The sequence below is a fragment of the Vanessa cardui genome, chromosome 27 (genome assembly GCF_905220365.1).
Source record: "Vanessa cardui chromosome 27, ilVanCard2.1, whole genome shotgun sequence".
NCBI classification, from domain to species: Eukaryota; Metazoa; Arthropoda; class Insecta; order Lepidoptera; family Nymphalidae; genus Vanessa; species Vanessa cardui.
This window is the reverse complement of record NC_061149.1, coordinates 5,672,487-5,726,275: the sequence shown is the minus strand read 5'-3', so window position 1 is coordinate 5,726,275 and position 53,789 is coordinate 5,672,487. Positions and strand designations below refer to the sequence as shown.

General features: G+C 34.3%; 3 protein-coding genes across 4 annotated transcripts; 2 read left to right on the top strand and 1 right to left on the bottom strand.

The window, feature by feature from the left end:
- The first annotated feature begins 8,101 nt into the window (after positions 1-8,101).
- On the top strand, positions 8,102-24,593 carry LOC124541271 (putative ammonium transporter 2). The gene is made up of 12 exons (XM_047119176.1): positions 8,102-8,260; positions 11,451-11,537; positions 12,711-12,909; positions 13,771-13,916; positions 14,333-14,496; positions 16,901-16,986; positions 18,096-18,178; positions 19,280-19,429; positions 22,043-22,120; positions 22,614-22,792; positions 23,674-23,793; positions 24,156-24,593. Exons 1-12 carry the CDS (start codon positions 8,113-8,115, stop codon positions 24,573-24,575), a joined length of 1,860 nt encoding a protein of 619 aa, XP_046975132.1. The 5' UTR covers positions 8,102-8,112; the 3' UTR covers positions 24,576-24,593.
- Positions 24,594-25,783: 1,190 nt separating this feature from the next.
- LOC124541070 (origin recognition complex subunit 4) lies at positions 25,784-31,114 on the bottom strand. The gene is made up of 7 exons (XM_047118887.1): positions 30,837-31,114; positions 30,336-30,461; positions 29,419-29,641; positions 28,379-28,606; positions 27,516-27,751; positions 26,843-27,051; positions 25,784-26,073 (listed from the first exon to the last, which is right to left on the bottom strand). The coding sequence occupies exons 1-7, from the start codon at positions 31,047-31,049 to the stop codon at positions 25,797-25,799; spliced, it is 1,512 nt and encodes a 503-aa protein (XP_046974843.1). The 5' UTR covers positions 31,050-31,114; the 3' UTR covers positions 25,784-25,796.
- Positions 31,115-31,911: 797 nt separating this feature from the next.
- LOC124541220 (synaptic vesicle glycoprotein 2A-like) lies at positions 31,912-53,244 on the top strand. 2 transcript variants are annotated; one of them, XM_047119097.1, is made up of 13 exons: positions 31,912-32,457; positions 39,476-39,627; positions 41,719-41,864; positions 42,549-42,696; positions 43,452-43,614; positions 43,779-43,997; positions 44,459-44,579; positions 45,017-45,148; positions 46,205-46,297; positions 46,953-47,233; positions 48,712-48,929; positions 52,028-52,187; positions 52,674-53,244. In XM_047119097.1, the coding sequence occupies exons 2-13, from the start codon at positions 39,513-39,515 to the stop codon at positions 52,819-52,821; spliced, it is 1,944 nt and encodes a 647-aa protein (XP_046975053.1). In that variant the 5' UTR covers positions 31,912-32,457; positions 39,476-39,512; the 3' UTR covers positions 52,822-53,244. The 2 variants fall into 2 exon arrangements, with proteins under 2 accessions (XP_046975053.1, XP_046975052.1); XM_047119096.1 differs by lacking the exon at positions 31,912-32,457 and adding an exon at positions 32,725-32,879.
- The last annotated feature ends 545 nt before the right edge of the window (positions 53,245-53,789 follow it).

Below are 53,789 nucleotides of genomic sequence, written 5' to 3'. Positions count from 1 at the left end.
TATTTATTATTTATTACTAATTTTGGCTTCTTTACATGACTATACATAGCATCATAGCTATCGTAGATACACGCCAGTAAAGGAAACGATGCCGGCACCAGTTTGACTTGAAGACGTCGGCAAAAGATGACTTCAAAATGCTATCCACACTGTATTTAGAGGAAATCGAAGTGTGATACTAACCTATTATTAGAACGTCTGCTAATTGTATTTCGTTTCATTTGAGGCCAGAATCACTTGACGTCTAAGCTTAAAACAGTCAAATAGAACTTATTTGATGCAAGAAGCGCTTTCCAATATGAAACATAGCCAAACTACCATCTAATAAGAGAGTCTTACCCACTTGGAACACTCTCATAGGAATCCGGAGTTCAAGAAACAGTCCAAAAACGATGAATTATGACGATGTAACCGACATCCACGTTTCCAAGCAGGATATATCAATTTAAATAATTGTATTAACTAACATGACTTTGTATTTTTTAAATGTTAAAAAAGAGTAACTACTGAGTTTCTTACCGGTTCTTCCGGTAGAATCTACTTTCCTATATTTTGAACTTTGCCGTTTCGTAAATTCAAATGATTTGTAAAAATTCAATGGTTAACAAGGAATATTGTTCAATATAAGATATATAGATGATAAAATGCGTGGAATAAATACCTATTGACTTCAGGAAGGATATGTAATATGCATATAAAATTGTATTTAACTAAAATAACTTTATTTTTAAATTTTGAAAAAATGTAACTACTACCTTTTATTGCCTAATTCTTGCCGGTTCTTCTCGGTAGAATCTACTTTCCGAACCGGTGGTAGCATCACTTAATACAGATGTTAAATGACTATTCAAAACTGTATGTAAAAGCCTACTAGAATAAAGTATATTTTTATTTTGATTTTACTCGGATCAATGAATAATTATAGTTCTTTTTTATCTTATATTGGCTGACGAGCATATGGCCTGATGGTAAGTGGTCACCTTTAGCCATAGACAATGACTTACACTTACCTTGGGAACTAAGATATTATGTCCCTTGTGTCTGTAGTAACACTAACTCACTCACCCTTCAAACCGGAACACAACAATACTGAGTTTGTAATATGAAAATAGCCCTTTTTTAATCAATGCCTATGTATCTACACGGTACATATATCAAAATAATTTTTTTTACAATGTTTTTCGGTCAGTCTGTTTATTCCGGCTAATCTCTGGAACGTCTGAACCGATTTTGACGGGACTTTCACTGGCAGATAACAGATGTAATAGGGAGTAACTTAGGCTACAATAATTATTTTTTTTTTGTTAAATTAAAACGCATAAAAAGTAGCGGGCACAGCTAGACAAAAATAAAGTTTGTATTTAAATTATTACAGATGTTTTCTGAACATTTGTAAAAAAATAAAGTAATGTTATTGCCTCATGATTTAACATACAATCAAGGTTTATATAACGATAAAAGCCGGCTAAAAAAAGAATCCTGACGCATCAAATACATGACCTAACCTTGACCTTCTCAAACCTGCCTCCAAATAACCCCCATCGCGTTATCTGAGACCCTGAGATATGTTTTTATTCAAAACTCGCTACACCCGTTACTTCTCCTGCTCACGTATATAATAAAATTGGAGTGTCTGTCTGTGATATTAAAATAACCGCTCTTTACTAAATGTCATATGCATTGTTATATACGCTATATACACGTTATATATACAAAAAATAACATTTTTCCAGTTTTTGTCTGTCTGTTTGTTCCGGTGTTCCGGTTCAGTAACTCCTTTGTGGGGCAATGTATACGGTTTTACAACAGGATCCCAGAAAGCGTTTAAAATGCCTCTGTTGCCAAAATAAAAATATATACCTATTAAGGAATGCTTGTGTGCAAAAGGTTATTATACAATTAATGAGTTTATGATCGATAGCACACCTTGGGAATGAAACGATCGCCTCCTGGCTATTTCATTTCATTCAAATTGTTTTTATAATACACTAGCGACCCGCCCCGGCTTCGCACGGGTGCAATACTGATACTAAATATACTACAGAATTTGTTTATTTACGACATCACATCGCAAACTTCTAAAATTATCAGTCTTTCTTTATTATATTGTTCATGTATTATATACACAAACCTTCCCCTTGAATCACACTATCTATAAAAAAAAAACCTTCAGCCAAGAAAACCCCATAGTATCAAAAAACAAAACGATATACTTTAATATATATGTTTTTTACAAATTACCTTTTATTGGATAATATAGCCCCAGATGAGCCCCCGCTCAATCAAGGGGCTCGTATCGCTTCTTTCTTTTGATTGTTGAGGCGCATGCCCGTGGCTAACACCGGCTCCAAATATAGCAATAATTATAACTACAGTATAAAATCGTAGATCGACTTTTAAGTAGTCTACTATTTTTCATTTCATTTTACTTAAGAGGACTCTTAAAAATATATGTTGAATACGCAATTATTTTTATTACATTTTAGTGCATATTTTTGTTTGAAGTCTCTTTTTCTTTTTGAAAAATTTTTACTTATTTATTAAGTAATGTTATTGCCTTCGCTAGAGAGTTCCGATAATAACCGCGTCCGATTGCTGCTAAATTCAAAGTGCTACGTAAATTAGCCAATATATGTGGTAAAAAGTAAATGACAAAAAAATATTATTTTGGGTTATCTTTAAGAGATAGACACATACCATCGCGGAGCTTTTTGTAGACATTTTTGAGGTGTACAATTCTGTAGTACATTATTTTGGTCTATCTCATAGTATTCAGTCCGCGTTTGCAATATATGCGCAAAAATGTGTTTTTTTTCTACATCACATTAGAAACCTCTAAAATTATACAAAATCATTCTCTTTAAATCACTCACTCATACTACAGTAATAACAAATAGGTACAATATACACAGTTTTCACACGTTAGAAAATACAAACCGCTATGTCCCTGCGTTTTAAAACTGTAATATCTTCGAAAATATTCATTTAAATTACTCGCTGTAAAGGGCCATATTGATCTATACTGGATGCACAATTTATTTAAGGTACCTAATTGGATAAGGATTAATGCTATATTGCTTAAAATCGCTTCGAAAATAAGCCATTTTTTCTCGTAAAAATAAAAGTTAAAAAAATGTTTATTGTGGGTTATCTTTAAGAGATAGGCATATACCATCGCGGACTTTTTTGTAGACATTTATGTGGTGTACAATTCTGTAGTACATTATTTTGATCTATCTAGTAGGGTTCAGCCAGCGTTTACAATGTAAGCGCAAAAAAATTAAAAATATCACGACATCACATGAGAAACTTTAAAAATTATCAGTGTTACTTAACTATATTGTCTATGTATTATATATAAAAACCTTCCTCTTGAATCACTCTATCTATTAAAAAAAACCGCATCAAAATCCGTTGCGTAGTTTTAAAGATTAAAGCGTACAAAGCGACATAGGGACAGAAAAAGTGACTTTGTTTTATACTATGTTTATATTTATATAATACATGAAACAAAAAAAACCCTCTGAGTTTCTTTCGCCGGTTCTTCTCAGGTCAGTACTTTCTTTTCCGAACCGGTGGTACTCTTTCAATTGACCATCAATAAGAAAGTGTAATAATTCTATATTGAATAAAGCCATTTGAGTTTGAACTTGAGTCTAGAACGGCTGGACTGATTTTGACGGGGCTCTCAATGATCGATAGCTGATGACATAAAGAGTAACTTCAAACGCACAGCTTGTATATACTAATATTATCAAAGCGAAAGTAGTGCTGTCTGTCTGTTTGTGGCAGTTTCATAACCAAGCCACTGCACCTAATTTGATGAAATTTGTTTTGAAGTCAACAACCTCAAATACGGAAATAGTGTATTGTTGCCTAACACTTTAGTGCTAATTCAGAACCGAATCTAATCAAAGGCAAAATTTCAATTTTAATTTAGATTGAATTATACCAACAAGTGATACACGTATAATATAAAATAAAATTTTAACAAAAAGAAAAACCGACTTCAATCAAAACACTATTTTAAAACAAATGAATATGCACGAAAAAGTAATAAAAATAATTGCGTATTCAACATATTTTTTAGAGTCTTCCTAAGTTAAATGAAATGAAAAATATTAGACTACTTAAAAGTCTAATATTTTTCATTTCATTTAACTTAGGAAGACTCTAAAAAATATGTTGAATACGCAATTATTTTTATTACTTTTTCGTGCATATTCATTTGTTTTAAAATAGTGTTTTGTTTGAAGTCGGTTTTTCTTTTTGTTAAAATTTTATTTATTTTTTGATTTTAAGTGAAGCTGATGTTGACTAACTAATTTTTTTTAATATGGATAGATTAAGCGTTCCGTTTATATGAGTCAGAAACTACTTCGAGGACAATTTCAAAGGAAACTTGCGAATAAAGCAAAAATAGACTTTCGAAAATGCGGATTTAATACGTCACGCGGCGTAAACTACAAGGATCCCTCGAAAGAGCTGTAATCGAACTCAGCAAAAAAACTTTGAAAAAGACCAACTATATTTCGGACATCATATGACATCACATCACATACACAAAATTTGATTAAATATAGTAAGAAATTCTGCCCCATATCGCACCCTAACTGCGAGCCGTATAGGAGTTTCATCACTACATAGTATAAAACAAAGTCGCTTTCTCTGTCCCTATATCTTTAAATCTACGCAACGGATTTTGATGCGGTTTTTTTTAAAAGATAGTGTGATTCAAGGGGAAGGTTTGTGTATATAATACATGAACAATAGAGTAAAGAAACACTGATAATTTTAGAAGTTTGCGATGTGATGTCGTATATAAACAAATTCTGTAGTGTATTTAGTATCAGTATTGCACCCGTGCGAAGCCGGGGTGGGTAGCTAGTTGATTATAATATTCGACTATGATAATTACATAAACATAACCACATTACGGAAGGTGACTCAAATATCCAAATAACCTATAAATAAGAGATTCGACCGAGTATCGCTAACGTGCTCCTCAGAATTGTTCCGTTCCCTTCCGTTCCGTTACTTTGTCATGGATCCTGAGCTCAGAACCTTACCAAACTTTCACCAAATTACCCTTGAAGTATATATTTTATAATAAAAAAAGAATTATCAAAATTGGTTAACGTGATTTTCAGTTATTCACCTATTTGTCGCGCATATACATAATGCAAATTTAAGACTTATGTCGTTTTCACATGGATACCATCATCGGAAAAAAAAATTAAAAAAATGGGACCCCACGGGAAGCACTACCTTTCAAACAAAAAAAAAATTATCAAAATCGCTCCACCCAGTGAAAAGTTATGAGGTAACAAACATAAAAAAAAAAAAAAAAAAAAAAAAAAAAAAAAAAAATACAGACGAATTGATAACCTCCTCCTTTTGGAAGTCGGTTGATAAATATACCAAGACAAAAAATACATTCACATAAAAATGTATAATATTACAAATACATATACGAAATGATCGTTCTTATAGGTCGTAATTTTTAGCGCATTTCATGACAATACCGAGCAGCAGACCGTCAATAGCAGATTTACAAGATTATCCAAAACGATAAACAAACATTACACACTATGTATTAAATAAAAGTAATGATATGTCAAGTACTGCATTTCTTGGACATACATATTGTCAATGTTTTTGACAATACCGCTCGCTTTTGTTTATTTTTCTTGTTATCTAAGAACTAGCGCGCACTGGTGACTTTTGTCACAGTGACTTTAAAGTGTTTGTCACTGTCACGTCACGTTTCCAAAGCGGAGTGCGCTCATTAATAGAGACAGTGACAAAACATTTTTGAAATTGAAGTGTCATTTGCCACTATGGATTTCGAAGAGACGGTGGTTCTCTGTGAACTCGTGAGACTCGGCAGAAAAAGACTTATATTTTCACTTGAATATCTGAATACTCTTTAATTTTTTTTAATCATAAAGGGTTAGATACGATTATTAAAAATAGTTGTTAGTATTCAAAACTATATATGTAATAAAATATGAAACTAAATTGGATTGTTCACAACTTAATTTTATTAAATTTGATATATTTACATAAGATTGAACAAAATGGACTAAACACAAACGTCAACAAACATTCAACATTTATAGGGCGAGGGACTTTAGGAGGGAGGATGTCATAAATGGGACGAAGAAGTTTAGGGCAAAGGAACAGGATATGGGTTGCAGAGCCTTCATCAAGGCCACATTCACACAGCGAGTGATCACGAACTCTGATTTTTGCTAAATGAAAATTAATAATTAATTTTAAATTAAAATTAACGGTGTCCATTTGACATTGATAAGTTCGTTACGCAAGCGTTCGGATACACGCTATCGCCTCATCAAAGGAAATAGTACATGCGCAATAGGTTATATGACTTAGCCATCTCAACAATTAAAAGTTACTTTAAAGGTGCGTTCTTATTTTTTTTAAATGAAGGATTTGTTTGTTACATTTGTTGGTGTTCAAAATATAGTATTTTTGCGTACAATATATATTTTTTTCAATAGTATATAGTACGCTGACCCGAAATATAGTATAATACGATATATGTATTATAGTACGGTTGGCAACCCTAGCTGTACTAAGAGTTTAAGACTTGATAAAGGAATGAATTTGAAAACTGACGAAGGTTTTCAAACTCTGACTGTACATTATGTGTACAATGTAGTTAAGATTCGAACTAATGGGCAGTTATCAGTGGTTAATCTTATTCGAATTTTGTACATAATTTGTAACAAAATCTGTACCTATAACGTAGTATTGTTCGTTCCTTTAAAATGTATAGTTATGCTGCCATTACAGTTTATTATATCCGTGAAAAAGCAGCTAACGCTTATAGGTTCTCTAAAGAGGCTATACATGTCCATAAGAACCTCCTTATTTGAACAGAATTATTATTTATCATTAAAAAAGTAATAAAATTTAATGTTTAATTTCAGAACGTTTATCTTGTTTTTTTCAACCTACAATATCTTAATAGTAATAATTCTTAAGTCTCGTATATAGATGCATATCTATGCAGATAATCGTATACGAAATATATATCCCTATAAGAGGTGATATGGGGGGTAGTCCTATTTGCAATAATTTAACCCCTATTTGCATGGCGCAAAAGTGAATCATTTCTGAGTTATCACATTTTTTAAAAAGATGCAACTTCAAAAATTTATTTAAAAAAAATGTCAACTAAAATCTATTTTTTTCTTCTGATTTATAAAAACGATTACACGTTCGTTATTTGTCTACCTTTGTATCTTTACTTACCTTTACATCTTTTTGATACCTTTATATATTTTAGACCGCCTATCACCTCTTAACGGGTATACATCGAATTATACGGGTATACCATCGAGGCATATGTATATTTACAATCCTTTCGAAAATACATAATCTAATAATATATTATTGTTATAAAATTAATCATTTAAAAAGTGAATTCTTTAGGTATTACAATAAACCTTAGTTTAACGTAAGGTCGGAATCTTTATCGACCTTTTTTTTAAGAATATCAGAATAAGGATTTCTTACCGAACCCTACAATTGTAAATAAATTGTCATTGACGATGTATAAAAGCCCTGAAAACAAGTTCACTTGTTTCATTTCAGTTATATTATCTGTTGAAACCGGACGTAGAAGTAAAAAAAAATATTCAAATTAAATAATATTAAAATATTATTGTGATTCTTTATAAGTGATTTATTTCGGTTATGACTAAAAATTAATTTATTCTACTATAGATTAAAAATGTAAATCCACGCAACTAAATAACAGTCATCAATCAAAAATACAACAAATAGAAAGTTTTAACTTTTTAACCCTTTGTATAATCTAAAACAAATTAAAAAAAAAACTAAATTTTCGGACCGGCTATAAATTACTTAAATTAAATCTCAAGTTAAGGTGAAAAAAAATTTTACTAATATAGAGACGACAAATTAAAAAAATCATTTATTAATATGCGATTAAAGAAAATGATCACTCTGAAAACGTGCTAATGTATTTTTTAAACATTGCGTGGACGAATCCTCGAAAATTTTTACTAGTTTGAACTAGAATTAAAAAAAAAAAAGAATAGTCCTGAATTTAACGTCAAAATGGACATGAACTGGACATATCATGTTGGTCTGCGGTCCCCAAACCTCACAAACACGACTGTCAACTTACAAGAAAACTTTGAGATTGATCTGGAAGATACAAATTGGATTTTAACATCATCCTTCATCATATTTACTATGCAAACTGGTTTGTATACATTTTATCACTAACATTTTAGGCTGCAAAAAATAGGGCCTGTGTCCGAAAGGATGCTAAGCTGACTACGAGCTTATGTCATTGTTTTCTTTTTTCGAAATTAACTTTAGTGCTTTGCATATTTTTTTTTTAATATGCAAATAGTTGATATTTGAGAATTGAGATTTTTTTTATCTTGGCAACATAAAACTTAGCGGAACAAAAAAATAAAAAGAATTATTTTATTATGATTATTTTTATGTAGTTTCTGTACAGTGTGTGCGAATTTTCATTATGAAAATTGGAAAAGTTATGAGAAGAAAGCGCGGCAAAATAATAAAAACTATAATGTTGATTATGAAAACATCATCATCGGTATCCTAAGTATGTTTTTAATGCTAGCATGTTATATCTTCATTTTTTTTATTTTAAATGTCTGTTCGATTTTCAAATATCGAGTTTCTCATCTAATCCCTTTTGAGATCCTCCTACGATGTAGTTGTGTCTGTATGAGTGTGTCAGTGTATAAAAATATACACACACTATAGTGAGTTCTATAATATTATTACAATATTACTGCATACATAGTATAAAACAAAGTCGCTTTCTCTGTCCCTATAATCTTATGTATGCTTAAATCTTTAAAACTACGCAACGAATTTTGATGCGGTTTTTTTAATAGATAGAGTGATTCGAGAGTAAGGTTTTTGTATATAATACATGGACAACATAGTAAAGAAATACTGATAATTTTAGAAGTTCTAATATGATGTCCTAAATAAACAAATTCCATAATATTTAGTATAATTATTGCACCCGTGCGAAGCCCGGTCAGGTCGCTAGTAACATATAATGAAACAAAATTAAAAAGGCATTCCAAGCATATTGAAATTTCTGATTATGTACCTAGGTGAAAATGGAAGTATAGATTATAGACAGACTGAGTCGACGCAAATAAAATAAAATTAAATCGTGTAAATGTTTAAGAAGAGATTTACACGATTATTTAAGATCAGTTTACAACTACACACTGCACGAATATATAAATTGTATGCTTATTTATGTCCTCGATGTAAATAACACTTTTATTGCAATTTGTATTCAAAACGATCTTTACTAAGAAATTGTAACATTTCGCTTGTTTTCCTTTAAAATGTCGTCATGACGCAATATCTGCTAAAGGAAGTGTTCCAAGGTGTTCATGCAGCCTTAAAAGATAGATAAAGGAAATTTCCTTAACGCATTGTTGTAAAGTTTCGTAAAACATCAATCGAGGAAGCAAATAAGATGAATTCTATTATAGAAAATCTTTTTGATCCCACGTTGTCGCGTTTTTGAAGACACATTAAAACTAGCGACCGGCCCCAGCTTCGCACAGGTGCAATCTGACATCACAGTGGAACCGTCTAAAATTATTAGTATTTCTTTACTAAATTGTCTTTGTCTACACTAATATTATAAAGAGGAAAACTTTGTTTGTTTGGTTGTAATGAATAGGCTCAAAAACTACTGGACCGATTTTAAAAATTCTTTCACCATTCGAAAGCTAAATTAATCCCGCATAACATAGGCTAAATTTTATTTTGAAAAAAATAGGGTTCCGTAAGATATTTTGGGTTTTTCGGACAAAAAAGGAAAAAATCTACCAAAAAAGTTGATTTTTTGCTTATGATGCCTAAACTATAAAAGATAGAACTATAAAATGTTCTAATTCCGGTCCTTAGAGGGCATAATGACCTCCGACCCTAAGAACCTCATCAGATTCGTGGCTGATGTTGGTCTGGCTGAGGTGTTGTGATCACGAATTTGAGGTTTATCACAATAGATCCAAGCGCCGGTTGCAGTAATTCTTGTAAGTAATGTGACCGTGCCTCAGCAGTAGGGATATTAGAAGACTGATTATGAACCGTTATCTATGCGGGCGAAGCCGCGGGCGACCGCTAGTATTATATATAAAAACCTTATTCTCGAATCACTCTATCTTTTAAAATAAACCGAATGAATCCGTTGCGTAGTTTTAAAAGATTTAAGGATACAAGAGATATAGGAATAAAAAGCGACTTTGTTTTATACTATGTAGTGACAACGATTATTCTGTTTAACTACACATAATAACTTGTATCTTAATGCCTCACTGCTAGGATGAGGAGAAAGTTAAGACCTTACTCCATCAAAATTCCAATGCAGATTCTTAAATAAACTAGTGGCAATATGATTCTACATTGAAATTAGACACATGCAATTTTTCTTAGGACAACAACAACAGCCTGTAAATTCCCACTGCTGGGCTAAAGGCCTCCTCTCCCTTTGAGGAGAAGGTTTGGAACATATTCCACCACGCTGTTCCAATGCGGGTTGGTGGAATACACATGTGGCAGAATTTATATGAAATTTGTCACATGCAGGTTTCCTCACGATGTTTTCCTTCACCGCTGAGCACGAGATGAATTATAAAGACAAATTAAGTATATAAAACAGCGGTGCTTGCCTGGGTTTGAACCCGCAATTATCGGTTAAGATGCACGCGTTCTGGCCATTCCTGGCATCATTGGGCCATCTCGGCCATTTCTTAGGACGTTAGTCCTTAATCAGGAGTTTTAGTTAGTTTTAGAATATACACGCAAAGATATAAAGAACCAGCGGTATTTGCCTGGTTTTTATCGCAATAATTTGTTAAGATTCACGCGTTCTTACCGATGGATCATCTTGGCTCACTTTTATTACAAAAATCAAAATCAAAATAAACTTTATTCAAGTGGGCTTTTAGAAGCACTTTTGTTTTGAATCGTCATTTAACAATTAAGTGAAGCTACCACCGGTTCGGAAAGTAGATTCTACAGAGAAGAACCAGCAAGAAACTCAGTAGTTACTCTTTATCAACATTTAGAACCACATTGATTATTTTAAAAGATATCCATTTGACCATTGACGATCTTCGTCGAGTAGTGAGATCCCGGATTCGATTCCCGGCCGAGTCGATGGAGAATTCATTAGTTTTCTATGTTGTCTTGGGTCGGGGTGTTTGTGGCGCCGTCGTTACTTCTGATCTCCATAACAATATATATATAACAATATATATATAACATAACATAATCTCTGATCCCAAGGTAAGCTAAAGCACTAGGCTTTAGCTTACCTTGGGATCAGATTCATGTTATGTGATGTGTGATTGTTGATGGTATATTTAAATTTGTTTTCCAAGGTTTCGGAATGCTGGAGTCTGGCTGCGTGTCCATAAAGAACGAAGCGAATATCATGATGAAAAATCTTGCAGACATCTCTTTAGGAGGTGAGTTTTAAAATATCTTCTGGACAATTCACGACAAAATGGTAGCAAAAATGCTGGCATTATTTTACCAAGTTTTAATACTGTTCCTATTCTGTAAACAACAAATTCCCACCGCTAGACTAAGGAATCCTCTCCCTTTGAGACGAAGGTTTGGAAAATATTCCAGCACGCTGTTCCAATGCGTGTTGGTTGAATACACATGTGGCAGAATTTCTATGAAATTTGACACATGCAGGTTTCCTCAGGACGTTTTCCTTCACCGCCGAGCACGACATCAATTATAAATACAAATTAAGCACATGAATATTCAGCGGTGCTTGCCTGGGCTTGAACCTGCAATCATCGGTTAAGATGCGTTCTAACCGCTGGACCCTCTCGCCTCCCTTTAAACAAATAAAGAACAAATGTATGCAATAAGGGGCGATATATATGTTTTCTATATAAAAATTAAAGCAAAATACCACCTATTGATTAATCACGAAACCAACAACAATACATACAAACTTGAAATTTCCTTATAGGCTTCACTTGGTGGTAGGGCTTTGTGCGAGCCCGCCTGGGTAGGTACCACCCAATCATCAGATATTCTACCGCTAAACAACAGTACGCAGTATTGTTGTTTTCCGGTTACAATGGACATAGCATCTTAGTTCCCAAGATTGGTGGCGTATTGACGATGTAATACTAAAGAATAGTTAATATTTCTTACAGCATCATTGTTTATGGGTGATGGTGACCACTTACCATCAGGTGGCCCATATGCTCGTTCGCCAACCTATTCCATAAAATAAAAAAAGACATCCGCTAAGAACGATTTCGTAAATATTAGGTAAAAAGGAATTGGGTGTTTATGTTTTATAAATTTCGCGTGAGTGAAGCAGCAGTTTCACAGTTCGCAGTCAAGATGGTACTTGTACAGTCGGCGTAAGAAAAGAATCGTTACCTTAAGATCTATTTTTGTGTGCTCGTATAAGCGATAATCTGCTTTACCTATCGAGAATGACATATGGCGTCGCAATGATTTGATGTTTAGATTCAAAAGGTACTAAAAGTTTAAGACTTGATAAAGGAATAAACTTGAAAACTGATGAAGGTGTTCACACTCTGACTGTACAGAGGTGATGATTAAAGTTATGAACTTAACTATTATTACAAGTTTTCTTCACCCCCCAGGTCTGACATACTGGATCTTCGGTTACGGCATGTCTTTCGGCGAAGGTGCCCTTTCCAACCCATTTATCGGTGTTGGCAACTTCTTGGTAGACCCGCCAGTGGGGGACGCGCTGATGGGGCCAGTGTTTGCGTCATTTCTATTCCAGTTGTCGTTTGCGACAACAGCGACAACAATTGTCAGTGGAGCGATGGCAGAGAGGTGAGTAGATGTTTTAATTATAAACCATTGCTTATATTTTTAAAAAGTGAAAAGATTTATGGTCCCAGTGGTAAGGCTTTGTGCTCGCGCGTCTTGATCTCGTAATACCTACTATATTTACCCCGTCATCAGATATTCCAGCGCCATATAACTGTACTTCGTACTATGGTACTGTGGTGCTATATGTGTGTGTACTTCGTACTATGTGCTCTGATTTGAAGGAGAAGGTAACCAGTGTAACTGTGCACAAGGAGCATCTAAGCTCGTCATCGACTAATTTATTGATAACTTCGCTTTTTAATTATTACAATGATATAATTTAATTACTTACGTTACTCTATGATATAATCAATGACGGATTTACAAATCTGCCTCTAGCAGGCTAGTAAGCTATTCAATTATTGCCGCCCTTACTTTTTTTTTGCAACATTTATGATTTGTGTTCAATCATCCTCATTACATCGGTTTTTTCCCGTTATTAGTGTGATTATAAACTAGGTGATATTTCAGTCAGTTACTAGATTAGTTTTCCAACCCGCTATGTAGTGACGAGTATACGGATTACGGACGTAATGTGTATACATATAAGTATAAGTTTTTTTTTTAATTTCTGTAAGAAAATAACAGCAACAACAACAACAGCCTGTTAATTCCCACTGCTGAGCTAAAGGCCTCCTCTCCCTTTGAGGAGAAGGTTTGGAACATATTCCACCACGCTGTTTCAATGCGGAATTGGTGAAAATAACAAATTTGAGCTAAATTTGCCGCCCCATTAAATCTGCCGCCCTAGGCTCCAGCCTACTTAGCCTATTGGTAAATCCGCCACTGGATATAATATCATAAATAATTGTTCATCCTTAGGTGCAACTTCAAGGCATACTGTTTATTCTCGTTTTTAAACACCATCGTCTACTGTGTGCCAGCGGGCTGGGTGTGGGGGGAGCATGGGTTCCTGAACAAGTTGGGGGCCGTGGATATAGCTGGTTCCGGTCCTGTGCATCTTATTGGTAAGACGAACAAATATATTCTTTTATTGTTGGAATTACATTTATGTGATATATATCACATAATAAAGTGAAACATAATTATTATTTTTCCTATTATTTCTTAAAAGTATACTTACAGTCAGTTTCATAATAAACATGTATAAAAAATTCTTCTTGTTTTATAATCAATGTGAAAGTAACTCTGTCTGTCTGACGCTCTTTCACAACCAAACCGCTTAACCGAATTTGGTGAAATTTGGTATGGAGCAAACTTTAACTCTTAAGAAAGGATACATAGGCTACTTTTTTCCTGATACATGACACATGACAACCCTAAAACGCGACGAAGCCGCTGGCGAATACCAGTATATTATATAAATCTTACCATATCTTTAAAATTTTAAAACTCTTAAATGATAATTTATCCTTTATCTAAGGTGGATCGTCAGCCTTCGCATCCGCATTGATGCTGGGACCACGTCTTGGACGATACGCCAGGGGTACCGATCCATTACCCCTCGGAAATCCTGTAAATGTCGTGATGGGGACTTTCGTGCTGTGGTGGGGATGGCTTGCCTTCAATTCGGGCAGTACTTATGGGGTAAGTTATATTCTTATGCCCGCACTTAATCTAATGACCTCCGTGGTCGGTGTGTACACCGGTCTTCATGGGTACGCCACTCCGAGGTCCCGGGTTCGATTCCCGGCCGAGTCGATATAGAAAATTAATTAGTTTTCTATGTTGACATGGGCCTGGATGTTTGTGTCGTCGTTACTTCTGATTTTCCAAACACAAGTGCTGTAGCTACTCACTTTGGGATCAGAGTAATGTATGTGATGTTATCAAATTAAAATTAAAAAAAAAAATCCAGTAAGAACCAAAGCTCAATATTTTGTTACCTAATAGCTAGTAGTCCAATAAGAAAGAACAAATTCTGATACGTTATTTTTTTCAAATCTTTTAGTCCAAATATCGAGTTCCCGTTTTTAATAACTGTAATAAATTCTGATTCATTAAATGCTGATGATGTACAGGTTCGGAAGCATCATCAATCACTCTACTCCATATATCAATACTTATCACCCTGAAATGGTATCTTATTAAATGGTAACTGACCCAATATAACAAAGATACGTAGATCTCATGGTCTTTTGATAGGAGCGTAAGACACAAAAGTATTAATATCTTTCTATAGACAAAGTAGTGCCGTTTAAACGCTAATTTTGTTTAGAAAATAAACATAGTCTTCGAATGACAGCACTAGTGAAAATAGACAAACCTTATATACTCTGTATAATGCACAACCTACAGTTCTAAATTAGTATTACGTTTATTTATAAAAACAAAAGGAAATCTCTGCATAAATAATACTCTAATTATACTACCAAAGTTTCAATAGCAAGCTTCGTCTAATCAAAACGGCATTTTTTACATAAGAGGATAAAAGCCAAATGAACAAAATTTGACAGCAAAGTGATACGATATCATTGGTCGAAAGCTTGAGTAATCTATGATATGATTGGTTTTTGAAAATTGCCTTTTGAATCGTCCATGCTGTTATCGAAACTTTGGGAGTAAAAGTAAAGTTGATAATCAGTAGCAAAGAGTATATAAAGTAATCAGTAGCGCCCAATATAGCTAAACTAATGTTGTCTTAGATTTTCGCGATTCGTGGTTACGGGTAGACTGTCTACCTGTGACCACGAATGCTGTAAAGTGTTCGAAACGTCGGGATGATAAAAATAATTAATATACGCGATTTAAATCCGTTAAAACTAGTTTTATTTCAATAGCTATAAACTATTGGCAAATGAAATATATTAAAAACTAAAATTTGATTATCTTTATTCCTACTTCGATTGGAATAGACCTTAGATTATTTGGTGGTAGGGCTTTATGCGAGCCCGTCTGGGTAGGTGGTACCTACCTCTCATCAGATATACATCGCTAAACAAGGGTGAAGGGTGAGTGAGCCAGTACAACTGTTGGTGGCGCATTGGTGATGTAAGGAATGATTAATATTTAATACAGCGCCATAGTCTATGGTTGGTGGTGACCACTTACCATCAGGTGGCTCATATGCTGGTCTAGCTACCAATACCATAAAAAAAAGATTGTTTTAGACTTGGGCCAATTATGTAAATTCAAGGTCAAAGCAGTTAATTGGTCTTAACTCCTGAAATAACAATATCCAAGCAATGTAATCGACTCAAACCTTTTCATGGAACAAGGTTGTGGAAAATAAAGCAAATTGCTCTCAGCCAGATAATGGCTGAGCCAATTATGTTTAAATCGTTCTATTTACATGACAGTGAGCACGGCAATTCGATGACTTGGCTTAAACGACGCCATTTTACGAATTGATGAGTTCGACAAATTGTTTGTTTTATCGTGCACGCTGTTCTTTTGTGTAATCGTGGAGTCATTTGCATAAATTAATACGTGCCTTTTATTGATTTTTTCCTTTTAGAGTAAATATTCGGTCAGTTGCCTTAATCATTATTTAAATTTTGGGAACACCTATTATGTATTTGAATCAACAACAACAGCCTGTTAATTTCCCACTGATGGGCTAAGGCTTCCTCTCCCTTTGTGAAGGTTTGGAACATATTCCACCACGCTGTTCCAATGCGGGTTGTAGGAATACACACGTGGCAGAATTTCTATGAAATTAGACACATGCAAATTTCCTCACGATATTTTCCTTCACCGTCGAGCACGAGATGAATTATAAACACAAATTAAGCACATATATGAAGCGGTGTTTGCCTGGGTTTAAGCCCGCAATCATCGGTTAAGATTCACGCTTTCTAACCACTGGGCCATCTCGTTATTTAAATCGGTAACCATAAAATGATTTATACGTAGAAATACAACACCGCTGAATTTTCATATGCTCAGTTTGTGTTTACAATATATTTCGTAATCGGTGTTGTAGGAAAACGTCGTGAGGAAACCTGCATGTTTAATTTCAATCAATTATCCTACCCCTTAACATTTACAGGTAAGCGGCGCGAAATGGCAGTACGCAGCTCGGGCGGCGGTCATGACGATGATGGGATCCTTCGGTGGTGGATGCTTCGGTCTCCTGTAAGATAACTCCACTGATAAACTTAAAAATCTAATACTACTTAGATATATATTTGATATTTATTACTAGATCCATATTGTTACGTTTAAAAAAAAATTAACACTACCCTCAAGTTGAGAGTATAAAAGATAATACGTAAACAATTAGACACAACACAACAAATGGTAGAGCACTTCAATAAATATCTAAGACCATGCCAAAACATACATCTAATAAGTATTGACATTTTAGTGTTTTTCAATCACTTAAGCAATGCGCGCACTTGCGACAAATTTGTCACTCTCGTCGTCAGTCTTTTGCTATCTGCACTTTGACTGTTGACTTTGGTGCGCGCAAAATGGCGTCACCATCTATTCAAAACGTAAAAATTCGTGAAGACGATACCGATAATGATGTTCTAGAAGAAGTGGAAAGACCAGCTCTTTATGATAAAAAATTGAAAGAGTATTCAGATATTCACTTGAAAATGAAAGCTTGGGAAGAAAATAGTACCCAGTAGGAATTCTCTTCGCTTTCTTTTTCTGCCGAGACTCACGAGTTCACATAGAACGACCGTCTCATCAAAATCCATAGTGGCAAATGACACTTCAATTTCGAAAATGTTTTGTTACTGTCTCTATTAATGAGCGCATTCCACTTTGGAAACTTGACGTGACAATGACAAACACTTCAAAGTCACCATGACAAAAATCACCAGCGCGCTCTCTTAGCATCGGCAAATTCAATAAAACCGATTACTGCCGATTTATTCAACCAATAGAAATAACTCCATATCGCGCCATACGACGAAGTTATTACGTGTGTGTAAAGATCATATTCACATTAGAAATATATATTAATAATTTGTTAGCGTATTTAATTCGGGTGTGATCGGTTTTACGAATTTTGCCGATGCTACATGTATGTTGTGTCGTACTATACCTACTTTGTGTAGATATCGAATACTCCTCAATTACTCTACCGCCAAACCGTAATAATTTGTTTCAATGCAGGTTTTCGAACGGTTTGAACGAATTATTTAGCGAATTTATTTACAGACATACCATATCGCCACATCTTTTCCTGATAGCCTGCCAATCTTTTGAAAAATAATAATGTATATTTGCAGTTTCACATTAATAAAGAACAAGGGACGCGCAGATGTCATGGAATTGGTTAACAGCATCCTGGGTTCACTGGTGGCTATTACTGGTGAGTTAGTCGGACTTAATAATTTCTTTATTTAAACTAAAACTCATGACCTTAAACCTACAATCAAATTTGAAGTTCATTAGTGTCATTACAAATTATTTATGAAAAAAAACAGCCTGTAAATCTCCCACTATTGAGTTAAGGCCTCTCCCTTAGAGGAAAAGGTTTGTAACTTATTCCACCACGCTGTTGCAATGCGGGTTGGATGAATACACATGTGGGAGAATTTCTATGAAATTAGACACATGCAAGTTTCCTCACGGTGTTTTCCTTCACCGCCGAGCACGAGATGAATTATATACACAAATTAAGCACATGATTAATCAGCGGTGGCTGCCTAGGTTTGAAGCCGCAATCATCGGTTAAGATGCACGCGTTCTGACTGGGCCATCTCGGCTATAATTTGAATAATGTTAGAAGAAATGAGAGTGTTCTTCTGCTTTATAAATAAATTTTCACTCTGAATGAGCTATTTTATTAATTTAAAAAGCGCTGGTATTGAATCCAGAACTGTATTGGAACCTGTCTGATCTCAGCTCATCAGTGTTAAGGTGAAACTAAAAAAAAACAAAAACAAGAGGAAACCCTTCATAGTTCTATAATATTACCGACACTTATGATTACTATGCAATAGGCTATTTGACTGGTTTTTAAAATCCATTTCATATTATTTAGTTGAAGTTAAGGAACCCAGTAAAAGTTGATTTTTTTATTTCTAGTACATATTTGTCGAAAAATATCATATTAAAAATTCCATATTAAAATAGCGCGCAAAAACGCTACTTGGACAATATGGCGCTGCAATAGGGTCGGTGACGTCACTTTCCTGTATTTTAATCAGTGGTACATATAGTAGAAAAGCAAGGTTAACAAGTGACTTCATCATAAGCCCGGCCAATCAGGAGCGTTTTGTGTCACGTGACAAACGTTTGAAAATTTTGCATTTTTGAATAAATTAATTATTCTTTTAACTTTCGTTAGTAAATAACCATTTTTAAACTCATAATATACACTGATTACAATAATTCACCATTTATTTTGCGCATTGTCAAATAGCCTATTACTAATTAAGTTACCAACTATTTTTCAATTCTCTTACAGCGGGTTGCTTCTTGTACCGCGCTTGGGAGGCTGTGGTCATAGGAATGCTGGGTGGTGCCATCGCGTCCGCTAGTGTTCCTCTATTAGATAAGATGAAGGTCGATGACCCCGTCGGTGCATCAGCTGTTCACGGAGCTTGTGGACTTTGGGGTGAGCTATCAACGAATATAATCTCATATCAAAGAGTAACTAAGTATTGAAACTGTCGTCAGTTCTTCTTGAATCTAGAAACTTCTATTCAAAACTTCTTCTTAAAACCTACTTGAATAAAGGATTTTCAGAAGTTTCAATTTTGGTTGAATATATGTATTCATATTTGCGCTTGTGCATGAATATATTTTGTGCATGTGCAGTAAGCTAGTTTTCAAAATGGCGCTATTAAATTGTTAATGGTTGTACAGTGTACACTCACGATCCACTTAATCCAATAAGCTTCCTTAGCTATAATTCCTTAGCTTTGATTGTCACTCCTTCTGAGTTTCAATTGCAATAATGCATAATATCTATAGGTCGAGACCTCCCAACAAACATTTGAAAGGTCGCCACAACGTGCCACCTGTAACTTTTGGTTCTATAAGCTGGTCGCCGTTACGCTGCTATAACGTCGACATCACCAAGAAAAGGCCCATTTTATACGACTTAGTGTCCTATAAGAGTCATGTAGCGGTCGCATAAGTTACTTTTTGGTCGCATAGTGGTGGCATAGTGGTCGTATAGAGGTCGTGCGGCAGACTTATAGTGTTTATTACCGCTGCTTTACGACATTTGATCGAATAGCAGTATCCAACACGCTTCTTACTAGACTATATTTGTTGTCAAAGTGACTGGATAAAATATTAATTGTAAATTGAATTTGAAAGCTGTCACGAACATACTTCATTGATTGTGAACATTATTTTTTATTTATTCATCAATGTGTTTACTTCGAAACTCAAGTCCAAGGAACATTAATCTGATGGGAAATTAATTTTATCGAGTATAATGCGCTAGTTTTATCTATGTAATGAACGCGCTAGTGTAATTCTTTAAATAAATAATATTTTATTGAGATTTTTTAAAGTAGGTTTTAAAAATTACCTTTACACGACTTCAAGTGAAGGAAAAGACTTTTATACAACTTCTAAACGACGTTTCATTTTATGTCATTATTGGATTTGTAAATATTCCGCCATAGAAAACGAAATTAGAGTTCAGTTTAGTATTTGTCAAGTGTTTAAAACCTTGATATTTTATATACCTATTGAGTATTTATTGGTTCAGCTTTGATAAAAAAAAAGGTACGTGATATAATAGATCAGATTTTATGCCCATTTTTTTAGATTATCACGAAGCATATCATTTTCATGGGCTTCATTTGTGCTACCATAATCGGAACTATCACTAATACACAATCTAGCCTTCTTCCTCACTCCCCGTTCAAAATCAACCGCCTTTTTTTTCTCGTGCCAGGCAGTTACCAACAGTACCAGCTCGGCACACCCAGTGCCGTATATAGCGCGGTGCCACCGGTGCCCAGGCACAGGGCATAGACTCTCGGGGGCGCGAGAATAGACAGACTGGGCAGGATTATTGTTTTTTCGTTTCACTCTTGTTAATATCTCGCTGAGCCCCTAGTACTCGATTCCAATACAAACTTACTCACATGCTAGTATCATTAAAAACATACATCGCGCTCATTTTTTGGCAGCCCACGAGCGCATTTGTGTTTAGTGTTTATCGTTAATGGGCAACGCATTACCAGTAGTAAACCTGCGTTTAAGTTTTAGTGAGTTAGACAGTAATTAGGCAAAGGGTCTGCTTAAATAGGGCGCAGTTATAGAAGCTCGCACATGGCGCAGAAAAGGCTATTTACGGCACTGGGCACACCACGCCACGAGAGGAAGTGACGGGAGTCCCACAATAAGGTGTCGATAACCGAATCAATAATCATACTAATACATGTTATTTCAATTAAAAGAAACGTATTTAAAAATCAAAACCGTACTAAATATTATTATTTTAATTAAACTTATATAAGTATATTTAAAAAATCATGACAACTGTTATAGAACCCCTAAATGTACTTTCTGCGCTTCGATTAATATTACGTTGCTCAGAACTCATTAAATTTCGTACGGAACCATCTCCAATTGATCGACAGGTAACTTGTCGTGTACTTATATTCGATGTAATACAATTGGAGGTAAGAAATGATGCATAATTTTTTTTAACTTTCCTTTTAAAGTTGCCACTTTTTTATCTATTTGCCCAGCTTTTTCTATCCATTTCAACTATGTAAAATTATTTTTACAAAGACGCAAATGAATGGCGGTATATGTAATATTTAGTGTATTTTAAAACTCTTATAGGACATTCAGTCGTATAAATGTCGTGAAAAAGTCACGTTGACTTAAATTCGTATAGGAGTTTTATACGTCACTCTAATACGACTATAGTCGGTATAAAAGTCGCAAAGACGTTTCTACTGCCACAACGCTGGTTACACGACTAAATACCGTGTTTTAGTCGTATAAAACAGTCGTATAGACGTTCCTACGACGTTTTTACACGACTATAAGTCAAATAAACTATAGGCGGCACTAAGTCGAATAATAGAATAAAACGACTTCTATACAACGCTTATACAATTATTAGTTGCGTGATTTCTTCTTATACGACTAAAATGTTTGTTGGGCTTATACATATCGGTGTGAAACAAACGCTAGCGCGATTCAGAATTCGGCCCTTTGTTACAAATTTTCAGTACAAATATTCTTGTTTCAGGCGTTATAGCAGTTGGTCTGTTTGCTGATAATCCAATACCCATGGACACGACTAATGGAAGATCTGGTTTATTTAAAGGTAATTTAATTTTGAGGACATTCATTAATAAAACCATTGTAAGAAATAATACACAATCACTATTGAAAAAAAAATGCAACGAAATAATATATAAATGTTATTTTAATTCTAATTATGAAGAACAAGAAAGAGACAGATGATATAATCTATCTCTTTCTCTCGTTAACAAGACATTCGTAGATAATATCGAAGTATCGACCTCCACTCCACAAAATAAAAATAAAAAATCAGTAAATATGTTATTAAATTATAATAACGGTATAATGTTTGTTAAAAGTCATTTTCTTTTAATGTATTTAAAGTTATAAAAGTCTTATAACTTATAAGGAATTAAAATATTTGCTCCGCAATAAATTATTCAAACGTCAGATCGAAAGCAATTGTTTAATTTACTTGCAAAATAATTAAGGGCATCCCCGCTCCATTCCTTTGGCGAGAATTTATTGTAAATCCTCCTAAATTATTGAATGAGGATAGGTTTCTATAAATGAAGGTGGCGGATGGTACCTCCTCGGAGTCCAGACATTAACTGGCGTGTGTCTGATGGCGTGGGGCGCGCTTGTCACCATGGCGCTATTGTGGCTCATTGACCTCGTACTGCCCATCAGGATGGATCCGTATGAGGAGCTGCTGGGCGCTGATCTGACGGAGCACAAGATAAGACATTCTCAAGTGAGTAAGACACCGTGCTACAAAGTTATACTGCGATAAGACCTACATCGTTAATAAAAAAAATATTTTTTTTAATTTCTTCTGTTTTGACTTCGTGTGTTTTTAGTTTAATGTTCAAATGTATTGGTTATAAAAATTAGGAGTTTATATTAATAAATTAATCTATACAAGACACAAGGGATAATCTTAGTCGTCTAATTTGAGAGCATATCATCGCTCGCTTAACGTTTATTGGCTAATTTATCAGACAGATTAATATATATTACTTACGTGCAAAATGTAGACTAAAAAGTTTTTAAAGGCTTTACAAAATATGGTAATATAAAATTAATTACTATTTTATAAATAGGTAAATTTTAGGGTGTTGGTTTTTATTTGGTTGGTTTTTTGTGTTAGGCAAAAAAAAGCTTGGAGTTCAAGTTTGCTTCATACCAAATTTCATGAAATTCAGTTCAGCGGTTTGATCTTGAAAGAGCGACAGATAGACAGACAGACAGAGTTACTTTCAACAACAGCCTGTAAATTCCCACTGCTGGGCTAAAGGCCTCCTATCCCTTTGAGGAGAAGGTTTGGAATATATTCCACCACGCTCTTCCAATGCGGGTTGGTGGAATGCACATGTGGCAGAATTTCTATGAAATTTGTAACATACAGGTTTACTCACGATGCTCCTTCACCGCTGAGCACGAGATGAATTATAAAGACACACAGCACATGAATCAGCGGTGCTTGCCTGGGTTTGAACCCGCAATCATCGGTTAAGGTGCACGCGTTATAACCACTGAGCCATCTTGACTCATTATTCATCTATTTACTTTCACATTTATAATATTAATAAATATTTGGCTTGAAAGTGTGTATTAATTCATGGTATACTCTAGGTGGACGTTTCCCGAGCGGTCTCGGCTTTGAGACCGTATCACAGGTCGGTCAGCATCGAGGAAGTCGGCGGTATTGGCGTGAACACCGGACATAGTCTTGTCGTGGATAAGTTACAAGAGGTCATTTAAATACATTTAATTAATAAGAGTCCCGTCTTAGAGTCAACAAATGCAAAAGATTTCAATGGTCCAATACTTGCCCATCAATGGTGGCTCCCCCTAAAATGTAGTGCCAAAATGTTTGCACTCCCTGCCCTCTGGTTTAAGACGAATAAACCAGGGTGGATGCCTGATTCACACATACAGTTAATTTAGTGCTACTCATAAATTTATTTGCCATTCATTATTGTTTTTTGTTAAAATTTATAGTTTCAGTTATTTAATAAATTATCGTGTAAAAATCTTATATTAAAATTATTATCATAAATCAGCAGTATAACTTAGACTGATATTTATACTGAATATTTAACCTTTTAATCCAGATTCATAAGAAAAACAAAGGACAAGGAAAGCTTAACGGGAATTTGAAAATATTCACCAATAACGGTTTTATCGGAGATACCGCATCCGAGCCAAGTTCGTTCATAAATAACGGTTTTTTAAATAAACGTCCTGGCAACCCAGAAAACGATCTCCATCGCGCATTGGACTCAATGGAAAAAGAAATTAGCGGAGAGAAATTTAAAAATCGAACACATCCTGAAAATGTCGCGAAAATTACAGTGATACCAGAACAATTGAAGGGAAAAAAGTTTAAAGAGTTGTCTGCGAGTGAATTGGCCGAATTAGGTGAACTCAATGCGAGCGAGGGGCGATTTAGATATCGATTCACAGAAGACGATTATAAAGACGACGTTGAAAGAGGCTCAGTTACGAATCCGAATATGCGATGGATCGATTAAGTTATTCTTAACTATAGACTACTACTTACTAGATTGCTTTGTACATAAATTATTTAATCGCAAAATCCTTTAGTTTTTTAAAACTAAACGATTTTGCAATAAGAACATGCTTTGCTAAATTAGTATGATTTAATAATAATTTACTATTCGAAAAGGCTTGTTATCCTTTTTTAGACTCGTTTGTGATAGTAATAGTGAATAATTTGATTTTAATAATATACTATTTCTATGAAGTTTAAAGATTGCGTAAAATAATCCACTACACTTACAATTTTATATTGTAATGTGCATTTTTTATCGTAAGCACTTTTAATTTATTTATATAGATTACATAGGCACTTTGATTTCTATAGATAGATATGTTCTAGAGAAAGTCAGCAGTTAATTTAATTATCCGTTCGTAAGCGGTTCTATCATGAATAAGAAATATGTGTCATTGCATTTTTAACGTTGTTTTAAAAATAACTAATAAGGAAAATCTGGGATTCGACTACAAGGAAAATGTGTTTTTAAGTTATTAAAAATGTATGTTAATAAGTATATTTTTTATTTATTTATCGTTGACAAATAAACTATGTACTTGAACTGTAAACATTTTTTATTTAAATAAATCTAATAACAGTAAAAAAGTACGAAATGTGGAAATTTCCATCATGACATAGAGGTTTCCTCAAGATGTTTTGTTTTATCGCCGAAAACCAAAACGAATTAAAAAAGGACAAATTTATTGAAATCCTTCCAATCAAAAAATTAATACAGATAAAGAAACCTTCAATTTACATAACGTATCAATGACTCCGCTTATATTACGTAAGTACTACTAACGTTAACTAATAAATTCGTGATTAATAAAAAATTATTCCTCTTCACTAGTTCACTACTTGATCAAATCCATAATGAATATCATAGATTATTCTAGTTGGATCAATAAAATCGCATAATTTAATGAAATGATTATTTGCGCTTTGTCCTCTTGTAGTTGTAGACAGTTGTCGAATTTCAATTTAACCCGACATTTGTAATTAAAAATCAGTCTTCTGTCCGCTATGCTCTTTTTTCTATACAGATTATTATATCTCTTATGTAGGATATTAAATAATTATGTATTCGTTTGATTTCCCCAATAAAAGACATAACCCATTTTGTTCTCCCTTAGGCGAGTTTAACCTTTGGCCAGATGTATAAGTTTTATTAAAAAAAAAACCACAAACAAAAAAAAGTTTATTCAAAAACAGAGTTGTTGAACCAATGATTTATTTCAGTTGGCAGCGCTTTAAAGCCCTTCACTGCTTCCTTGATATCTTCCAACGGAGCTGCCAGTGTGTATAGCTTATATTCCTTTTGAACTCTGCTGGTTGTTGTATCTGTGTTGTATATAGAGTCAGTGTTCTTAACTGGCATTATTATTTCCACTTCCTGCAGATGTTCAAATGCTTTGAGGATCACTGGCCGTGGAACTGTTTGGGTTGAAGAATTCGTGTTCGAGAATTTTGTATATCTGTAACATATAAAAAAAATATATTTAATATAGGTAATATAATGTTACCGCCGAATGCATCGATGCCTTGTAGCGTAACATTTAAAAAAAAAAAACAATATCCTGTCAGGCTTGAGTTTATTTTTGGCGGGAAATTTGGATGCTTCAGACATAGTATTTCTGAGTTAGAAAATTTGTCGTTTGAATTGAATTTTGTTTTTTTATTCATTTAATCTATTAGTCTATTGTTTTTATATAGTCACTTTCATTAACAAATAATTTCACCAAGAATAAATTATTCTGTCACTTTCAAATTCATAAAAAAATATTCCTTCGAAATTTTTTTCATTCAAAATGGTAAAACGGTCAATTTCTTTGCCACACTATGAATTGTTTTTAAATACAGTGAAAATGTCAATCAATAGCTGATTTTCTAGAGTTAGAGATATTTACAATACATAACTCTGCAACCTCCCAACTAAATTCAGATAAAATAATAATTGTACATAATAGTTGGGCGTTGCTAAAACATATAACGCCATTCGAACGCCACATAACAGTGATAATAAAACTGATCAAATTCTACTTCCAGTAGAATTCCAGTGTAGAAAGGAAACCTGCATGTGTCTAATTTCATCGAAATTCTGCCACATATGCATTCCACCAAACTGCATTGGAACAGGATGGCGAAATACGTTCCAAACCTCTCCTCAATGAGAGTGGCGGCCTAAACCCAGCAGTGGATCATTTACAGGCTGTTACTTTACTTTACTTTATAGATAATTCTTACCTGTGTAATACCATCTCAAAATTCATCGGCTGACCGTCAAATATTTCCATACCGTGCATCATCGCAATGACCAGAGACAATTCCAGTATGGAAAGAGATTGTAGCAATTTTATTCTATGTTCAGGTGATACGGTGTGGTCTATGACTGATGATATATCATTTGCCTCTATGTATGGCTTTGATAGGGACAGTTTTGATACTATTTGAAACTGGAAAAACAAAATGTTTAAATATACTAAACTAGTTGTCACTTGCGGCTTCGCTGGGGTTTTAGATTGTTAGTTGTCAAGTGTTAAGCAAAAAAAGTAGCCTTTGCCTTTCCTTGTAGTTCAAGTATCCTTTTCACCATATTTCATCAAATTTGGTCTATTGGTTAGGTTATGGAAGAGTGGCAGACAGACAGACACCAACCAACCTATACCATAAAAAAAATGAAGGATGTCATGTCCCTTATGGCTGTAATTACACTTGCTTGCTTTGTTTTTTCAATACAAAGTCTAAATCAAGTTTTGGAACTAGTAACTTATATATTTTGTTATTATGCCACCAACAGGGTCTTCCATAGATTATATAAAACAGAAATATATTATGACTATGATCTATTTCACGATACCTGGCTTAAATTATATTGATTCAAGTCAAAATGAAGCTTAGTTTAGAATAAAAAAATTACCAAAACATCTTTAAATAGCTGTTCATTGACAGTATAGTAAGAGAACTTTTCCAAAGCATCAATAACTTTCTGATCTTCCGAAACACTTTCTATATGTGCGTTCCAGGCTTCGATAAAACCATATACCAGACTTTGAAATTGGCTGGAATCCACTTTGCATCTTGTGAAAACTTCTTCTGGAATTGCATATTGGTTATCATCAACTGTATCAACTTCCATTTTTTCTTCTATGTTCACTGAAATAAGACATATTTAAATTAAATGAAGATCATTTCACTAGCTGAGCTTTTTGTGTAAGTGTAATATTAAGGACTTTATTGTATTGAACTCTTTCAAATTTTATATCAGTGTAAAAATATATATATTGTTAGTGTGCTTAAATAAATAAATAAAATAAATAAATAAATAAATAAAAAATAAAATCATACACTGGCATTTGTTTTCTAATTCTATTAATTTCAACGTGAAATAATTCAGGCGCAATAGCGGCATGCTCAATTTAATAGCATGGTATTAATTAAAGTACCATACCTTACAAAAACAATGTAGTATCGAAAAATTGCTATATCCAGATATTTGCTATTGAGTCATTATTATGTGAAATAACAATTATTAAATGATTAAATAGTTTTTGTATACCCTGGAAAGAACTTCCTTTCATTGAATATTTATACTGACGGACACACTCAGGAGTGTTAACATTGCCATTTTAATAATTATTTGGTAGATTAACTTTATAATTTCTTATCAGTTCCATTCCTATGGTTTGAAGTCAGAAATATGGAATGTACTGTCTTCTAAACTGGCCTAACTTGGACCATTGAGTATTTAGAAGATGTATCTTTGGTTAAAAAAAGGATTACCTATTGACTTTCTCCCTTTACGTTTCTTTGAAATCTCTTTAACACTTTTCTTGGCTAAATTCAACGGCATACTGAGATATTGAACAAAGTTTTCCTTGCATTTACTTAAAGGTGACTTCTCAACACCTTCTTGATTTTCGTTCGGAAATAAGAAGATATGCCTGTGAGAGAAACGGGATTTGACTCTCTTTTCTAGCATTTCCATCACATCTATGCGGTTTGTTATACCTGGAATATAAACACCGTCATAACTAGTTAAGTATTAGAAAATGTTTAGAAGCTAGCTAGCTAGCTAAACCTAGTCGATCCTTATTGGTATTTAACATTACTATTATATATGTTCTATATTCATCAGAGAGTACAAACTGTGCAGGAGATATTATAGTTCTTACGTCTATGTCCTCAATTTCATAATATCAATAGTGGATGGCTATCCAAAAACCACAGTGAGTTCAAGTATAGATCAACAACTCTGAATGCAGTATGAAGTATAAAAGAATATCTGTAACCTACCTCTGAGCTACTACTGAAGGTTACATAATAATACTGTAAATAACATAAATGACCAAAATATGTATTTGGTAATAGGAACAACAAACAAAGTTAGCAAATAGGCCAAAAAGTTTGAACCATTTTTGTGTACAGTGATATTTTATCTACTCGTAATTATTCAATCACATTTCTTTTGAACAATTTGCTAAATCATTAGCTGCCAATATTTATTTGCCTTAATGTCTAAATAGAGGTACTAGATCAGGGATAAATTTATAATCAATAGAGGTAACATTTTGCGTGTAACCTCTATTGATAAACATTTATGATGATTTCGTTATTTATTTTTTTAAGTTTAAAGAAAATCTTGTCAGCTCTTTAAAAATCAGCTCATTCTTAAATAGTAACGATGGTATGTCCACAAGTCTTATTAAAGATGAGAACTCATAATAATTAAATTGCAAAAGTTGTTCACCCATTTTTCTTGAAATTATGTGTTCTGGCTTATTGACAAATTTTTCTAAGTTTAATATTCAATTGATTCTCACCTAAAACACACATAGGTGCTTGTTTACTGTGCGTAATATCAAACAAGTTGTATAGTAATGTTTGTGTTCGGCCGCTGTGACAGAACATATCAAATTCTTCTAACACAAATACCATGCTTTTGCATTTTCGATCAGCACCACTAGTGAGACAGCTGAGGAGGAAACTTAGATTCTCAGCGAATGTACCGAACACACGATCACCGACAGCATTTTCTAATTGCATCTGAAACATTATAATAGAAATATTGTATTATACGGAATAAAAAAAAGATATTTTATGTGTGTACGTAAAATAATATTCATATATTAGAAATAATGAACTAAACTCAAGTATCAGACAAATTATATAATTAATTCATAGAAAATCTACTTCTTATTTCTTATTTATTATGATATAGGTAGGCAAACAGTGAATTTTATTTATTGAATGAATCTAAATGATATTTAACATACCTAACTATATATTGCAATAATTTTTAATTTAAGGTTTTAATTTTAATATTTATAATGATCATGTATAATTTATAATAGTAATTATTAATATGCTTTCTACACTCTGATAGTTATTTATGTATTAATTGTTATAGGAAACTGTTTTGGTTTAAGGATTAATTATGTACAACATTTATAATTATTAATAGCACTGTTTGTTTCCAAAATATAAATAAATAAATAGTAAATAAAACAGGCAAATGGGTTACTCAAAGGTAAATAGTGACCACCAGATAACACTATAAGAAGACATTCAATTTTTGACAACCACTTTGGGAGCTAAGATGTTGTCCCTAACCTGTTGTAACTGGCTTACTCACTCTTTAAACCAAAACACAATATGAATTATATTCTGATTAGCAGTGAAATATCTGAAGTGAGTGTAACCAACCCAAATTTACTATCAATTAATAGGAGCTATTTACCTGTGCTGTTATGGACTTAAGTGCAATCTTGTCATCTTGATGTATTAGACCATTTAACTTTATGATGAGAGCATCATTCACTAAATCTGCTTCCTTTGAAATCTGTTGTAGCACCGAGTTGATGAGCTAAAGACATAGAAATACTTATATAAATTGCCATTGAACATTGCTATATATATATATATATATATATATATATATATATATATTTTTGAATGAATGAATGATTTATGAACAAAAGGCAGGGCAGTAGTATGTCTGCAAATGGCACAGAATAGGAATGATTGGAGGAAGGTGGTACGAAGTGTACAGGAGAGTAACACTCATAGGAGTCACGATCCTCATTAACGAGAAAACGACTAGGAAGAAGAAGTATATATATAATTTATATTCCTATATCCATATCGAAGTCCTATGATAACACTAAGGCAAATTTTACACGTAAAGTTAATTACAAGTAGATAGAGAATACAAATAAGATTCAGAAAAATATTAACTCACAGTAGTCTTTCCACATCCTCGGGGGCCAATAATTAGAGCTGAATGTGACTCTCCGTGCATAATTGAACGTGATATTAAATTATAAACATGATTTCTTTCACTTTCATGATCCCGAAATCTAATATTATCTTCTAATATTTTAAGCTTCAAATATTTTCTTAAGAGTTTGACTTGATTTAGGGACTGACTTTCAGATAATTCATGCATTATCATAAATTTCTCTAATCTTATACTATGAATAAACCGTAGTCTGTAACAAACATGAAACAACTCACAACACTGTTATAAATAATAATTGACGTTTGGCGCCAATATAAAATTTGAATTTGACAGTTGACATTATAGAAGACATCCAGAAATTGATTTATTAGTATAATATTTTAAGGGCTACACTCTCGTTACATTATTTAATACAATATTTACTATATATTTGAAATTTTATTTCATCGTAGGTGGAAGAGAGAAAATATCAAGAAATTAAAAAAAGAACATATAACCATATTAACAACTGCTATAAAACTTTTCTTTTTACAAAAACATAATTATTAATGATCAAACTCAAACTCAGACATGTAAAAAATTATAATTTTATAAAATATTTTTGCAATAGCGAATAATAAAAAACAAAAATTTGCCATTACGATGTGCGCATGTGTTGTCACTCCCATCTGCGCACTGCGTGAACTTCATGAATCGATACGCAATGGTATACATGAGATAAAAAGAATAATAGTGTTTCACATAATATACCTATTATTATCGATAACTATTGACTTAATAATTTCTATAGATCTAAAAAGGTAGCACTATCATACAATATAAATACTAGAATTTTGAAAATCTTTTTAAGTATTTAATTTATATATAAATTGTTGTCTACTCTACTTTTAAAACAAATCATAATTGTACAATACTTTAAATTAGTTAATAATTAATCTCAAGATAAGACTTGAGATCAATCCCATTGCCTTATTTACCATGCACCACCATAATTTCTCTCTTTTACTTCTCTTTCTAACACTGAGCAATTTTATTCTTCTATCTTTGTTTTGACCTTAAACTCTGCAGACTTTACTTTGTCATACACGTGATAAGTTACGGCTCTGATTTCTATAAATACACAAAATGTTATTAAGGGATATCGCGATTTCTTATGAGTGTTACTAGTAATATATTTTTGTATAATCTAAAGAAGACATCGTCCGTCATAATTCACATTGAATAAATGTATATATTCGATAACGAATAAAGCTTACGATCTCATATCTTAACCAGTGCCGACATAACAGTGATCATTATTTTTAATTATTACCAAAAGTGTATTATTTAAAAAATATACCTTTAAAAATCAATGTTATACAAAAATATGAAAATAAATAAAAAATATAAACGGTGAAAAATAATAATGTACTGCTAAGACGCATTGTATGACCATAGAACGTACAGCAGGTTCTAAATAGCAAATATTTATATAAATTTTGCACATATCACGAGCAATAAATAATCACAATGTAATTTGTAAAATATTTCTAAACATCAGTGTAGTGTTGCTTTAAGTGTGCATAAAAGGCTAGAAACATAACGATAACAGCCAAACATCCTTGCTTAAAGCTTAAGAATTGTGAGTAATGCTTTTTTTTATATTTAAGCTATGATCTTTTATAAACTGCGTTAAAATTAAATTATCTTTCTCTGTAAATATTGTGCATAATATTATTTAATTTGTATATTTATTTATTTTATTTTGCTCCTTGATCATTAAGAAAACCTAGAAAAAAATACGCTATAATTACACATTGCCCTCAATCATTACAAAATGTGATTCATCAATTTAATTTTTTTAACGAATAACTTGAAAATTACTTAATTTAAATTACAGCTTCCTGTGATTGTGTTTAATCTGTGTTAGCCTCGCTTTGTCTTGTCTTGACTTCTTCTCGCATGTTTATTTTGTTTATTTGCGTGATAAATATTGTAATTATAATGAAAATAAGTGCCTGATATCTTCTATTCGTTGTTAAATTTGAATTATTGCAATAAACCGTGAGTATTATAATATATCCGCTGCATAAAATCATATACGTCAATGTTTTAATTTCTATATAAATTCACGTATTTCGCTTATAGCATAGAACAATTGATTTGTTCATATAAAGATAAGTTATCAGTGTAAAAGCTAGTGTTAGAACTGAACAATATTATTGAAACTCAGCCGATACCGTTAAAATAGTGTTTTAATAGATTCTGTCAGAACTATTTTTTTGTGTATTCATCCGATATAAAAATTATATATTTTTTATGTCCTATTTACTGTTATTTTAAGTGTAAAATTATAAGTGAAATTAAATCGAAAATAATATATCTATGTTTGTGTAGAGTGTACAGATTTGTATTGTTATAAACAATCTGTTAAAAGATTTTTTAAATCATTGTCCACAAATCACGCAACGAAAGAAAAGAAAATTGAGTCATCGTAGTAAAATTACTCAATAGTTAATTTTCGAACATGTTACAATACATATCATACAACTAAAACAGTCATTACAACATATTTTTTTTTTTTTAATGGAATTTTGTCAGATATTTAAAAGTAACTATTAGCATTACTGACCTCTTGAACCTAAAAAAACGTCATTAATATAAGATTTTCATTGTTTGTATTTAAATTTCAAATTCAAGTCTGAAACAACATAATGTTCAATTATCCAAAACATATTAGATATCTGTTAGATAATGATAAACACACCTTAAAAACATTGGTAAATGTTTTCTATTTATATGACTTTCTCAATAGTACTATTTTTTTAAAATGTAGTACTAGATACTCTCATGTCTATATGATATTTTATTTTTAGCAAGATAACCAACAGTAGATACAATATCACATAAAAAAAATACATTTCAAAATTATGTTGGCAAAGATTCTACTATTTACATGTAGTATCACCATGGACTCACATTACACAATATATTAACGAAATAACAAACATTGATCAATCACATATTATGTGTAAATCATAACATATTTCAATGTTGAAAGATATACAAATTTAGTAATAGCATTGAGTATTGAAAATATAAAATAATGAAACCAATAAAATATACCATAAAATAAGAAATAAGCCCAAATAAAATTCTTTCTTTTCTGATTCATTATATGATATTACTGTGACAATGTCACCAATTCTGTTATAAACACATATAGTAAGGGTAGAAGTGGTCACAAATCCCCTCCAAAAATACAGCCATACTTAAAACAACAATGTGAAATATCACAAATATAAACATTTTCATATGCACAAAGTATGTACATAAAAGTTATAATCAAGCAGAAAATGTGTATGTATGAACTGCAAACATAATTGAATGAAATGGATTATCAGTTGATATTTTTTTACTTTTTAATAAAAAAAGCTGACATAAAATTGTATCTGTTTATGTTTACAGATTCTAAAATTGAACTAGTTTAACCAGAATCATTAAAAACTTGCTTTCTTAATAGGCCCACTTGATCAGAGATCACAATATTGTGGTAATATCCAATGATTGTACAGATTATTTACAATAATCACCTTTGACTAATTCTGTGGCCTGTTGATAAAAGATCCTATGTCAATAACCTTACTTTTGGTAATCGGAATAAAAACAATGAACAAATGTTTATTGTTTTATTCAATAAATGCCTTTTTCATAGTATTATGGATATTAGTAATGTCAAATGTATGTCGTTTTAGAAAATAATAATATAATTTACTTTTCTTATATTATGTCTCTTACATTCATATATATAAGTAAATCTCCTTATAGTTCCATATCCATACTGTAATCCATAAGACCTATTTAGCACATAGTATTAAATTTTATGAAGATATTTTGGTGTAAAACAGTATTCTATTTTATGTTATATCATATGCAGGTGGAATTTTGGACAGTAGTGTTGGTCTTGAGTACTACTTTTGATGTTACTTTGCATTGTTACATTCAAATTAAAAGTGAGTTACCCTTTGTAATTACTAGGCATATGGGAAATGTCATCTTAGAACCCATGCATTTATGGTGTAAGGAATGGTTAATATATGTAAAAGTGTAATAGTGAGGGTAGCAATTTACCAACTGGTGAGACAAATGTTGTTCTACCTTCCAATATATACTGAATACACTAAATGCAAGTTAGTACAACCAAAACAATCATTATTTTTTTGATACTCTGTATGCTGTTTTTGAATTTACCTTAAATTACAAATGTAAACGTCCAATACAACCATTTTTGTTTACTGCTTTTTGTTATTATTCATGTTTATAAGGAGGTTAACATAATAAATGAAACCTCTTTTCAGGATATTTTGAAATTTCCTTAAGGGTAACATAACAACTTTTGTATCACTCTAGTTACTTTTGTTAGTTTATAGAGATTTTTATTTTAATTTCGTATTAGAATTTCAATCCTATTCTAGTAATAAGTATAGAATACCAGAATAAAAAAAATAAAAATAAACATTTAAGTACTTCAAATCTTTACTCTAAATAATATGATAGTTATGAAATTGAGTATGTTTGTTAGTTACACTTTTATGATACTAGTCATACGCGGGTGATACCTCATTTTGAAAGTAGTTGAAATTAAAAGGGCGACTTCAATTACATTGAACAACATAAACCCATATCCATCCTCGTTACAAAGGATGACTATATGCCTGGGAATTTTATTAAATAATCGTTTTGTAATCCATTGCAACTATATTTAGATTGACATATATATTTTTGTACTATATAATAAAACGTCAAGGGTAAAACTTTTCAATATTTAAATTATTTTTTCAAAATGTTGTGTTTGGTCAAAACATTTACCAAATGCTCATTAAAAAGTTAGTGTTTTTTTTTATTATTAAACCGGTTTCTCTGGTAAGTATTGTTTATTTATTGTTGAAATTGATTGAAATATAAATTGTACTCTGTAAGTAATAATATTATATAATTAATTGAAGCACTTTTGTCCGTGCGAATTTTTTAAAACAGATTATTGAGACCTGTTTACTTAAAAATGCACCAAAATTGTTAAAATTAACGAAAAGATTAATTATAATGACTTTGATAATTCCCCAAACAGTCTTTGGCCACCCCCTTCTCACGCTTTTAAGAATAACTAAGATTTTATGTCCCCTCTGTCTACAGTTACACTGGCTAATGCTATTACTGCAGACTGCTAATACTGTTGTTTGGCGGTAGAATATCTGATGAGTTGGTTGTAGTTACACAGAGCCCTACCACTTAATCAATTAATCGAGTATTACATGTTGTGAAAAAGGAACCCTTGTCATTCGATTTTTAAAATTATATCTAGTGGAATTTTATTTAATACTATATAAACCGTTAAGTGTGATCGTTATAGAATGTTCTTGTAATAATTTTTAAATTGTTCATATATTATCGTTTATAAAATCGTCCGCCTACAAACGATTTATATTATTTCAAGGCCGTTCTAACGACTCGTTTACTTCATTTTACAATATCACTCGTTTCCAGTATTTCCATGTACACGGAGATTTCACTATATGTATTTTAATAACATCCTATTTGTAAGTTAAATTTAATTACGATAATTAGTTTTTCAAATGTACAGTCAGCATCGAAATTACATGTCACACTAAAATATTATCAGTGATCATAATTTATTTTGACGACCTCCAGTCGAGTGTGTATCCCGGCTTTCATCGGTACGCCAGTCCGAGGTCCCGGGTTCGATTTCCGGCCCAGTCGATTTAGAAAACATTCATTACTTTTCTACGTTGTCTTGGGTCTGGGTGTTTGTGGTACCGTCGTTACTTCTGATATTCCATAACACGAGTGCTATAGCTACTTACATTGGGATCAGAGTAATGTATGTGATATTGTCCAATATATATCTAAGTTAAGATCATCAATATGATTTAGAGTAAGTAAAACGAAATAATGAATTGTAAGCAGTTCAAATAAATAAGTTTCTATATTTATAGATAACTACAACATGCATAGATTTTCACTGAGCGTTTCGAATGCAAAATGAAATGAAATCTTAAACGTAAGACTCTAGTATCTTTCTAAGAACAATAATGAAACATCACAATGAGCTATCACCACAAGAGCCTCAAGTATAATATCGGAGTCTCCAATGACGCAATGTTTGAGAATATGTCGATATACATATTATTATGTAAATTATTATGTGACTATATTTACGTTTTTTTTTAATTACATAAGCAAGCAGGTTACGATGTATAAGGATTGATATAATGTAACTCTAAGCTACGTAACGATTTTTACTATATTCTAAATGATTACTGTCTGCGAATGAGGAAGCCCCCCCCCCCTTGATGGGGGGGGGGGGGGTGATTCAGGTTCTTAGGTCTGAAATACTTCTCCTAACTTGGTACTCTTAAAACGGCCCATTTTTCTTTCAAACAATCATCATCAGCCCTTTTTTGTCCACTGCTGGCTTTTTGTCCCCTCCAAGTGCACGCCACTGTGGTCTTTCTCCGGCTACTCGTATCCAGCTCCTCTCTGCCGTTTTACGACTTTCAAACAAGGTTCATAATTATTCCACCATGCTCTTCCAATACATGATACGCGATCTTCTAAATTATCTTAGATAACCCTATGAGCAAAAAAATCAAAATAAATTTTATTCAATTAGGCTTTTACAGGCACTCTTCAATCGTTAACAATTATATCAAGTGAAGCTACCACCGGTTTCGAAAGTAGATTCTGCAAACCGACAAGAAAATCAGCAGTAACTATTTTTATAAATTTAAAAATACAGTCATGTTAGTTAATTACACATGCATGTAATATACATATATTATAAATAGGTTACTAACTAACCTATTACCTAGTTACGCTGATTTGTTGGCGGATTATTCTACCGTTCATTCTAATCGAATTAAATACGGAACTTTTTGTTGCACTGTATGTGATTCTACGTTTACATAACCCTTGTCTTCGTTATTATATTATAATTTTAACGTTGTATAAATTACTAGCGACCCGCCCCGGCTTCACACGTCAAAAAATGTCAGTGTTCCTCTACTATGTTGTGCATGTACCACTACATATTATAAAACAAAGTCACCCAATCGCGTTTGTCGGTCTGTATGTTCGCTATAAGCTCTAAAACTACTGAACGGATTTTAATGCGGTTTGTACTAATAGACAGAGAATTCATAAGAAACGTTTATGTATATAGTTTATTATGGTTTTTGTGTAAATAAGTTGAAATGGAACGACATTTGTTAAACATGACGGAAAAAATATTAAAAAATCTTATGTCCACCCAAACGTAGCCGTGACAGGCCGCTAGTTATACATATAAACCTTCCCTTTGAATTAATTTATCTATTTAAAAAAAAGCTGCATCAAAATCTGTTGTGTAAATTTAAAGATCTAAGCATACATAAGGTCAGACTGCGGTGAGCGACTTTGTTTTATACTATGTAATGATAATATGGACAGCGATTTGGTTCACCTGTATTGTTTATATTTTATATGTTCGAGGATATTCTGTTATTATAAACAAAACACTAGTACATAGTTTTTAACCACTTGGCTGATGTGTGTTGTAGAAGGGATGTAGTTACACTGGCTCACTCACCCGTCAAACCGGAACATAACAATACTGAGTACTGTTATTTGGCGGTAGAATAACTGATGAGTGGGTAGTAGCTACCCAGACGGGCTTTCACAAAGTCCTACCACCAAGTATCTTGAATGCGTAACATAAAACATACATACACAATCATAATATTATTTATTATTATAATTGTTGCATTGCGTTTTTTTATTTATTCGTAAATTAATTTGCACTTAAGACAAATTGGAATACACAAGCAAATGGTATAATGTTAAAAGGCGGTCGTATTACTGAAGCATTTAACACGAACAAAGATATATTGACAACGTTAAAACCCATAAAAATGAGCTTAGCTGAGTTAAAACGTGGCGGATTTACAAATTTGCCGCTAGTAGGCTATACATTTTTTGCCGCCCCTACTGATTTTTGAAATTCAAACTAATTACATTTATTCTGTAATTACAGCTTTATGGTTTGTGTTCTATTAAGGACGATAGACGATTACATCGACTTTTTCCCGTTATTAGTATGATTATTAAATAGGTGATATTTCTGTCATTACTAGATTATTTTTCATATGCTATGTACATATAATAATAAGTATTTTTTTATTACTGTAAGATATAACAAATTTGCGCTAAATTTGCCGCCCCTCTACATAGATGTAGGCTAGGCCCCCTAGGCTCTAGCCTACATAGCCTATTGGTAAATCCGCCACTGTGTATCTAGAATATCCAAATAATATTCTTTTGTATACACATTTTTGTAGCCAACTGTACATTTAACTGTATCGAAATATTTTTTTTAGAGTAATGTTTATTATCATATGAATATTTTGCAGTATATGCTTATAGTATATTTTGTCGCTTATGCATCTATCTCGCTCATTTTCACCTTTCTCTTTCTTACGTAGTGTAATCGTTAATAGATATAAATTCCTTCTGCCTCTGTAAAACATCGTCTGGCTTAAACAACTTTGCTAAGAGCTCAGTATTTAATATTGTATGTATTGATATGTCATATGTTAATGTTGCAGATGTATCGCAATATAGTTCTTATCGACGCCCCGCACAATGGAGGAACAGGCGTGTTTGGTACGCACACGCTCCGACTCTGAGAGCTCTTCAAAACTGGGCAGCTTCGGGTCCATATCGCGCACGATGACTTACACGGAGACGAGACTTAGCGGTGACTATTTTTTTTGAGCACGCCAAATTTGAATGTTTTTTTTTTTTTTAAATGCGTCGCCTCAAATGGATTTGCATATTTCTAAAATTTTGACAGCTTAAAAAAATTGGCGCGAGTTTAGAATTCGAGTTTGGAAATTATTTTGAGCATTAAGTTTGAAAATTGGCACATGAATGTCACTTTTTAAGGTTTGTTGATAAGCTAGTATAGTACGACACAAATTGGATGTACCATCGGAAAATGCAATGAAATGAAAAACCGATTAATGTCGATTTAAACGACCAATTGAAATAGCTCCGTATCGCTCCATTCGACGCTATTCGTCGATACATGCAAATTAGGCGAATATATGATATTTCAAGTCATTACGTTTTTGTTAACATCATATTTACATGAGAATTAAATATGGATAATTTGGGATAGTGTACTCAATTCGAATGTGATCGGTTTTACGAATTTTGCCGATGCTACATCTAAGTTGTGTCGTACTATATATACAACAATAGTAATATTTTAGAGAGCTAGGAGATAATTCCTACCTTGTTAGCCATCTTTACATATGTAAGAAGAAACAGTTCGACTCTTTAGTTTATAACTACCAAAATACATTTTATATCTATGCATGTTGTCTAAATAAATTGTGTTAGACTTATTAGATTCTACAAATCATACACTTTTTTACTGGTTAAATAAAAAAAATGAAAATAAAACAGTACAAGGAAGTCAGTTTAATGAATGTCCTGTGTGGGTGATTGTGGACGGCTGGAGTATTCTCCGATACATGTACAGTCACCCAAATTCCATTTAAAGCTAAATGTAATTATATATAAGATTTACTAGCTACAAAACTACTAGTTTATTCAAGAGCCTATGCTCTTATATATAGTCTATGTCCTTTCTTGGAGTTCAAGTTCAGTGGTTTGGTCGTGAAAGAGCGACAGACACACAGATGGACAGATTTACTGTCACATTTATAATAATAAATATAGAATAGAGACAGTTGCCATACAATGACTTCACTGTTAAAAAGAAACTCTTCTTAAGACGAAACTACTCATGGACTCATCTTGCTGATCCATTCAAATTTCGAGCAGTTCCAGGGACCCGGGTGTAGGTTTAGGCAAATTTGGTAGCAAATAGGTAAATATATTGTTCTTAAAATAGAACAAAAGAAATACTTTTATTTGTCATAGAAGGCAATCATCCAATTCTAGGAAATACTTTAATTATATTTGAGATGGCCCTGTGGTTAGAACACGTGCATCTTAACCGATGATTTCGAGTAGCACCACTATATATATGTGCTTAATTTGTGTTTATAATTCATCTCGTGCTCGGCCGTGAAGTAAAACATCGCGAAGAGACCTGCATTTGTATAATTTCATCGAAATTCTGCCACATGTGCATTTCATCAACCAGCATTAGCCCAGCAGTGGGAAATTTACGGGCTGTTACTTCACTTTACTTTTTACTATAATTATAATACGCCTGGAATTAGTGACGGAAAATTCCGAGACACTTGTCACAAGTGTAGCGACCTTTCAGGTATCGAATAACATCGCGGCTTAATCGCGAAACGATTGATCGCACTTGTCGGATGAATTACGAACTCGAAACGGTTCTGTTACACAAAGTACAAATCGATTTAGACGAAGGAACTTTGCGTTGGAGAAATGCAATACTCTGTCTGGTGTCGCCTCGCTTTGAGAACGAGTTGGGACTTTGTTAAACTATTTCGTAAATGACAGTTCTCGAGTAAAGAAGCCTTCGTGCAGAATTTAGAATGAGTTTGACAAAGTCCAAGGGAAGTCACTTAGCGTCAGGTGGTCTATGACGTATTAATATAAAAAATGAAAAAGAACACCAAATACTTATCAGTTTAATTTTTTTTAATTTTAAAATGAAAGTTTTCGCATATATATGTGGTAGGACTTTTTAAATGTCCTTTAGGGTTGGTACCACCCATCATATATTCTACTGCTAAACAGCAAAGGACATAACATTTTAGCTCCTATGGTTTGATACCTTCATATGGCCCATTTGCTAGGACTAGTTAAGGAATAAATCGAACTGATAATATTTCGTCCCCAGGCACAGAGGGCGCTGGCGAGCCGGCCAACGCTACCAACATGACGAACATGCCGCCAGAAAACCCAGAAGGGAACGAAAGTGGCGAACTTCTTGATTACAACGACTCGAGTGTACTGGAACAGTTCCATGAAGATGCACTACGGCAGGTTAGTGAGTGTAGTGACAGTCAAAATCTGCCAGCTCATGATGTTTGACAGTTGGTGACGATTAGGAATACACTGCAAAAATAAACAGTTGATATAACATAGTAATAGCGTAGATCGAATTTTAATTAATTTAAGAAGTCACCTTCCGGACGTGTTAGGAGAACTTTGGCCAAGCTCTTGACTATTAATTAAAGTAATCACAGTCAAAGTTTGCCAGCTGAGGAAATGCCTTTTTGATGTTTGACGGTTGATCACGATTAGGAATACACTAGTAAAACAAACAGTTGATATAACATCGTAATGGCGTAGTTCGAATTTTAATTTACTTAATTTAAAACGTCACCTTGACGTCAGGATCTTTCAGGAAAATTTTGGCCAAGCTCTGACTATTAATTTAAAAAAAAAACTTGTTTTTTTTTTATTTGAAAAACTTGTTTTTTTTTTCTTTTGTAACCGTTTTATTTATACAAACCTTGTCCCATGTAGGTACGTTTAAATAAAAATATAAAAAGTAATTGTCAATGTCAAAAAATACAAATTAATTAACACTTTCGTTTAGCTCCAAGTATGATAATTAAAAAAAAAACTTGTGGAACATTACAGTGGCTTCTCGAAACACGAGTTGATAACCTCTGCGATTTTAGACTTCGTGTGTCTTGACCTAGTAGTGTTTTCGTATTCCAGGCTGGGTGTGGCCTGTCCCAAGCGCGCGTGTACCTCGCGGTGTGCCTGGCCGTCGCCGGAGCGTCTTTGGAGCTCGCGTCGATAGCCTTCGTCCTGCCCTCAGCGGAGATCGAACTCTGCATCTTACCGCACGAGAAGAACTGGCTCGGTACGTGTGTGAATAATTATTTATTTTCTGCAGTACAGTGGACTCCCGATGGATGGAGTGTGTGAAAGACGATATGGTTAGAAATGTTACTTGTGAGATGACGTCTGACAGAGAAGTATGGAAGGAGAAGACATGCTGCGCCGACCCCAAATAAAATTGAGAAAAGGGTAGGAGGATGATGATGACAGTGGACTCCCGATAATCTGGGCTCTGGCTAATTCTGCACCCTCTGTAATCAGACATGGCTATTAATTTGTACCACTAACTCATCAGATATTCTACTGCCAAATAGCAGTACTCAAAATTGTTGTGTTCCGGTTTTAAGGGTGAGTGGGTTAGTGTAACTGGCACAAGGGACATACCATCTTAGTTTCCAGGGTTGGTGGCGCATTGGTGATGTAAGGAATGGTTAATAATTCTTACAGCGCCATTGCCTGTAGTGACCACTTAGTGGCTCATATGTTCGTCCGCCGACTTATACCATAAAAAAGTTTTTCCTGAAAGATTTTTCAAACATCGAAGAAAATAAAGAGTATATGTCGTATATTATATCTTCTGCGTAGCTTACCGAAAATTGGATAGGAAAATCTTCATTGAATTTTAACTTAACACGAGTGCACTTTGAAACACATTACGATATATTTTTCGTAGCTCACCGTATTCAGGGAGGACAGTAATTCCTTATTGTATATAAATTTGATTGTAGAGATTTCGCGATGAACGAAAGTGTAATGTAAAGGGAATGGTTCCTCCAGTGCTGATCAGCATAATGGGCTGGTCGCTGGGCGCGGTGGGCTGGGGCGCGCTGGCCGAGCGCGGCGGGCGGCGGCGCGCGCTGCACTCGGCGCTCGCCGTCAACGCCGTGTTCGCAGCCATCGCCGCCTTCATGCCCACCTACGGCACCTTCATGATGGCCAGGTGAGCGCGCGCGGGGGCGCGGGGGGGGTGTCCGGGGCGGATAGTGCGCTGTATCGCGGTTGGCGCAGGTTCTGCTCGGCCATCGGCCATGATGGCCAGGTGAGCGCGCGCGGGGCGCGGGGGGCGCGGGTCGTGCACGGTGCGCTGTATGGCGGTGGGCGCAGGTTCTGCTCGGCGATCGGGTCGGGCGGCGTGCTGTCGGCGGGCTGCACGTACGCGGGCGAGGTGGCGGCGCGCGGCGTGCGCACGGCGCTGCTGGCGACGCTGGCGGGCGGCATGGCGGGCGGCGTGCTGCTGTCGGCGGGGCTGGCGCGCGCCGTGCTGCCGCCGACGGGCGAGCGCGCGCTGGCCGACAGTCGCGAGCACTTCAGCGCCTGGCACCGGTACCCTACACACGCATACCTAGCCCTATTGCTACCCTATTGCTATCACTATGGTTTTCTTCAAGGTCACCCAGCCAGTACATAGATGTGTGGAATCAGTTGCGTATATACGGGACTCATTAGTAGCCGGTTAGGGTGGGCAAGGCTTTCGATCGCGTATCTTTCGGAACTTCTTAATATAGACTACCCGGGAAATTATACAACCGGATCGAATTTTTGTCAGATCGGAGCATCAAGATCGTTGTCGATGAAGCATGCCCTAACAATAAATCGTCAATTCTGTTGTTCCATATAGCTGTTAAGCAAAGATTTCCTGACTTAAAGAGAAGGTTATTCGAGCCCAATTGATAGCCTAGGTTTCCAGAGTTCCATTCACGAAATCATTTATGAAATTTCAGTAGTATTCTTTGAATCTACAATTCTGAACTTACATTAGCTCATATAATAACGCCATCTTTCAGGTACTTGCTACTCTGCACGATACCAATCCTCGCGTCGCTGATCAGTTTGATATGGACGCAGGAGTCGCCCCGGTATCTGCTGGATGTCGGACGAGAGGTCGACGCCATGATGGTGTATCAGGTAAAATACTCCTTGTAAATAAATATGAGACAACATCACATACATTACTCTGTTTCCAATGTAAGTAGCGGAAGCACTTGTGTTGTGGAAATCAGAAGTGACGACGGTACCACAAACACCCAGACCCACATTACGTCCGTAATCCGTATACTCGTCACTACATATCTCGGCTATATTGTGCACTACTCACAGTTCTTGACTTATACATATTAATTTGTAATCCAACATTATTCCACTAAACTACTTATATCCATCTTAAATTGATTTCCAAAATACAAAGTAAGTGCATCCATAATAATAGTCATCGATTGTTTGGTTGAATTTATTTGTCTTTTGTCCTCTTGTCATCACTATCTTTAGTCCATACCAAATATAGTGTTAACTTTCGACGAGAATGTTTATTATAAATGTGTGTGTGTGTGTGCGTGTGCGTGCAGAGCATGCACGTGAGCAACCAGTCGCGCGTGTGCGGCGCGGCGCGCGAGGCGGAGTACCGTCTGGGCGAGCTGGCGCTGCCCGCCAAGCGCCGCCCGCCCGCGCTGCACCACGTGCGACACTCGCTCAAGATGGTAAATATCCCGAACGTTCTCGAATGTTCTCGAATGTTCTCGAATGTTCTCGAATGTTCTAGAAACATCCACACTATAGTCTGTTCGCGTTAAGAATGCAGTGAGTTGTCATTGTTTACCGGCCTGACTCCGCCCCCTTTGACCAATCAAATCTTTTCAAATTACAAAGTCAAGTTCACATTTAATTAATTATTACCTGATATTTTTATAATTTAAATTTAGTTTATTTATGTATTTATATTTATTTATTCAAGCTGTACACGTAATAATTAATGTAACCTATAGCTACTAGATGACGTTATGTCAAAATATGTAAATTTCTACATCGCGATGGCAAGATTCGCAAACGATTGTATATACCTAGTGTTAAGAATTTTGTTGATTAAACACCCCGATTCGATTTTTTACTTTAATGTGTATTTTTTAAATTCATTATACTTAGTCTTTAAAACAAATATAATTTGTTGGAATTTTAATACAAATATGCATACACCTTCACCCTGCTGTTAAAAAAGATTTGATTGGTCAGGGGGCGGAGTCAGACCGGTAAACAATGACAACTCACTGCATTCTTAACGCGAACAAACTATAGATTAGATTGTATGAACTTATACAAATCAAAAATCAACATATACTCTATTCGAGTAGGCTTTTACAAGCACTTTTGAATTGTCATTTAACAAACTATATTAAGTAAGATGATGTTCCGGAACCGGCAAGAACTCTGTACTTTTTTCAACATATCATAAAATGTTTTTAACATTAATTGCAGCTATTTGAGCGACATAATTGCTTGTAAGTGGTAGGTAATACCCCATTGCCTTGATTTAGTACCCTAAAAAAGATATAACAGCTTACCACAGCACAATTTCTCGAATATAATCTACTACTACTACTACTCAAAATCTGTGGTCAATAAAGTACAAAATCTATACCCATATGTGGACCAACCATAATTTGTTTACTTAATGGTGAAGTCTCCAAAATCAGATGTTGATACTTGATAGTAGTGTTTTTTTTTTGCATATATTCAATAATGTTATACCTCACCGACAGTTCTGGCAGGCGTTTTTCCAAATATTCTCGAGTACGTACAGAAATACGACGCTCTCATTGGCCGGGATGCTACTCTTCGCTGTTGCCATACAGGTAAGTTATTTTTAAAGGTTACTTATGTATAAAAAGTACATACTTACAAAGTAAATTCAAAATCTTATATTAAGTATCCAAAGATCACAAATAATTTACCACTTTTTTGGAAAGAACTGGAATTATATTTAAACTGAGAAAATTGGCAAAAGAAACACAGGGTTAATCAATAATAGCGTTTAAGGGAGTGTTAAGACAGATGCACGTTTTAAAAATTTAGTCTAAAATTAGAACCTGGGCGCAGATGCTCGAGAGTGTAATCACTACTTACAAAACTTTCAAACTTAGAAGTAATACTAAAAATGTCTCCTTTGGAATCCTGGCTTTATTGGTTTAGTCTGAATACAAAACCTCACTGGAAACCTAGTTTTATTGGTCTAGTCTAGACCTCAGGTTTTATTAATTTGGATAACTAACAATTACAATTACACTTATATATAGTACTAAATAAATATAAATAAGCATAAATCAATTAAGTTTAAAACCACTTAAAATTAAATCAAACAAATGACAACACAGATTAAAAATAAAAACAAAACAGAAAGCCATTAAAACAACGCCAATGAGGTTCAATATGATTTTCTTTTTTTTTTTTTTATTATAAAAACCCCTAAAATAACATCAATGAGGTTTAATATGAGTTTTTTTTTTTCAGTTTTATCTGTCGTCGTACATACCGGCGACGGTGATGAAGCTCGAGACGGAGGCGTACGAGGCTTCAAAGCAGACGATACAGAACGCGACGTACGATGGCGTGCACTACAACGAGACGCTCGAGAATATCGACTTTATCGACGTGTCGTTCCGGAACTGCACCTTCCGCGACATACTCATGTCGCACGTGCAGTTCGTCAACTGCACATTCGTCAACACGGCGCTGTCGAATATCAAGACCTCGTATACTGCCTTCCGAGGCGCCATATTCGTTAATAGCACGTAAGTTTGGCACGTTTGTTGCACAACAACAACAGCCTGTAAATTACCACTGCTGGGCTAAAGGCCTCCTTCTTCATTAAGGAGAGGGTTTGGAACATATTACACCATGCTGTTCCTGTGTTGGTGGAATACACATGTGAAAGAATTTCTATGAAAATTTGTCACATGCAGGTTTCCTTACGATGTTTTCTTTGACCGCTGAGCTCGAGATGAATTATAAACACAAATTAAGCACATGATTAATCAGCGGTGCCGGGGTTTGAGACCGCAATCATCGGTTAAGATGCACGCGTAACCATCTCGGCTCTTGATGGCAATGATTATCAAATCGTAGACACCGGTCTCATACTGTGTCAGGAACGTAATATGCAGGGTTGCCAATGCCTATTCACCTAATTCCCTAAAAATCTTAGCGAAATTCCCCAAATTGTTGGGAAAATAAATGTCCCAATTCCCCACAAATTCTCCACACAGAAATAAAGTAAAAAAAATCATGTTTCTGTATGTTTGTTCTTCATTTCCTAACAATAAAATCCAATTTTTGAGGTAAATTTCGTTAAATCAGACTAGTCATGCTTACTGACGACCTTTTTTTTTTGTCGTTGAATCAGACTATAGTCTTTATTAATGTCTGTATATTGTGTACTCGACTACAATTCGATTTTTGTACTAACTAAAAGACGATCAAGAACTGATCGTTTTGGTATAAAACGCATAACTATAAATTCCCCTCATTTACCCCACATGTGACAATTGCCACACTAATCCCCAATTGACTTACAATTCCCCGCAATTTGGGGAATTCCCCACACATTGGCAACCCTGGTAATATGTATGTAAGCTTTGTGTTAGTAGTTAGTAATTAATAGTTGAGTCGAAGGAAGTTGACTCAGTAAAAAAGATATTATATATTTTTTTAATGACATAAGAATTGTCAATTAATTTTAAAATATTGATTTAAGACATTCATGTTGTAAAAGTATTTATTTTTATTAATTAATGTTCATTTGGTCTCTGTTGTTTAAAAATTAAAGCAAGAACATTGCAATTGTCGATTCACTTTTTTAGGTTTGTAATCTAATGTAATGTAACTCAGCTTTTATTATTGTATTTTTTTTAATTGTAAAATTTATTTGTTACTAACAAAATTAAACTCTATTTATTATTGCTGTCGAAACGCTTGGCCCTTGGAGTAGTGGTGCAAAAAGCTTCATCAAAAGTATAACACCTCGCCTCATTGCCTCCACTGGTGGCAGGAGGGCTGGTTCGTTTTTTGCCCAGAGGATCGGAATTGCGATTCAACGGGGAAATGCTGCTAGCATTCTTGCCACCATTCCACGCGGTCAAGATTTATACAGTAACTAGTTTTAGTTCATATTTGTATATATATATTTAAGCATTTAATGATTTTAGATGAATCAAATTGTTTAATTTGAAAAATCCATCACCCTTATATGTATATCTCCGTGTGTCCGCAGCGTGATCGACACGGACATGGAGGTGGGTCGCGAGCTGGACGCGGAGTGCGTGCTGAACGCGAGCACGGTGCGAGGCATGCGCGGCGCATGCGCGCGGCGCGCCGACCTGCGCTGGGCGCAGCGCGGCCGCCTCGCCGAGCGCACGTACGCCGCGCACGCCGCGCTGCTCGCCGCGCCGCCGCTGGCGCTGCGACGGATGCACCGCCCGCCCGCGCACGGTGACCGAACGACACTGACATATTATGTATACAACAACAACAGCAGCCTGTAAATTCCCACTGCTTGGTTAAAGGCCTCCTCTCCCTTTGAGGAGAGGGTTTGGAACATATTCCGTCACACTGTTCCAATGCGGGTTGGTAGAATACACATGTGGCAGAATTTCTATGAAATTTGTCACATACATCTTTCCTCACGATGTTTTCCTTCACCGCTGAGCACGAGATGAATTATAAAGACAAATTAAGCACATGAATCAGCGGTGCTTGCCTGGGTTTGAACCCGCAATCATCGGTTAAGATGCACGCGTTCTAACCACTGGGCCATCTCTGCTCTTATGTATAGTACGACACAAATTAGATGTAGCTTCGGAAAATGCAATGGAATGAAATTAAAACCAATTACTGCCGATTTACACATCCAATAGAAATAGCTCCCTATCGCGCCATTCGACGCTATTCGTCGCTATAGATTCTCGCGTCAGAGAAAGCGTATGCTTGTAAATCGACGCGTCAAATTGACGAATATGTTAGGTTATATGATATTACAAGTTATTACGTTTGTGCAAAGATCATATTCGCATGAGAAATAAATATTGATAATTTGGGATAGCGTACTCAATTCGGATGTGATCGGTTTTACGAATATTGCCGATGGTACATCTAAGTTGTGTCGTACTGTACATACTATATCACGACGACGACCTCCGTGGTCGAGTGGTGTGTACACCGGTTTTCATGGGTACGCCACTCTGAGGTCCCGGGTTCGATTCTCGGCCGAGTCGATGTAGAAGTTTTATTAGTTTTCTGTGTCGTCTTGGGTCTGGGTGTTTGTGGTACCGTCGTTACTTCTGATGTTCCATAACACAAGTGCTTCAGCTACTTACATTGGGATCAGAGTAATGTATGTGATGTTGTCTCATATTTATTTATTATTTATTTTATTTATTAAATACCCCCATAACTGGAATTCATGCTGCGGTCCCATTGAATTACCTCTGTTAGTGGGACGAAGCAAGCCTCTATAACTGGGATTTGTTATTTTGTTTTATCATTACAATGACCTCTTACAAATGAGACAACAAGTGATTTTTTTACGCATAAACATCTGTAACTGAGATGACATTGTTTTGTATTTTTACTCGTATTCTTTTTCTACCCGCAAATTCCGCACTTAAATATGTATGTAATTTGTGGTATCAACGACTCCAAGTTTTAGTTTTGCTTTACTGTCCTAAAAGTGTTTATTTGCAAAATGTCAAAGCGCACCTCTATATCTGAGACAGGTATTTATTTATACCTGGGTGTCTGAGACACTAGGTTAGTGGAATACCTCTATAAGTGAAATAACATTGCAGGTCCCTTGAAGTTTCACTTAACCAGGTTTCACTGTACATATCTCAAACTCAAACTCAAACTCAAATATCTTTATTCAACATAGAAGCATTACACTTTCTTATTGATGGTCAATTGAAACACTACCACCGGTTCGGAAAGAAAATACCCTGACCTGAGAAGAACCGGCGAAAGAAACTCAGCGGGTTTTTTTTTTTTTTTTTTGTTTGTCTTATGTATTATGTAAATAAACAATTTAATATGAGATGAAATAGCCAGGAGGCGATCGTATCATTCCCAAGGTGTGCTATCGATCATAAACTCATTAATTGTATAATAACCTTTTACACACAAGCGTTCCTTAATAATTTTTTTAAATTTGGCAACAGAGGCATTTTGAACGCTTTCTGGGATCCTGTTGTAAAACCGTATACATTGCCCCACAAAGGAGTTACTGACTCTACGCAGTCGAGTAACAGGAGTAACAAGTTTGTGTTTGTTCCTTGTACCAATGTTATGAGTATCACATTTTCTCATGAAATCATTAATATTTTTTCGTACATACATAACATTAGAGAATATATATTGAGAAGCAACAGTCAATATCTTGATTTCTTTAAATTTATTCCTTAACGATTCTTTAGCTCCTAGGTTGTAGATTGCGCGAATAGCCCTCTTCTGTAGCACAAATATGGTATGGATAGCGGCTGCATTGCCCCACAGCACAATACCGTATGACATTATACTATGAAAGTAGCTGAAATATACTAAGCGAGCCGTATCAACATCGGTACATAATCTAATTTTTTTGACCGCGAATGCCGCAGAACTCAGTCTACTCGCCAATCCGTCAATATGAGGGCCCCATTGCAACTTGGCATCAACAGTAAGGCCAAGAAACTCAGCAGAATCAATTGGATCCATCGATTCCCCATTGATGAGTACATCGGCTTTTACATTTTGTACATTTGGCGTACTAAATTTCACAATTTTAGTTTTATTATTATTTAGTTTAAGATTATTTACGCTAAACCAATGTACTATATCAGCTATAGCATTGTTTACGTCGTCGTACTGTACCTGTTTTCTATTAATTTTAAAAACTAAGGAGGTGTCATCAGCAAACAATACTATATCATGTTTGTTCCCAACAAGAAAGGGCAAGTCATTTATATATGTGAGAAACAGAAAAGGTCCAAGAATTGATCCCTGAGGGACCCCCATACCAACTGAGACCCCAGGAGACCTTTTTCCTTTAACGTCAACCCTCTGAATTCTATTGTTAAGATAGGAAGTCAGAAGGTCGAGCGCACATTCTCTAATTCCATAGTGATAAAGTTTCCTGACCAGAGTCTCATGTTGAACACAATCAAAAGCTTTGGATAAGTCACAGAAAATCCCTAAGGCATCCCGTGACTCTTCCCAGGCTTCATAGATATTCTGAGCAAGCTGGGTAGGTGGTAGGTATCTATATCTGTACATATCTGTACTATACTATAGTATAGAAGTTTGAGTTTGAGTTTCAATCTCGTGAACGAGACATTCGTAGATAATGTGAAAATATCGAGCTCCAACGAATAAAAATAAAATAACTATAATCATATCAATAACTATAATAGTAACAATAACCATTTTAATTTAAAATATATATGAGTACATACTTTATATTAAGATTATGATATCAAACAAAAATAATGTTTAAATTAATTAAGTTTTATTAGCACGATGTATGTTTATCGACTTTAAATGAGAAATCTTTTTTTCAGTGATAATATGTGCGTCATGCATATTGCTGTCTCCCTCGCTCTACGTGGCGCAGAGCGAGACAGCGCTGTACATAGTGGAGGCGGTGTACGGCCTACTGATTATGATAATATTCTTCAGTGTCGCTGTTAAAGTACTCGACACTTACCCAGCTAACTTGAGGTGAGTTGTTTGACACTTTTTGATAAAAAAAAATATGTAATCATATATTTTTTTTAAGTTTATTAGATCAATGATATATTGATCTACTTCCAATGTCGTAATGATTGCAATTGAACGCATTATTTTTCGCTATATTATAATCTATCCAAATTAAACTGTTAGATTACAATCTTTCCAAGTAATGTGTTAAATTACAATCATATTTCGACAGTTTACTATCTTACGAGATAGATTGTTATTTTTTTTTTACAGTATAGTGATGGTAAGTGGTCACCATCACCCATAGGCAATGACGCTGTAAGAAATATTAACTATTCCTTACATCGTCAATGCGCCACCAACCTTGGGAACTAAGATGTCATGTCCCTTGTGCCTGTAGTTACATTCACTCACCCTTCAAACCGGAACACAACAATACTGAGTACTGTTATTTGGCGGTAGAATAACTGATGACCAGTTATGTTATGTTATATAATCTACTTCCAGGTGTACGGCCCATGGTCTGATCTTGTCCATCACGTACATGGCGGGAGCGGCCGTTCGAGGTATGGGCGAGTTTGGACCATTCGTCAGTTGCATACTGTGCGCACTCTTCGCTCTCACAGCCACTGCCTTCGCGACGCGCATACGGTAGAGCGAGACGGAGATATAGTTACCCACGTGTCAGACAAGGACGGTTATATCAATTGTCGAAATTCGAAAGTGACTAGAAAATGAGTGATTTATTAAGGTATGAAGTTTTAAAGTATCTTTAATATGGATTTACTATACGTTTATAAATGTTTTCTATTGGGTGCTTAGTTACATAGCTTTGTCTCTTTCTATCTCAACTATAAGATATTAGAAGGAGATAGCTTTGTTTAACTAGTTACCCTCTAAAGAACATTTATGGATAGCCGATAGGTAATAATGATTCCTCGGAACTGACATATTGATCAATTAAATAGCAATATTGTTGGCAATATTTATGTAATATGACAGAGTACTATAACTTTGCCATTCCTACTGAACAAAGAACCATTTCATTTAACATACATTACATAAATGATATATAATTATTATTAATTCAACCCAATTGTATGGAAGTGTACCGACCATGTATCAAAATAAAAAAATATATTTTACAGGGACAACATCTTCTAGAGACATTACATACTATGGGTTTCTTATCAAATCCATACTTTTCATTGATTCTGTAGGTTGAACATTTCTGTACAACACGAATTTATGTTAATTTAACCTTTAATTCTTATATAAATAGGGACTATAATACAATAAACAATGAAAGTCATTATGGAATGCGGAAAATGAGAACTAAAATTAAAAAAAAGAACAAAATAAACTTCCGTGATTATAATTAATATTAAACAATTAAAATAAATCGGAAATTTAAGACTAATTGGATTAAAATTTAAATATTATAAAAGTTTTAATAAAACTCCCACCGAAATTAACCTTAATAGTTAAACGAATTATTATTTAAATTAAAAAATATTAAAAAAAGTACTTTTTATTTGGTCCTTGGTCCTATAGTGGCAGAAGCCAGTGTTCTTATTCTGGATAATACAAAAATCCTTATTCTTACCTGATTAAAAAAAATGG

Coding starts and splice junctions, on each gene's coding strand:
- LOC124541271 (XM_047119176.1), top strand. CDS start 8,113: ATGGACATGAACTGGACATATCATGTTGGTCTGCGGTCCCCAAACCTC. Junction 14,497..16,900: donor ATTCGGGCAGTACTTATGGG/GTAAGTTATATT, acceptor TAACATTTACAG/GTAAGCGGCGCGAAATGGCA. Junction 23,794..24,155: donor TCGTGGATAAGTTACAAGAG/GTCATTTAAATA, acceptor CTTTTAATCCAG/ATTCATAAGAAAAACAAAGG.
- LOC124541070 (XM_047118887.1), bottom strand. CDS start 31,049: ATGATAATGCATGAATTATCTGAAAGTCAGTCCCTAAATCAAGTCAAA. Junction 27,752..28,378: donor TAAAGGGAGAAAGTCAATAG/GTAATCCTTTTT, acceptor GTCTTATTTCAG/TGAACATAGAAGAAAAAATG. Junction 26,074..26,842: donor TTTGAGATGGTATTACACAG/GTAAGAATTATC, acceptor TATATGTTACAG/ATATACAAAATTCTCGAACA.
- LOC124541220 (XM_047119097.1), top strand. CDS start 39,513: ATGGAGGAACAGGCGTGTTTGGTACGCACACGCTCCGACTCTGAGAGC. Junction 42,697..43,451: donor GCACGAGAAGAACTGGCTCG/GTACGTGTGTGA, acceptor TGGTTCCTCCAG/TGCTGATCAGCATAATGGGC. Junction 47,234..48,711: donor GCCATATTCGTTAATAGCAC/GTAAGTTTGGCA, acceptor GTGTGTCCGCAG/CGTGATCGACACGGACATGG.